The 63494-nt window shown below is 41.2% G+C and overlaps 1 long non-coding RNA gene across 5 annotated transcripts; it reads right to left on the bottom strand.

Annotated features, from left to right (window-relative positions):
- Positions 1–6991: 6991 nt before the first annotated feature.
- LOC135097507 (uncharacterized) lies at positions 6992–40859 on the bottom strand. 5 transcript variants are annotated; one of them, XR_010265757.1, is made up of 6 exons: positions 40703–40859; positions 37106–37277; positions 34989–35124; positions 33616–33796; positions 31393–31482; positions 7029–7824 (listed from the first exon to the last, which is right to left on the bottom strand). It is a non-coding gene; the product is annotated as an uncharacterized LOC135097507 (long non-coding RNA). The 5 variants fall into 5 exon arrangements; XR_010265758.1 differs by lacking the exon at positions 37106–37277 and having other exon boundaries at positions 6992–7096; XR_010265755.1 differs by lacking the exon at positions 37106–37277.
- Positions 40860–63494: the final 22635 nt, after the last annotated feature.

Here is a 63494-nt window from a genome sequence, read left to right as displayed (position 1 = left end):
AAGTATAGTATATGATGATGTGAATACGAATATCATGATTATTAAAAATGGCTATACTTTATCATTATTGTTCATGTGTTATACGGTGTTCCTCATGATGCAGTGAATGTTTATGTGGGAGTGAAAGGATGAATGACTGTAATAAAGTGCAATGCATCAATGTGTGTATTATGAAGTCTTACATATCATTATGAGGTACTGCATGTTATATTTTGGTGTTTATTAGCGAGGAGGGTGTTGTGTGAGGAATGGAATGAAGATGTGTGTTATGCGTGTCATGAATCGAGTGATGCATTTCATGAAGACATGAAGAGAGCACCGAAATGTGGTTTTGTTATCTTTTATACAGAATAATACACGAGACTGCGCATATGAGTGTTATTCATATCTGAGAATGAGAATACTGTTGTTGTTGTTGTTGTTGTTATTGTTGTTGTTGTTGTTGTTGTTGTTGTTGTTGTTGTTGTTGTTGTTGCTGCTGTTGTTTTTGTTCTTGCAGTTGTTCAATTTATGTGATAATTAAAAGCAAAATGCGTGAATGAAAATATTGAGAGCGACTGCGACTAACATTATAAATATTTTCTTTCGTTTTTTTTTTCGTGTGTCTCCGAAATAGAGATGAAAGAAGGCTGCTCAAACATACGCACATACTTGTATCGGAAAAAAAATCCTGTGGTGAAATGAGGCTGAGACATACATACATACATACATACATACATACATACAAGCAGATCGAAACAAATAGGTGTAGAGATTGGGAGACAGAGGGACAGTCAGACATAGGCAGATAAATAAAGTTGAAGATAAGGGAGAAAGAACACACACACACACACACAGAGAGAGAGAGAGAGAGAGAGAGAGAGAGAGAGAGAGAGAGAGAGAGAGAGAGAGAGAGAGAGAGAGAGAGAGAGGAAACGCTGAGACAAATAGACAAGAATCTAAAAGCCTAACACACACACAAACACACACACACACACACACACACACACACACACACACACACACACACACACACACAGGTAGATACGCTCCAGGGAAAGAGGGAAACAAGAGACGAAGGAGGCAGGTACGAGACAAGAGCACCTCAAGTATTGCAGGGGAAGGTGTGGGCGAGGAGCACGGAGGCAAAGTTACCTCACCTGTCATCGATAGAAGAGAGAGAGAGAGAGAGAGAGAGAGAGAGAGAGAGAGAGAGAGAGAGAGAGAGAGAGAGAGAGAGAGAGAGAGAGAGAGAGAGAGAGAGAAATTCAAGCAAAGAAGTACATATCTTAATAAAAATAACTATGAATAAATAATAAAGTACAAATAATGAAAAAAAAATGAAAGAAAACGTTAATGGGATTGAAAACAGACAGGAATCGTGACTAAAAAAAAAATAAATAAATAGAAATAAAGACAAAAATACACACAGAGAGGAATAGACACACATAATCAATAAAGAAAATAAGAAAACAAAACCAATAAGAATAATAGTGAAAGACAATTAGACAGACAGACAGACAGACAGATACACACAGACAGAGGAGAGCAGATACATAATCGGTACTGAAAAGAAAAAGGAACAAAAAGGAAAGATTAATCAATGAGAATATAATGAAGAAAGACAAACAGACACACAAACAAACTCATTTCATTCCCCCGCGTCAGATCTTTTAAGACACTCCTCCATCTCCCTGATGACCGTAAGCATGAGTGATGGGGAAGTGAAGTCAAGTGAAATGAGGTATATTTAGATCAAAATGTCTGAAAATAGTTCTTGATTTTATTATATTCAGTACGTGGTGGTGGTGGTGGTGGTGGTGGTGGTGGTGGTGGTGGTAGTAAGAGATACGAAATGTTGGACTAGATGGAAATAATGTGAGATACCAAAGCTAGATTCTTCTATTTCACTTCCATAGAAATAAAAAAAAAACCGAACATATTTAAATAATACGAAATGTTATAGTAGAACAGAATAATGTCAAAGAACAATACCCGAGTCTTTATCTGTTTGTCTGTCTCCTACACAAATAATAATAGCGAGGAATTAGGGGCAGCAGGAAGCATTATACTGCATCATAATTACTGCACTCAACAATTCTGGATCCTATTGTTTATCTTCAATACAAAGAGAAGAGAACTATAGGAGGTCGGCAGGGATACCAGAGTTACAGGGAAGACAAGGAAGAGGCGAGGGGTGACGAGAAGAGTCATAAGGCATACAGGGAAAACAGGAAAGACGAAGGGTGAGGACAAAACTCTTACAATACAAAGGAAAATGTGAGACGAGAACTGAAAAAAAAAAAGATGAAGGAAGACAAGGACAACAGAGACAATAGAGGTAATAGGAACAAGGCCACATGATTTACAAGACAAGAGAAGACAAGAGGCGACGAGAGAAGAGGAGGCCACCAGGGTTACATGAAAAAGGGAAAAGAAGACGAGACAAAATAAACATGAGGAATCAGGATAGGAAATGATAAAAGGCTAATAACCAAAGAAACGTCAAAAGGACAGCAATGTTACAAAAGAAATAAGTGGAATATGGAAGGGGAAACAGAGACAGCAATGTTAAAAGGGGAGAGATAGAACGGTTCAAGAGGAAGACAAAGGAAACACGAGGGGAAAAGGACACCAGGTAACAAGGAAAACAAGGCAAATGGCAAGAGGAAACAGGGGAAGCAATGTTAAAAGGGGGTAAGAAAAAGGCACAAAAATAACAAGGTTGCAAAGGGTAGGGAAGGAAGACGAGACAACAGTGTAAGGGGAAACAAGGGATAAACAAGGGAAACAGGCCATTAAAATTACAAGCAAGGAAAAGAAATTAATACAATAAGGCAAGATAAATGGAAATAACGGGAAAACAAGGGTAGATAAGGAGATAGGGACGGTGTTAAGAGGGGAGAGGGGAGGGTAAGGCGCAGACTGCAAGGTGAACAAGCGAGTTACAAGGGGAGGGGGAGATAAGGGTTGGCAAAGAGGACAGTGCATGAGGGTTGAAAGATAAACAAAGGGAAACAAGAGGAAATAAGGGAGATACGTTATGAAGTTTACAAAGGAGAAAAGAGGAAACCAGGGAAAGGAAAACAAGAGCAGGAAATTTACAAGGTACATAGACAAGAGGAATCAAGGAAGATTACATAGGAAGTCTGCAAAGGAAACAGGGAGAAACAAAGGAAAACAAAGTGAGACAAGGACAAATAATGCAGGCTGTGGAAAAATAGTAAGGAAAGACACAAATAGGAAAAAGCGAGGTAGGGTTTAGTGGCAAGTTAGGGCAGTGGAAAAGAAAAGGAAGAGAAGGGTGACGAGAGAAGATAGAGGGAGATTTAAGGAGAAGGTGACGGTCTCAAAAGGCAGGGAGGTCACCAGATGAAGGCAAGAAATATTCAGTACAAAACAAAGAAAAATAAAGGAAAAAAAGTAGGAAGAGATCATCAGGGAGAAGGTGAGAGTAACAAAGGAAACAGATGAAAGCACCACATGAAAACAAGATAAAAGAAAACACTTCAAAATAATTACAAGGGGAGACTATTCTATCTATTTCTATATAACAGGCTGGCAATCAAACACGAGGCGGCCCAGACAAAAAGCAGCACACACACACACACACACACACACACACACACACACACACACACACACACACACACACACACACACACACACACTCTTAGTCCTTAGCCCTTGGTGGAGAAGAAAATTTAAGGGAAAACAAGGGTGAGGAGAAATTCAGATTCAAGTTTTAGGAACAGGGCAGGGTTACTAAGGACACAAGGCAGGTAGGCAGGTGTGATCAGTGCGAATATTATTTACCTGGTGGATCCACGTAATGCGCAGGTTAATTAGACGAGAGACGATAATGACCCAATCCCAGATTCGATTAAACGCAGGACTTGTACAAATTCACCTTCATTAACGAAGCATTTGCCATGAATTACACTGATCACACCCGCGGCTTCCAGTGAAGGCACGGTAAAGACATAAAAGATAGGTAAATAAATAAATAAATAAGTAAATGTAAATAATTATGTCCACGTGTGTGAAACGTTATCATTGAACCTTGTCCCTAAAAAAGCTACTACTACTACTACTACTTCGACTTCTACAACTAATAATAATAAAAATAATAATAATACGACTATTACTATTGCTACGACGACGACGACGATTACTACTCCTATTACTTATAACAACAACAACAACAACAACAACAACAACAACAGTAATAGTAATAATAATAACAAAAGGAAGGAAAGGGACGCAAAACTTAACCAACATTCTAGATTTCTGCAGACAAAAACAATTCAATTCCACATCTCTTAAAGGAAGAAAAGAAGAGGAAGAAAAAAACTTAAGCACCGTCAGTATTCCTCCCAACAAAAACACTTCAAACAAATTCATATCGTTGTTGCTGTTGTTTCATGTGAAAGTGATTACCTTCTGGCTAAAAGGAAAAAAATATGAAGGGCAAGTGAGAGAAAAAAGCACAACAAAAAATCCTACCAATAAAATAAGTTACAACAATTTCACGTTTCTAATAACACGTTTGTCTAGTTTTTCCATTTGTTGTTTTTGTTGATGTTGTTGTTGTTGTTGCTACTGTTGTTGTTGTTGTCATATGAAAGAAGCTAAATGAAAGAAACAATAGCGATCAGATTTGTGTAAAACCTTTTTTTTTATGATGAATGTGGAATGCAAGAATGAACATTGAAAACTAAATATAATAATAATAATAATAATAATAATAATAATAATAATAATAATAATAATAATAATAATAATAATAACAGCAACAGCACCAGATCAATAAAAACATTGTGATGCAGAAAGTTACACACTAGACCGACTTCTGGAAACAGCGAGACAAACCGACAGACGGACAAACAAATACTGATAACTGCAAGAAATAGATGATAAAAAAACAAATTCTGCGATAACACGAGACAGACAGACAGACAGACAGACAGACAGACAGACAGACAGACATAGAAAAACAGACAGACGTAAACACACACACACACACACACACACACACACACACACACACACACAGAGAGAGAGAGAGAGAGAGAGAGAGAGAGAGAGAGAGAGAGAGAGAGAGAGAGAGAGAGAGAGAGAGAGAGAGAGAGAGAGAGAGAGAGAGAGACTCGTAAACAAACCCACATAAATATACAAGTTTTCTTTTCTATAAATAAATAAGAAGGCGATAGAGCAAAGCATACAAAAAGTGAGACAGACAAACACAAACAAACAAACAGACAACAACAAAAAATACAAGTGTTTCTCTTTTATTATTTATCTTATCGACGACAACATATATGACAAGCTTTCCTCGACTTTTTATTCATTTATTTTTTTTATTTATTTTCATTTGTATCGTTATTTCCGTTACTTATAAGATATACAATTTTTTTTTCTTCGTATTTCTTGTTCATTTACTCTATTTTTTTTCTATTTTTTTCTATTTATTTTATCTACAACACATACACACAAGCTTTCTATTTTTTCTTCCTTTGTTCATATTTTCTTCATCACAATTTCTCTTATCGGCAACATGCGTTATCTAAACTTCATTTATTTACTTTATATTTTCTTCTTTTTTTTTTTTTTAACTTTCATTGATACCAACGACAAATCCCACGTCCTTCCATGTTCCCTTCACTAACAGAACGAACAACAAAGGTAAACAAGAAGGTGTAGATACAGTTTTCCAATAACGTCTCTACAACACTTCCCAGAGAGAGAGAGAGAGAGAGAGAGAGAGAGAGAGAGAGAGAGAGAGAGAGAGAGAGAGAGAGATATGAGGACATATGCTACTGCCCCTACACTCTCTCTCTCTCTCTCTCTCTCTCTCTCTCTCTCTCTCTCTCTCACCATTCAGCGCCCTTCCCGCAATGCTCTGGTAATCCTTCTTCAGTTGCAAGCTCACTCACACACACACACACACACAGACACACACACACACACACACACAATCTCTTACAATACTCTTCATTATTCATATCCAATCACCATCACCATCACCACTAACTACATAACTACACTCACCCCTCCCCCTACACACACACACACACACACACACACACACACACACACGTACCTTCCCCATTTTCATTCACTATTCACGTACTGCATGGCACGTGTCACCGATCAATACACGATGGGGATGAAGGAGTGAAAGAAAAGAAGGGAAAAAACAGAGAAAGTGAGGGAGGTAGGAAAAAAAAGACCGATGATGGTAAATGACTAGGGTAGAGAGAGAGAGAGAGAGAGAGAGAGAGAGAGAGAGAGAGAGAGAGAGAGAGAGAGAGAGAGAGAGAGAGAGAGAGAGAGAGAGAGAGAGAGACGTAGTAAGGAGTAAATGGGAAAAAAAGATAGGATGAAAAGAGGAACAGAGGAAGGGGAAGATAAAAGGGAAGATAGGAGAGCGATAAGGAGGGAAGGGGGAAAGGTGAGAGGGGAGTGAGAGAACGTGAGGGGAAGGGAGAGGAGAAGGGAGAAAAACAATAACAGGAAAGCGAAACAGGAGACAGAAGAAATTTGGATAGCTGGGTGAGGAGAAAGAGGGGAACTGGATGGGAAGAGGAAAGATGTGAGGAAAAAGGGAGAAGAAAAGAAGAGGGGAGGAAGAGGAAGAAGAAACTTGGAGGGTTGGATAAAGTAGAAGCAAAGAGAGAGAGAGAAGAGGAGAGAAGAGGAGGGGAGGGAGAGGAAAAGAGGGAGATAATAGGAGAGGAAGGAAAAAACAAAGAGAGAGAGAGAGAGAGAGAGAGAGAGAGAGAGAGAGAGAGAGAGAGAGAGAGAGAGAGAGAGAGAGAGAGAGAGAGAGAGAGAGAGAGAGAGGAGTCAGGTAAGAAAACTTGAATAAAAAAAAGCAGCATTAATTTACAACCTTACATTATTAATAACTTACACCTCTATCCAATAAACACTAATTATATAACCTGCGAAAACACTTAACACCACATCATAATTTCGAGTCTTTAATTACAACATAAGACAGACAAGACCGGGATTGGAGGGAGGATCGGCCACGCGATCTCGTAAACTCCCGGATTAAATCTCACCGTAGGAGGCGATTAGAGGATCGTTCAAACTCCCAAGGCTTTCACGGCTGGAGGGAGAAAGAGACGCGATGTACCTACCAGGGCCATCACCCGTGTTCAGAAATACTGCTCTCTCAACGTGACTGTTTTCAAAGGTAAGAGAGGTAATTAGCAGGGTTCTCAAAAGTGTTTCCGATGTCAATAATGTAAAAATCTTGTTCATCTATCACTAAAACCTTGAAAAAACATCTTCAAATATCCGCGTCACTTCAATTACTAACTTTTGAAAATAATAACCGGGTTTTCAAGTGTGTTTCCCGAGTTAATAACATGAATATTTTGTTCACCTATCAGCAAAACCTTTAAAAAACATCTTTTAAAAACCCGCGTCACTTTAACTACACCCTTTTGAAAACAATTTGTCGGGTTCTCAAGTGTGTTTCTCCATTCAATAATCCAAAATTCTTGTTAATCTGTCACTAGAACCATAAAGATACCCTTAGAGACACGCTTCACTTCAACTAAAGCCTTCTGAAAGTAGTCGACGTGCAGGCAGAAGTGTTTCAGAATATGGACCTAAGACTTAAGGGATCGTTCGGGATTCCGGGGCTATGAGAGCTGGAGGGAGGTTGAGGGCCGCGATGGAGCACTACGAGGCATCAGGAAGGATGATCCTCACTCAGAAAGTCGTCACACTCTTACAGTCTTGCTGGTTTAAGTGTTGTACTGCAATGTTATAGGAAGGTACAAGTGCTGTTTTTAATTTTTCGAAGCCAAGGATCAGTTTCTTCTACGACTGAAAAAGTAAATACACAAAATAAACAAAAGAAAAGAAATAAAGTAAAAATGAGAAAGAAAAGAGACACTTAAAGAAAGAAAAAAACAAAACATACTGGTATAAATGTCAATACAACATACGTAGACACAAACTAAATAAACAAACAAACAAATAAACAAGCAGGAAATGGAGCGTTACTTAAGTACTAAGCACACAACTTTCCTTAACCCCCTAATTAGTTTTCCCTTGCCCATTCACTCAACTACTTAATCTCCATTCACAGTCCTCCCTCAGAGACGTAAATTACTCCTACTATGCCATTCCTAACTCAGCCTTCGTGCATTACTTTCATTATTCACCTCCACATATTCCTAGCGTCTTTCCTTTACTTGTATTTCCCTTCATAAATGTTGTGTTTACCTGCTCCATGTTCGTCCACTTACTTCTCTACTTTCTTTTAAAAACTCGCTATTTGCTCATTCAATTATGCATCATTCTGTTGCTAATTTGCTCTGCACTGGCTGCCTCATGCATGACAAAGACCTGTATTTTTGTAGCCGTTCTCTCAAAAGGACTGGATTTGAAACTATACGAATTAATAGCCATGATTATCTTTACAATTAATGGTGTTAATTTTTTTAGCTTTCTTTGTATCACTTGAACAATAAAACTAACTTAAAAACTACCAAAAGCTTTTTTTCTGGCTGACTCACTATTTTGTAATTTTGTTCACTCATAATGACTGTTTTAAAGAAACCGATCAAGCGAATTATCGGTTTAGTTTCTTATTCATGGTCTAGAATTACTCAGACACTTTTCTCCTGTTAATAGAACCATAAAACATCAGTAAAAAAAAACATAGCTTTTATTTTAACCCGCTGAAAGGAATTTAAACAAGGCAGCGAAACACTTCACCCTGCAGGAGCCAAAAAAAGACAAACAAAATAATATATAAGCTTCGTTGAGAGAGAGAGAGAGAGAGAGAGAGAGAGAGAGAGAGAGAGAGAGAGAGAGAGAGAGAGAGAGAGAGAGAGAGAGAGAGAGAGAGAGAGAGAGAGAGAGAGAGAGAGAGAGAGAGAGAGAGAGAGAGAGAGAGAGAGAGAGAGAGAGAGAGAGAGAGAGAGAGAGAGAGAGAGAGAAAGCAAAGTACCACATCCAAAAAGACAATTTCGAATCCAATTATCAACTGTCGAGATTCAGCAACAAATAGGAGGAGGAAAAGACAAACAGAAACACGAAAACTTGATTATGACACTCGTGCATCTCAGAAGGAAGAGATTACGGACACAATACCAAACTTAAGACACGAGTTTAAGAGATTATTGTCGCAACTCAAGGGGAAAAAAAAAAAAAAACAGAAAGCTGCACAACAAACATTAAATCTCTCACAATGAAGCCAAGCAGATCCCGTAAGCACCATCAATTCCTGTACCTCACCATCTTACACCCTTGACACTCACTAAGCCAGTATTCGCGTAAAGGAAGCAAGCACAAGCTTTCTCTATGCAGTGTTACGCCCCTCACCTCACTAACGCACAGTATTCACGTAAAGAAGAGCTCCTGTTGATATTGATCAGTACCACACAGCACCCAACACTGAGCGGCGTCACACAATCACATCATATCATACGGGGTTTCTCTCTCTCTCTCTCTCTCTCTCTCTCTCTCTCTCTCTCTCTCTCTCTCTCTCTCTCTCTGTTTTTTTTTCTTTCCTTCCTTTTTATCGTTTGATCTTTTCAGTCTTCTCGTGTTCTCCCTTTTTTTCTTCTTTTGTTTCTCCCTCTCTTTTTATCTCTCACTCTTTCCTTTTTCTTTCATCTTTCCTTATTTTTTTTAAGAATTTCCACTTTTTTCTTCACCTCTTTAGAATTTTAACCTTTTTCTTCACCTGATCTTTTTTCTTACTCTCTTTAGTGTCATACCCCTCCCTCTCTCTCACTCCCCTCCTCTCACAAAGGTGGTATTCGTGTCAGCTTATTATCTCGCACTTAATATACTTGCCGCCAAGTTCTTTACTCTATGAAATTTTCAGTCACCAATAATCTCGCTGCCAATCACTATCTTCCAATATCGAGGCACATTATCCCTCCTTACTCCGCCAAGCCTCGCTAAGTCTAGCCGAGTCTCCCCATTTACTTGTTACGTTTTCTTCAGCTCGTGTGGTTATCTGCTGCCGCTTCTTTCTCCGTTTTCTTTTTCGATGTCTCGTTTTCTTGACACTTTTGTTGCTATTGTTGTTGTTGTTGTTGTTTTCTTATGTCCCTTTCTTCTTGTCACGTTTTTCTTGTTGCTCCTCTCTCTCTCTCTATCTCTCTCTCTCTCTCTCTCTCTCTCTCTCTCTCTCTCTCTCTCTCTCTCGTCTAGTTCTCAATTCTTTCTTTTTGTTCTTTCTTCCTCTCTTTTTCTTTTCTTTTCTATTTTCTTTCTTTTCTCCTTTTTCCTCCTCTTTTCTTTTTTTTTACTCCTCTTTCTTCTAGTCTTATTCTTGACTTTTTCCTGTTTCTTTTTTTTATTCCGTTTCCTTTTTCCCACTTTTTTCTTTGTGTTCTTGTTATCTCCGTTTTTTTTTCGACATGTGATTCCCGTCTCTCACCTCTAGTTTTTTCCCTTTTATTTATTTTTTTTATTACTAGCTTACCTTTTGTTTTTTTCCCGAGATCTCGTTTTCCAATGTCACTTTTTTCCTCTTTTTTCCCTTTACCAAGTCGGTTTCTTCTAGTCTTTTTTGCCTCTCTCTCTCTCTCTCTCTCTCTCTCTCTCTCTCTCTCTCTCTCTCTCTCTCTCGTTATCAGGTACGATTTCTTTCTCCATATGTGGTTTTCTTTTCCTATCACACGACTTCACCTGATCGTTAAATTTTCCAGTCTTTTCTTCTTATCACTCTTCATTATTTGCTGTTGCTTTTCCTAAGATCTTACCCTAACGCTTTTTTTTCTTTTCATCTCTGAACTTTTTTTCATCATTATGTAATTTTGCCTGTCGTATATTTTCTTGTTTTTCTGTCATTAGAAACTTGTATGTACTTTTTTCTTTTTTTCTTTTTTTTTTCCTTTAACGAGTAATTTTTCTTTCAATTTTGTTTCGTGTTTTTCTGTTGTTATTTTTTTTCTTTCTCTCCTCTTGTAGGTAATTTATTTTTTCGATCTTTTCCCTTTTCGCGTCTTTTTTTTTTCCTGTAATTTCGTTTCCTTATTTTTTTCCCTCGTCGCTTATATATCTCGTGTTTTGATGTAGTCCTAATTTACTTTCTTTATTTTCCCCTTCAGAGCCTTTTTTCACCCTTTTGACTTTCCTTTTGCTGGAATTTCGCTTCTTTTCTTTCTTTCCTTCTTTTTTTCCTTCTTTCATGTTTTCCTTAACAGGATTTGGCTTCTTCTTTGTTGCTTTTTTTTTCTTATCATCTTTTCCCAGTAATAAAATAATCTCGTTCTTTTTTTCTCATTCTGCCTTTTTTTTTTTATCAGTATTTCGTTTTTTTTCCTTCTTTTCTTTCCTTATCATGGTTAATATTTTTTTTTCGAAACCTCACCTTTTTTTTTTCTTCGGAGATTTCTTTTCTGGAATTGCGTTTTTTTTTTTTATCTGTGTCTAGTAAGTTTTCTTCCTTGATGTCTGGTCTTCTACCTCTCCTTTTTTTTTCCTTAGAAGCATTTTTTTTTTTTTTTTCGTTGGATTCCATTTTCTCTTTCCATCTCCTGGTTATCAACTTTTTTCTTCTCTCTCTTTTGGAATAGAAATGTCTTGCTTATTTATTTATCTATTTTTTTTTAGTCGCTTTTTACTCCGGCATGTTTCCATTTTTTAGTCTTTTTCACTGGAATTCTATTTTCTTCTTTTTTTACTTTCAAGTCTAGTTTTTTTTTTTTAGCCGACTTTCTTTTCGTGGAGTTAAATTGTATCATTCTTTCCTTCTCCCTTTACATCCGTTTACCTACGTTTTCCTCTTCTCGAGATCTAATTTTACTTTTCTACTGCACTTTCCTTCTCCAATCTAATTTTCCCTTTGTAGTCTTTTTATTCTGCTATTCACTTGTGTTTAGTTTTCAGTTTTATACATTACTTTTTCTTCACCGAATCACCACAATTTCCTCCACAGTATCTAGTCATTTTCTGCTGAGATTCTCTTCACATTTACACTTTCCACTGAGTATTATTTGAAATTTTAGCCATTACAATATTCAACGTTCTGTTTTTCAGCATTAAGAGCAGCATCCTTCACTTTATACACCAAGAACAACAGTATTTCAGTTTATGATTCAAGGCACGTTAACATTTTCTATATTTCAAAGAACATCCATCTGTAACATCCACTGAACATTCAATAACACACTTATCCTTCAAAAATATCACTTAAGTTTGCACACTGGTACTTTCCATACATTGTTGAGTCTATGGAGGCATTCACCAACACTTTACCATCAGGAACACCGAAAATATACATAGCACGTATCCATTTTATATATAATGTCTGAGTTTTAAAGGCACATTTTCATTTTCCATACTTTAAGTTAAAATCCACGGCAGCAGCCTTTAACATTTCACTATTACAAATATAGTTTACATCCCGGAAATACACAAATACTACATAAAAATAAATCAAAACACAAAAACCACCAACAAAGAACACAAAGAACAACACATCCACTCTCCAACAACAACCAGCAGCAAAATCACACGAGTAACAAAGTATAACAGTCTACCCATAGCGTGTTTATCAAAGTACGGTACGGTACATATAACCACAGCGTGTTTCACCCCCCCTCCCCCATTCCCCCAAGCAAGGCAAGCCCAGCACTCCCCGCCCCGTGACAGCACTAACATCATAAGCAGCACTCGCCCAGCCCCGTCCGCCCCGAGGCTCACGTCAAAATTAACTCCCTGCCAACACTATTTTTTATCTCCCACACCCTAGACTCTTCAATTTGTCATCGATCATATTACACACGCCGCGCCGCTGCTCCCTTTCACGCAAATACCTCACGGGGGAAAAATTATCATCAAAACATAGCGCACTTTTCACGAGGCGGAGTCTATTAAGTGCGTGTGTATGTGGTGGTGGTGGTGGTGGTGGTGGTGGTGGTGGTGGTGGTGGTGGTGGTGGTGGTGGTGGTGGTGGTGGTTTAGTAACATGTCCACTCTAGACGTAGATAATGGCAAATTTTAAGTGTGATACAATTTTTACACATTATTTCATAGTAGTAGTAGTAGTAGTAGTAGTAGTAGTTGAAAAGAAGAGAAAAAGAAGAACAAGAATAAGATCAAGAACAGGATCAAAAAAGGATGAGGACGAAGAAAAGACAGGAGCCGAACAACAACAATAGCTGGAGAAAAATAACGAGGACAACAAGAAAGTAAATAAAAGTATGCATTACTACACACACACGCACCTCCCAGCTGTGTAATGAAGTGTGGTGTTGTGCTGTGCAGTGTACGCCTTGCATGTCCCTGCGTAGTTTGTTGGCCAAATTTATATCGTGCGTGTATGACTAATACGTTTGAGTTTGATGTGTATGTGTGTATTTATGAGGTAATGTATAGGTGTGTGTGTGTGTGTGTGTGTGTGTGTGTGTGTGTGTGTGTGTGTGTGTGTGTGTGTGTGTGTGGTGTCAATCTATCAATGTATTTATCTATCTACCTGTGCGCGCATGTGTGTGTGTGTGTGTGTGTGTGTGTGTGTGTGTGTGTGTGTGTGTGTTATTACTAGCCTTTGCGTAACTTAATTAATTTCAGATTCACTCAGCACAAATCCGGACTTCTCTTCTCTCCTTCTCTTTTCCTCTTTCTTTCTTTCTTTCTCACTCTCACTCTCACTTTCTTCCCCACTTCGTTAACTTCATTTCCACTTCTTTCCCTTCAACTCGAACACATAACTTTCCTTCCTTCAACATTGCACTTTTTACCCACCACACCACACCTCCTCTTTCCTTCCCTCCACCCGCAAACCCAGCACCGTTTTTTTTCAGATTTCCTTTCACACCCGCAAAGTTTATCCCAGGTAGGAAGAGAGGAAAAAGTAGCGGCAGCATTCTTCACAAAGTTTGCACCTCGTAACGTCGCGGTCATTTCCCTGGCACGGTCGCTAATGGTAAGGAACAACCTCCTGTTAAGCCCCAACACAAGGGAACTGGCGATCATACGTTGTGTTTTCCCAGCATGAGGTGCCTTTTGTATCCCTAGCGAGAGAGTGAGTGAGGGAGGCAATGCACGTTACACTGGAAGTACTATAGTCTGCTAACACACACACACAAGAAGGTAAGAATTGAGAGATAGTGAGATAGGTTAATGATTATGACGGATATTAATTCTAGAAGTTATGCCTTTACTTGTATGTAGGAAAGCGGTTGCCATATTTTTCTCTCGAGGGAAATTGCTTAGAGAAATGCTTATAACCGTTTAGGAACATTTTTTTTTTCTAAGAGTTAAATATACATAACGGCACTGGTATTATAATATCATAACCTACGAAACACACACACACACACACAAGCAGGTAAGAACAAACGTGACAGCACAGTAACGATTAAGAAAGTAATCACCTTAAGAAATAAACGCCTGTATATTGGAAAGCTGTTTGATATCTTTTTTTTTATCGATTTCTTGCTACCTTTCCTTCCTTTTCCTTCTGCAAGTCTCTACCACAATTCAGAGCAGTCTGCCAGCACCCTCACGGAACTAACTTGAGACCGTGTATTGACTGAACTAAATTACCTCTTCAAATTATATCATCTTTCTATTGGTTAGTTATAGACACTACAACTAACTTTGAATAGAAAGAATCATATCTTTTCTCTAAAAATATTTTGCTACATTATTGTCCCGTGTAATGATTGAGCTAAGTTACCTCTAAAAGTTATACCACGTTTCTATAGCTTAATTTTTGGGACTCCGTTACTTAAATGTAAGCAACCCTTAACATCTTCGTCTGTAAAAACAACATGCTACATTTGAAATATTTAATTTATTACACCGCGTGTTTATTAAACTAAATAACCATGAAATCATAGCATCTTCCTTTGAATTAACTGTAGGTAAACTCTGGAGCTCCCTTCCTGCTTCAGTATTTTCTCCTTCCTATGACTTGAGATCTTTCAAGAGGGAGGCTTCAAGACACTTATCCTGTAATTTTTGACTACCGCTTTTGATTCTGTTCGGAGATCGGCACTTCAGTAGGCCTTTTTCTTTATTACAGTTTTGTTGCCCTTGGCCGGTGCCCCTCCTACATAAAAAAAAAAAAAGTAACTCAAAATAAAACAAAGTTCGCATCTCAGTTTGTAAAAATAAAGTTTAGCTATATTTGTTACATTTCATTCATTACACAGCGTAGTGGTTAAACTAAATAACTCCATGAGATTATAGCATCTTCCTCAGGGTTAACCATAGGCACTGCAAGCAACTCAAAATAAAACAAACCTCACATTTTCGCTTGTAAAATCTACCTTGCTACATTCGCTGTACTTCATTCATTGCAGTGTGCCAGCACACAAAGAGCTTATAACAAGGGAGAGTGCTTAATGGCTCGCGTTCTTAAACGCTTTGTTCTCTCATCAGAACTATTATCAAAGGCCACACAGATAATTGGTCGGGTTTTCATGCGTGTTTTCCCATTGAAGATGCATGGTCATTAATACTCTATCCCTAAAATCATTAATAACCTTTGAAAACTACAGTAACTTCGACTTGAGCCTGTTAATTGCAAGAATAAGACGAAAGGTTTAAGAATAAAGTTCATTGGTTGAGAAAAAAAATCACCCTTGTAACCTTTGTAATATGTTTAGATGTGTTAAAAGTTATTTTGCTTTGCTTGTTTTCTCACCAGAACCTTTATCAAAGACCAGACTCAGGTCGGGTTTTCATGCGTGTCTTCTCATTGATGATGCGCTGTCCTTGATAAATACCTCTGAAAACCTCACTCATTTCCACTACTGTCTATTAAAAATAGAGATACGATGTAGGATTACACACACACACACACACACACACACACACATGAAGCAAGACTTAGTAACCACTCACTTAAATATTGTGTCAAAAAATGTTGGCCCTTTTTCAGTCTTGCCAAAAAGAGTTGGGATTTTTTTCTCAAAAAAAAACGTAACATTTTTCAGTCTGCTTAAAAATACAGAGCATTTTCAGAGCATCTAAAAAACTGTTAGCCTTTTTAGCTTCCAGGTTTCAAGGTTACTTCAATATCTTCTGCTTCAACAATTTCCTGGAGGTAAGAACAAGCGAGACTAAGGATTGCAACAAGAAACAGTTCCAGAAATCATAGGTACTCGCGTGTTCCAGAAACTCAACATTTTCTTATGTGCTAGTTCTATAATTCCAATACAGTCTAACACACGCACAATGGTGGAGGCATGAACAGGCGAGACCGTGGTGATTGTGTAACCAGCTCAGGACACTGTATCTCTGTAAAAACGCTTAACACTTGCTTTCCTTTGAGTTATTTCAAAAGTCTAACACACACACACACACACACACACACACACACACACACACAAACGTGCAACTAAGGCAAACTGAAATAACGCATGTAAACGTAAAATAATTAATGTCTACATGAAGCCCGCATCGTGGTAACTCAGTAACTCCTGGTAGACTGAGAGAGACAACCCAGTGAGTAATAACGAAAGTGACTATTGTGATAGATGTGTCGGTAAATCACTGCTGGTAGACTGACAGACGCGACCCACCAACTAATAACTAAGGTGAGTATTGTGATAACTGAGTAACTAACTGCGGACAGACAGACGCAGCCCAATAATAACTAATATGACGTGACGTGGCCGAAGTGCTGCATCACACTAAAAGATTAACAAAGTATACCACGTCTTCCCTACAGTGGCGGCACCATTACGAAACTACACCTGTCTGTCTCACTTGGGAGGTCAACTACGATAAATCAATATGTAACTATGCATAGATATTGACCTTTACATTACCGTGCCTACCATTTCCATCACAAATCCCTCTTAATGATACCTTACAATCATCATTTTAGTTCATTTTTCCTTTTGTTTTTAATCTGCTTTCATTTTTCAGTTGCAAATCGCTAGCTCTGGAGGGAAGGTAGAGGAGGAGGAGGAGGAGGAGGCAGAGATAAACTGGTGATTTACAACAGAAACGTCAAACAGATTAATTGAAAGCGCATCGGCTGGCTGTTAGCTTTTGAAAATATAAAAGAAAAATAGTTTTGTTTGCCGAGGTGCTTCCAACAAACATCAAAATTTGAAGAAAAAAATGAAAAATGAGTCAAAAAATAAACGCCAATATCTTTGCAATTGTTATCTACTCAGTAAATTAGGTGTGACAATTACAGTTACAAATATAATCCCACAGGAGAGGCAGTGCGTGTCAGCCTCGCCCGCCAGTAGCAGCCCGGGCCGAGAGCCGCCCTGCGTTCACCTGTGCTGTACTCACCTGCCTTGGTGGCGGCGGCGAGGGCTGCGTGAGCGATGAGCAGCAGTATGTGCAGCGCGGCCCCCATCACCACAGGGGCCTGCCAGCACCTGGAGGCAGCACTACGCGATCACAAGACACTCACAGGTGGTTGTCGCCAAACTAATGTTCGCTTGTACTAAAACTCCCATTCATGTATCAACTCTGCAACATTCCCCGCCACACTAATCTCGGTAAAAACATGGAGTACTATTTCAGTAGTAATCAACTGCACTGCATTAACTTTTTTCAAAAACTATAAGGGCGAAGCTACATAGTTACAAGTCTACAAGTCGGTCCTCTGAACTTCCTCGGGCGGGGGAAGTGGCGAGCCGCGCACACAATCACCCGTCACTCGCTCAGTGCCACTGAGCGTCAACTCTCTCCGTGACCTGTTAGCGCCGCGCAGCGTGCCAACGTGTCGCGCTGGATCACAGCCATCAAGAGGCAACTAACTGATATATAGTACCACAAATATAATCTTTTAAGACGCGGTAAGAAACGATTTGAGTATTATAGAACGAGGAGCGCCAAGGGAAGCCCGTATAGGGAAGAATAAGCCCGGCAGAACTCGCACTGCGTCATACGCCTGGCTGTGCCGCCGAGCCCAGAAGAATCATGCGTGGTGCCGATTTTCGGTTCAGGATTGCCATGCCTTATAAACCTTCGGGATTCAGTATTGTTTTGTTACACCGGAAAAATGTTACTGATCAACAAGAGCAAGGAGACGACCCAGAACCCTGACAAGAAAAAGTATCGTGAACCATTATCAACTGCAGACGCGATTCTTGGCTCAAACACTGACCGAAAGGAACTTCACCTCGCTATCCTCCTCCTGTTAGTCAATTTTCACCCTCTTCTTGACGAGAGCTTAATGTAAGCCCTTTGCCTCAAGCTACATTACCACCTGTTTACTGGCGATGTCTGGCGAGGCAGGGAGAGAAGGTTAAGACAGCAGAGAATGACTGAAAGAACAGAAGGACGAGGAGAGGAGTTACAGTGAGGTGAAGCTTCAAACTGCCCTTTCGATACCGCGTTCTAAATAATGCCTCACCCTGCCAGTCTCCGCATCGACCTTGAACGCCCTGACAGGAGACGCTCATGCCACCCACACTTGGATGTCATCGCTATCACTAAACTCTACCTTAATTAAACACGTGTCCATCTTATACTATTAGCATTATGAATTAGTAAAGGAGTAGCAAACATCACTACCAATCTTTCATAACCCTACCCTGCGTATCACTGTATCACTACCCATCCCTTCCTGAACTCCACCATACGTACATTTCCCCTCTCCTTTACTATCAACATTATGAAGGGACCGCTGAGGAAAAGATGCCGCCGCTAGGCAGTCCCGGGGCAGCGCAGGGCAGGAATGGTTCACCCTGCCCCTCCCGCAGCGAGGCGAGGCGAGGCTGAGAGGTGCAGTGAGTCAACAATGAACTTCATCAGCTTTAATGACTTCCCGGGACGACACGAAGAGGCACTAGATTTTATGATTCATGGCGTAATTCTTCTGGTGTGTGTGTGTGTGTGTGTGTGTGTGTGTGTGTGTGTGTGTGTGTGGTGTGAAACTACTTTTTTCTTCTTTTTTTTTCCCCTGCTCGTGTTGTACTTTTCTTTTGAATTTGTTTGCATGTGTCACTTCGTTTATACATTTACGAAATGTAATAATGCACGCTTTATGAAACATTTAAACGTAATCTACACTTTCTCTCGGGAAAAAAAAAAAAGCTTTCACATTCATGGCAACGAAATGGTAAAATTCTGACATTTTCAAAATTTCATTAATTTTACGTTTTTGTGCAGCATGTATATATTTTTTTAATGCCAACAGATCTGACGTAAATATTTACTTAACTCATCAAAATACATGAAGTAGATGCCTTTGTTTCGTGTTGTGCTGCTGGGAGCTGGATGAGCTAGGCGGTGGTGGTAGTGGTGGCGGTGGCGATGGTGGAAGGCTGGTATTAGTGGTGGCAGTTGTGGTAGTGATGGAGGAGGCGAAAGGCTGGCCGTGGTGGTGAAGTAGGAGGGATTGATGAGCTGGGTGGTGATGGCGGAGGGTTGGTGGTGGTGGTGGAAGCGGAGGTGGAGGTGGAGCGGTTGTTGAGCGACGGCAGCTCTCCATTGGTGGTGCTTTATCCTTCTTTAAATTTGGCTGTGAGTGGCGGAGGCTCAGCGCCGCTCACTCGTGTCTGACTTTTGATCTTCCAGCGGGTGACGGGGCTCGGGACTGCGAGAGGCCGTCCTTCAGCAGCGAGCGGGGGATTGCGGGGCTCTGGCGACTGACGACGAGCGAAGACTTCATTAGATTGCGTGCGTGTCGCCAAACGGAGGGATTGTGTGTGGGGAGGGAGGTGATGGCAGGAAGGCACGCCGGTTTTCACCACGACAGCTCAAGAACCACCAGGAAGATAATTCTATTGGATATATTTACTCTGTTTTACATCATATGGTTTGGCTTAAATGTTTGTTCTGCACCGTCACTCAGATCAGGGTCCATATTTTGAAACACGCGGGCGCTGGACCTCCAGTACATTCACACTGCTTTACTTGAAGCTATACGGGCTTCTGAGGATGTTTTTTTTTTTCTTTTTATGGTTCTAATGACAGATTAACATAATTTCTACATTCTTGGGAGCCCGACTAATCTCTGTGGCATTTGAAAGTAGTCGTTTCTGAACACGGGACCTACGAAATAACATTTCGGGGTGTAGCCTTTGCAACAGTTTTCTTTTATTCCTTTAAGTCTATTTTCTTGTTTGTGTGTGTGTGTGTGTGTGTGTGTGTGTGTGTGTGTGTGTGTGTTGGGTGTAGCCTTTGCAACAGTTTTCTTTTATTCCTTTAAGTCTATTTTCTTGCTTGTGTGTGTGTGTGTGTGTGTGTGAGGGAGGGGAATCTCGTTCAATGTCTCTGAATGTAGTACTGAAGCAGTGCTCGGAAACTGGTTACGTAGACAAACACTGAACCACCGAACCACTTCCGCTCTTCCAGGGTAGAGTGAATACTTGTGTAGCTATTTGTCTTGGGCACATATTTTTAATCGCTTTTCTTCTCCCATAAGGAATATTCTCAAAGACTATATATACAACTTGTCAGATTCATGGCTCTCCTTTATCCAATACTGACGCAGAATCCTTGTTCAACTACCACTAGACTCATGAAAACACCCTTGAGCACACATAACAATGGTGTCTGCTACAGCTTGTCAACACAAGACGCCGCAATGTTTGGATATGCTGTTTTCTTTTTCTCTGTGTTTTTCTGACCTATGACGATTCTACAGACACACTGCACTGCGCTGAAATTTTGACTGTAACCCCCATAAGCTTTGTTCCGTAACCTCATTTTCACCTATACAGTATGTAAATGTTTTCTTTTCCTTCAGTATCACGTATGCAGCCAGCACACACACACACACACACACACACACAGCAGTGCAGTCGTTCGTCGCCGTTGTGTCTGTACGGGAGCCAAACACCTCTTGCTCTCTAGTCACCTCGCACTGACTGATATAACTTGTAGTGCGATAGTTCCCTGTAGACACCCTGCCCCATATTTTGAAACACTTTACTCCCTCATCAGGACTGTTTTCAGTGTCTGTATAGAAACGAAACATTTCTCTAGTACTATGGTCACCTCCGACTGACTGACATAACTTGTAGTGCAATTGTTTCGAGTAGACGCCCCCGCCTCAGCTGGGTCACTGGTAAGTTCGCAGCACCCCCTGATCTTGTGCCCAACGCCTCACTGGGAGTAATTACCGTTTTGGCAGGTGTCTACTGCCTCATCCTATTTAGTGAGCTCACTGACAGGCTGCTCACCCTCTTACGGTCAGCAAATCGGAATATACATAAAATTCCTAAGATTAGTAACCAATATAGAAAAACTAATGGTTCAAGCTTGACAAAGTTAGATTCAACAAGGAGATATGAAGAAACTGGTTCTCAGATATTGACAGATGACTGGAATGGAATCAGTACTCAGACTGTTAGCGCCGAGTCAAAATGAAGCTTTAAAAGATTATATACAACACGATCACTGACAGCCAGAAGTTTAGGAAAGTTTTTGGAAAAGGATCATAGATGGATATAGATAAATAAGTTATTATAAAGAGACTGCTACGTGTAAGCTCTGTGTGGTTACAAACACCTGCTTACTCTTATATTCTGATGTTCTTATCAAGTAAAGCAGCCTTCAGAGTACACTGTGGACGGATAGGGGCCGAGTACCCGACCAGGGATGATCACAGAGGGAGATGACGCTCAATACACAGACGTCACAAGACTGTCACTCCGGCACGGAAAAGGAAAGACAAAGTAGAGGTGCTGTCAGGATGAAGGACAGTAAAAGGGCATTATGGCAGGCAGTCTGTACTACACACTCTAATAACGCAATGGTATGTGATGATTGAGTCCAGGGTTTTGCTTCAGTTTGGAACAACACACGTCACGTCGTCAGAATATTGTCCACAGCACTGCCAAATAATGCTGGCTGACTGATGGGACCAAAACAGTATGGCAAACTTACTATAACCTTGCCTCCTCCCTCGCCCGGGCAGATTCAGAGGAAATTAAGATGTACAGTGAGCAAAATTAAAACAGACGCATGTATATACGCCGCTCTGAAGCTTAACTGATGAAGGTACGAAAGTTTAGCAAGTACGGACTAGAAAGTTTAAAGTTTAACTGATAGATGATGATAAGCTAAATGATGGAGATTGAGAAGCTTACAGTACTAAGTGACGATTGGAGCATTTAACTAGTGGAGGCTGAGACTAAAATTAATACTTAACTAGTACTAATAATACAAGATAGCCAGAGATATTTACCGTTCAAGCTATGTTCACCTGCCTAACTATCTTTGCTGACATTAGGGAGCTTTAAATGAAGCTTAGACAAATTTATGGATGTAGATTAGATTTAAATTAGGTAGGCATGTTTAGTACAGAGACTGCCACGTGTTAGGCTAGTTAGGTTATGTTAGGTTAGGTTAGGCTTTTTTTATAGTTTCCCTTATTTTCTTTTGTTCTTATGTACCTCGACTACACCCGCTTGTTTTATCGTAATGGTGAACGCAGCTTTAACACACAAAACGAGTGAAACGTGTTAGTTATTCATGCCTTCAGCAACAGAGTATTCGTGTTTCTCAAAGAGTAGCGAGTCACGTGATGAGTACAAGGGTAATTTCGCATGCAAGACTCCCTCCCTCCACCCTCTCCGTGTGCTCTCAATGGTCGCTAATTGCTGGGTATCCCTAACAGTGCGTAGCAAAGAGAATTTCACGGCGTGTTTTACTGCGTTTTAAATCAACTATCTCGTAATTGTAATGCTCCGGACCTTGAGCAGCGAATGTGCGTGTTGTTATTATTCTGTTCCTGCTTCCTGAGATCCCGCCCCGACCCGCCCCGCATTGCTCCGTGGAACATATTCTGAAACATTTCTGCGCCGCATCTCCACTGCTTTGAAAAGACTCCAGGTGAAGTGGTACGGGTTTTTAATGATGTTTTTACGAACCTATTGAAAAATTGACAATATTTCTACATTATTAACAGGGGAAACGCTCTTGAAAATCCGGCTAATCATCTCTGTGGCTTTTACAAACAGTCGTGGTGAAGTTACACGTGTTTGTGAGGGTGTTTTCACGATTCTGGTGAGAGATTAACATGATTTCTACATTTTTCAACATCATGAAAAAATAGATAAAATAAAAATATAAAATTAGCAATTTCTGTTTATTCTTTTTCCCTATTTACTTAATCTTTATATTTTCGTCTTCACTGTACGTCCTCCTCTGATTCAATAAGATGAAACAGAAGCTGGAATCCAAGTGTCAGGGGTCGGTGCCGTGCAAGAGTCCAGGTTATATATATGCATTGTATCCACTGCATATGCTGTTATTCCTTACAACTCCGCTTCAAGTTCATCTCTCCATTTCACTCACTGTCTTCACCTCCACCTCTCCATTTCACTACCCGTCTACCTCCACCTCCCTATTTCACTACCTGTCTTCTTTATATCTCAATTTCACAACCTGCTTTCTCCTCCACCTCTCCATATCATTCACTTCTGCACCTCCATCTCTAAATTTCACTCTGTCTTCACCTCAACCTCCTTCCTTCAATAGCAAATCTTGTTAGTTATATCAGACAACTACACACTCGTCAGAATTCAGTAAATCCCTCAAGGGCACAATGGTGGGTTTATATCATTCAGAATTTCGGTCCACCTCGCGTCATGACATATACGAGACAGTGCGTGTTAATGGAAGCTGCTCAGAATTAAGTGGGTGTTTTTGTACTTAAGTGGCCATTGTCTTTATGGTTCTAGTGGCATATTAACAGGATTTCTACTTTATTAACGAGGAAGTACAAGCAAATTAAGCGGTAGAATACGTGAGCGTTTGTTTTACCTAAGTGGTCATTTTTATAACCTTAAATAGGAATGTTTTGCCCAAGTATGTATTTTCTACCCAAGTGGATATTTTTTCATGTAAGTGGGCAGCTAATTTCATGTAAGTGGGCATTTCTTAACTTAGATTAGGTATTTTTAAACCTTTATAGCCCCTCCTACATAATAAATTAATAGATTGTTCTTTCATGGCCCCCTACCAAAAGGAAAAATAAATAAATAAATAAATAAAAACTGAAAATTCAATGGCAGATACATCACAACCCAGGGCAGTGTCAGTGATCGGAGCATCGCATCCCGGAGCCGCCACCAACCAGCTTTTGATGTCAGTACGAGTCGTTTTTGTATATTAAAATAGCGAGGCTTTGCAGAGCGGCTCCATTAATGTTATATACAGGGTAATCGTACTGCACACACCGCTAATGCCGCTATTACTGAGAGCCAAGGTGAGCCTGGAGCGGGGTGTAATTCTACTGTAGTACGTGCACGCCCCGCCCTCCCGCCCTGCCGTCGAGTCATTCAGGAGTTTTCTTGTATTTACCAAAGGGCAGCAGTTTGGCTCCTTCCGTGAGTCGTCAGCGTGTGTGAGTCAGGACAGTATATCGGGCGTACAATTTAGGTTTTAAAAGCATCCCATCATTGTGAATTACCTTACCTTGAAAGCTTGAGGATATTGAAACTACCTCTCTCTCTCTCTCTCTCTCTCTCTATCTCTCTCTCTCTCTCTACACGTGTATACTGTATTATGATAATACACTGTTAACAGGCTGAAGGCAACATGATTAGCCTCGCCTATCTTAATGCTTAACTCAGTAACACCCTGCCCCCCCCCCCCTCTCTCTCTCTCTCTCTCTCTCTCTCTCTCTCTCTCTCTCTCTCTCTCTCTCTCTCTCTCTCTCTTTCAAACAGCTGGGACCAAGAGAATTTCCACGGTATGTTCATTTGTGTTCTTTTGTGTTCGTCGCTAACCTGCCAAGGAGAGAGAGAGAGAGAGAGAGAGAGAGAGAGAGAGAGAGAGAGAGAGAGAGAGAGAGAGAGAGCCCAGTCTCCCCCTCGTCTGGCTAAACACGGCCTCGCCAGCGACCTCTTCATTTCATGCCAGGTGATTAAAAATTTACACTTGGCCTCCTTTGTCTCTCAGCGCGAGGGACAAAAGCGTAGTATTAATAAGATATTTTAATCGATACACGCCTGCTGTGATCTTTTGTCCGTCACTCAGGCTCATATTCTTCACCACGGCGGCCGCTCATTACCTCTGTGTCAAATTCAAAGGCAGCAGAGATTATTCAGTCGGTTTTCAAGCGAATTTTTGCTTAACTATCACTGCAATCATGAAATCAGCATTGAAAACCTGTATCGCTTCCAATAGCGCCAGTTGAGAGTAGTCCAGGTAAGACACCAACATTTTGAGAATAAGGACCTTCATTTGTCACTAATAGTAGTATTTTTAAAACGCTTTGTTCTCCCACAAGGATTATTTTCAAAGGACACAGATATTATTCGTCCTGTTCTCGTGGAAGTGGCCAATTTTTTTAGAATAAGCACCTCTTCAAAGTAGTGGAGGTGCAGCGCGGAAGTGTTTCAGAATACGGTGGACAGTCTGGCTGCAGGAGTGGCGTAATTCAGCACGCGGTTATTGCATCAGGAGTGTGGCAGCTGACGGGACACACTGACCCTAACGAGACCTGCACTGGCTGGCTGACACTGCGCTATGATCCTTAACTGTAATTAATGGCGCGGCGTGTGTGAAGTGTGGCGTGGCACTGGGCAGGTACTGGTGTGAGATGAGGTGCGGCAAGATGCAGGTGTAAGATGACGTGTGGTACTGGGATAAGCTGTGGTACTGGTTACTGGGGTGGTATACTGGTTTAACACTATTTTGGTTTGACACTATTTTGAGGTGCAGCGTGGCACTAATACCGTTTTCCAGTCTAAGTATTAAGGTAGAACCAAACTCAGCCCTGTTTATTCCCCTTAAAAATCCAGGATCGGTGCAGTACATTCCTTTCATGTCACAGCCTCGGCATCCCTTTTTTCAAGCTGTCACCTGCGACCCTCGAAGGACGCGTCAACATTCACTTATTCTTCCTCATTCCCAACTCCATTCCCTTCCTCATACCCTTTTCATCCCCCTTTCCTAGTCTTCCTTTTGCTCATACCCTCTCACTCTCTCCCTCATTATCTTTCTCTCTCGCTACCTGGCAGCTGAAAATTCTCCATAAAAAGCCACAAACTTCAGTAAAACGTGAAAAACAGAGCTCGTGTTTATTTGCTCGGTTTCCTTTGGCTGGCTGGCTTTGGTGGCCGCCTCGGTGAGGACAAAAGACTTGTATTCAGAGAGGCTTTGCTCTCTCACCACTATTTTCAAATGCCACTAAGATGATCAACTAGGTTCTCATGAGTGTTTCTCCTATTAACAATGTAGAAATCTTGTTAATATGTCAGTAGAACCACAAAAACACCCTTAAAACCCGTGTCACAGCATCATCCCATCACCCATATATTTCACTATTTATTCCTTCCTATCACTCCTTACTCTTTAAACTTCGCCCCCTCCCCCCCGCCTTCCGTTCTACCTTCCTGCCCCAACACATCCTGTCACACATAGCCTTCCCTCCTCCTCCTCACCCTCTTCTTATCCTCCTTAATCCTGCGTCTCTTCTTCCCTCCTATCCCTATTACTTTTTCACCCTCTCCTCCATTCCTTATCCCATCTTCTCCCTTCTCGCGTCCTCTCCCTTAACCTAATTCCCCCTCTTCCTCTTTCTCCGTCCCAAACTGATCGCGTCACGAATACAAAAGCGCAAAGGATGAAAAAGATACAGTTTCCTTCTGGCTTTATCAATCAGGCTTTTTCTCCGTGTCTCCTCTCTCGCTCTCACTCTCCAGTTCGTTCGCTGTCTCGCTTGCTCGCCATCTCTCTCGCTCGTTCCCTTTTTCTCTCTCGTTCGCTCTTGTTCGCTCGTTCTCTCTCTCTCTCTCTCTCTCTCTCTCTCTCTCTCTCTCTCTCTCTCTCTCTCTCTCTCTCTCTACCATCACCACCACCACCACCATCCTCCCCGTGTGCCTGCCTGGAGCCTCTATCGCTATATTGCATCACGAAGGAGGCGTGTGGAGTAAGAAGAGGCTGTGTCACCGGCGATTGATGTACCGAACATTAATAAAGGCGAGGCAGGACCAGACTGATTTGGCTGCGAGATGGATCGTGGCTGCTTGAACAAGAAGACGAGTAGAAGCCACGAGGCAGGAAAGGATGGGAGGTGGGGGGAGGAGGGGAAGGAGAGAAACGGGAGGGATAGGAATGGACTGAATGAAGGGAATGGAGCAGGGAAGAGAGAGGCAGAATAATGAAGGAAGAAGGGATGCAGGAGAAGGAAGGAGTGAAGGAAAGGGAGAAAAGAGGAGGGAGATGGGATGAGAATGGAAGAAGAGAAAGGAGATAGGATGGACAGGGAAAGAGAAGAGAGGGAAAGACAGGGAGGAGGAAGAGGAGAAGGAAGAAGAGGGAAATTTAAGGAAAGACAGAGGACCAGGCAGAGAGGAAATAAATTGAAACAGGCAAGGAATAGCAGGATGAGGAGTAGGAGGAGGAAGAAGAGAAGGAAGAAGAGGAAGAATTAAGGAAAGAGAGAGGAAGAAGCAGAGAGTGATGGATAAGGGAAGAGATGAGAGCAATAGACAGGGATACGTGAGGAGGAGGAGGAGGAGGAGGAGGAGGAGGAGGCAGATGAAAGATGAACAGGTGAGTAATGAAGGGCATGAATAGTTGAGTGAAATATGAGCTGCCTTGAGCTATACATCTGTGTCTTGTGAGCGATCGCACCAAACACTTACTAAGGCTGCGCGGGTGGTGGTGCTTGTGTCCGTCCGTCTGTCTCTCTGTTTAGCTGTCTGTCTTTCTGTTCGTCTATTAATCTACATTATCTTTCTATCTATTTACCAATCTATCTATGTCTGTTTGTTTTTATATGTTAATTAATCTATCTATCTACCTACTTAGCTGTCTGTCCGTCTATTTGTATGTCTCTATCAATCTATCTATCTTATTTATTTGTGTGTACGTCTATCTATCTGTCTGTCTATCTATTTGTGTCTCTCTGTTTATCTGTCTATCTATCTATCTATCTATCTATCTATTGAGAGAGAGCCTGCAATATTTAACCTTCATTCACTATACGCAGTAGAGAGCAAAGAAAAAAATTGCCTTTCAGAAATTCAGAAATAAGTTTTGCTTCATGAATATTACCTATTTTTAGGACGTGCTGACACACACACACACACACACACACACACACACACACACACACACACACACACACACACACACACACACACACACACACAAAACTCAGGGTCCATTTCTGTGTAAAGCGTTCCTACCTACCTTCACACACACACACACACACACACACACACACACACAAGCTTTTTCCCCCGTCACTAAATAGCAGACTGCCTTCATTCAGCTGACAAAACTGTCTTCGCCCGGTAAAAGTCGCTCTTAACACCGTAATAGCGAGATTCTTTGCTCTGCTTACATTAAAGCGGCACAGCCACCACCCAATAGCGCCCACCTGCCGCCTTTCACTTGGACTGGCGTTTCTTTCCACTCATATATCAAACACTCGGAGGGGAGGGACAGTGGCTGGGAGTGGCAGGGGAGTGGCTGAGAGAACGGGCGAAAATCCCTTGATTATGGCTGGAAATTTTTGCCCTTTAATATTCCCGGCGGTGGATGTCAGTGCGTATAGTGGCGATTAATTAGTCACCGCCACAGCTACCACCACCACCACCACCACCACCACCACTAGGGAGGGTCTCTTTCTTTTTGTTTGCTTTATCTTCTTTACGTAGCGAGATGCAGATACGGGAGCAATGGTGGATGGGTGGATGCATGGGTGGGTGGGTGGGTGGGTAAGTAGACTGGTAGGTGGTTACATAAATAGATAGAGTGATTGATCGACTGAATGAGATAAAAAGATAAATAGGTAGATAGATAGATAGATAAATAGAAAGATAGATAGATAGATAGATAGACAGACAGATAAACAGATTAATCAAGAAATAGAAAGCGACAGACACACAAATATTATCTCCATATACAGAACGAAACAGACTGTTACTACCACCACTACTACCACTACTACTACTACTACTACCACTGCTGTCTCTATGGCTATCTACGACCGTCACCTTTTGCACCCCCTCAAAAAAGGTAATTTCCCCTGCCTGTTAACCCTCTGACCTGCTAGTTTCCTTCCACATTCCCAAGTTTCCCTTCTATTCCCCTCGATTTCCCAGCGTCACTTGAACCACTGAGGAACTTTGCTATCCTGCTCGTCCTCTTTCCTTTCCTTCACTTCTTCACCGTCAAGGCGCCTTCACGTATCTTTTTTTTTCCTTCCTTTTTCTGTTTCCCTTTCAGTTCGTCTTCATTCTCGTCTTTTTCCCTCTTATTCCTTTTCGTCTTTCCCTTATTTCTTCTCCGCTTTTTCGCTTATCTTCCTCTGTCTTTCCTTTTCCTAATCTTTATGTGCTTGGTGATCAATCTTGCCCTTCCCTTTTCCTTGTTTTCTTCAATAATATCCTTCCGTCATTTTCCTTTTTCTTAATTTCTCTAAGTATTTTGTATTTTACATTGCTGTCCATTCTTTTCTTTCTCTTTTTCTTTTTTTCTTCTATTATTTTCTCTTTATTCCTTCTTTTTTCTACACTTCTACTACAGTCACAGCATGGCTTCACGAAGGGGAAGTCTTGCCTGACAAACTTGTTAAGTATTTACAGTAAGGTGTACGAGGCAGTAGATAATGGTGATAGTTATGATATCTTATATCTGGACTTTAGTAAAGCATTCGACAAGGTGCCCCATCAAAGGCTCCTGAGAAAGGTTAGGGCGCACGGGATAGATGGGAAGGTGTTAGGTTGGATAGGGTCATGGCTTGGTAACAGGCGACAGAGAGTGCTAATAAACGGCTCGAAATCCGAGTGGGGTCATGTCATTAGTGGGGTGCCACAGGGATCAGTATTAGGGCCATTATTATTTCTAATATATATCAATGACTTGGATAGTGGAATTAGTAGCGATGTTAGTAAATTTGCGGATGACACAAAGATAGGTAGATTAATTAGGTCAGAAGCGGATGCCATCGCCTTGCAGACAGACTTAGATAGAATGAATGAATGGACGGATAGATGGCAAATGCAATTTAATATCAATAAATGCAAAGTGCTTAGCGTAGGTAGAGGAAACCCACACAATAGGTACACATTAAACACCCAAACTCTGGTAGGTACAGGGTACGAGAAAGATTTAGGAGTTATAGTTAGCTCTGAACTCCGTCTAGGGAAACAATGCATAGAAGCCAGAAACAAGGCAAATAGGGTACTAGGATTCATTTTTAGGAGTGTTAAAAGTAGAAGGCCGGAAGTAATATTAAAGTTATACTTGGCGCTGGTCAGACCTCATCTAGACTACGCTGTGCAGTTCTGGTCCCCACATTACAGGAAAGATATAGGTCTATTAGAATCAGTACAGAGGAGAATGACTAAAAGGATACAGGGGATGAGGAGTATTCCTTACGAAGCGAGGTTGAAGCGGTTAAATTTACATTCTCTAGAGAGACGTAGGTTAAGAGGGGACCTGATAGAAGTCTTTAAGTGGTATAAGGGTTATAACAAGGGAGATGTAAGCAAAATTCTTAGGATCAGCAACCAGGGTAGAACAAGAAATAACGGGTTCAAGCTTGAAAAATTTAGGTTTAGGAAGGAGATAGGAAAAAATTGGTTCTCAAATAGAGTGGTAGATGAGTGGAACGGACTCAGTAATCATGTAGTTAGTGCTAGGACACTAGAGAGCTTTAAGAGAAGATTAGACAAGTTTATGGATGGGGATAACAGATGGAAATAGGTAGGTGTGTTTCATACAGGGACTGCCACGTGTAAGCCTGGTCGCTTCTTGCAGCTTCCCTTATTTCTTATGTTCTTATGTTCTTATATAAATTCGTCTATGCAGAGTCACTTGAAAGCAGTGGAGATGTGGCGTAGAAGAGTTTGCAAATATGGTCCTTAGAAGGAACATCACTGCCATTTAACAATACTCGGCTCATTAATAGTAAATAAGAATACCTATTACTACACCTGGCAATGACACCTTCACTTCATTTTCAGACTCACGAATAATTGCAAACAATGAATAAAGAATAAACTCAAATGAAGTTTCGATCTCCTCAATAATTACTACATTAGCTTGAGAAAAGTCTGTGTTTATAATTAGCACCGTCAAATATGATCATAAAGAAAAAATAAAAATTTGGTTCAACACATCGACAGTTCAGTGATCGATATAGTTCTTACTTTAGCTAAAATAAAAGAAAAAATAATACCCGTAATCCTTTGTGACCAGCTAGCAATGGTCCTAGTATGTGACACGCAGATTTGATCATGCATGTACACACAAAGTTAAATAAGTTAAAGCACCGGATGGAAGTTAAATGAACCCTTTTATTGCTTAATGTCTTTTATGTCTATTTTTTCACATTCACGAATACTTTCTAAACACTAATTGTCGTGCTTCAGACTCTTAAATAGCTTTGTAACCTCGAAAAAAACAAAATTAACCTTCCATTCTCTCTTCTCTGTGCGTCCTTGAGAATTACTTCCACCGGAAATGTTAACAAAAGCAACACAGCAACGAAAGGGTTAATGCACAAAATAATTCGATGAACAAACAAACCTTAACAATGACATCTGTACTCAGGAAGGAGCGTAAGGAGCGTGGCTGGCGGGGAGTGTCACACCTCTGTTCCGTTCCTTCCTCTTGCCTCTAAAAGAAAAAAAGGAAAAAAAAATATTGTGAAAAAAATAATTTGTAAAAAAAAAAAAAATACTTGCAGGTAAGATAAGTGCTAAAATAGAAATGAAATTGAAATTGAAAAAAAAAAAAAACTCCCAGACTACCGGAATATAAAATTAATTGATTCTAGGTGATTTGTAATACAGATTTTATCATTAAAAGAAATTAGCTTCAACGATCAGGTCAATGTTCTTATACTCTACTTTTTGTGAAGAGAGAAACATTTTCTTATTATACTATTCATGATGATGATGATAATAATAATAATAATAATAATAATAATAATAATAATAATAATAATAATAATAATAATAATAATAATAATGTTAACAACAACAACAACAACAACAACAACAACAACAACAATGAACAATAATAATACGTAATAATAATAATAGTAGCAGTAGCAGTGGCAGCAGTAATATTAGTAGTAATAGAAACAACAACACCAACAAGAACAGCAACAGCAACAGCAATATAAATCAATAAATAAACAAATAAATTAATAAATAAATAGACAGTGCAAGCAATGAACAACACGTGCATCCCCAGTGACCCCAGACACTCTGTGAAATGCGGCATCTCATTTCAAGCCAATCTTCCGCAGCTCCCGCCACGTGCCCTGCTCGGCTCTTGCGTGTTGTCCAGTGTCATGTGAAAATAGGAAACTAGGTAATAAGAGCCGAAATTGTTCGCTCTCTCCAGTAAAGGAATGGGAAAGTTGCGAAAACTTGAGAATAAAGACTGTCTCAGGAGTATGGTTAAATGTTGTACAGTGTTATATGAAAAACGATAAGTGATAAGTGAAAACTGTACCCTCTCTCGAGTAAAGAAATTGAGAAGTTCTGGAAAACTGAGAAAAGTGTTTAACGAATATTAAAAAGTTTTCAAATACTATTGTTATGTGAAAAGGTAAAATTGATAAGAAAGTTTGAATTGCACGTTCTCTCCAATAAAGAAACTGAAAAGTTGTGAAAAGTTGTGAAAAATTGAGAAAAGTGTTTCGAGAACATTGTTTGAAATGTTCAAGAAAATACTATACCAGTGCATTAGTCACACAATATAATACAATGCTCCATAAGAAATATTTGGTAAGAAAGTTGAAATCAAATGCTCACTCGAGTAAATAAATTCACGAAGTTAAGAAAAGTTAACGACAAAAATTGTCAAAGAATATTAAAGGAGTTTTTTGAAAAGAGTATAGCAATTAAAACAAACTGTGGGATGAAAAAATCTTAACAATAAAGTTGAAATTGAAAGCTCAGTCGAGTAAATAGATTCATAAAGTTTATGAAGATTGAGAAGTATGATCTTAAAAATAATGTTAAAAGTTTTCCTGAAAATAAATAAATTATTTCGAACGTTTCCATATAGACTGCTGTTAAAAGATGGTAACAAACAACAACAACAACAACAACAACAACAACAACAACAACAACAACAACAACAACAACAACAACAACACTCAAAGGAAGAAGAAGAAGAACAAGAAGAAGAACAAGAAGAAGAACAAGAAGAAGAAGAACAAGAACAAGAACAAGAACAAGAAGAACAAGAAGAAGAACAAGAAGAAGAAGAACAAGAAGAAATTATGATAATGATCATGATGGAGAATAAAGGAAATGATAAGTAGGAGGGGGAGGACAAGGAGGAGGAGGAGGAGGAGGAGGAGGAGGAGGAGGAGGAGGAGGAGGAGGAAGAGGAGGAGGAGGAGGAGGAGGAGGAGGAGGAGGAGGAGGAGGAGGAGGAGGAGGAGGAGGAGGAGGAGGAGCAGGAGCAGGAGATTCCATGACAAAATTCATCTTTTTTCTCCCATTATAATTTTCTACCTGTGTTTGGAGTTTTTAGATTGACAAATCATGACATTAATTAAAAGTTAATATTTGTAATTTACGTCCCAGATTTTTTTTCGTAACTTTTAAGTCTTTGCTATTATGACAACAATGAATTAGCTATTAGACTGCAACGTCTCTCATCTACGATCACACTTGATTAGAAACAATTGATGGATCAGGGAACGCTAATTGATTGAGTTACGGCGCCACAACAACAGGTTCATATGTCGCTGGATGGGATTACGAAACGCCATCTCTCTCAACTAACCGCCATGAGTCAGACTCGAGCAACCTTCACCTCATACCACGAGCCGTCCAGTGCACCAGAGCCAGCCAGGCAGCGGTGGTGCGTCTGTCGAGGACTTAGCACAGTCGGGGTGTAGGTGGTGGGCGCCTCTGTGGGACGCTGTGTTAAGTCGAGGACAAAATGAACGGCGTCACTTTCTTGTCTGCAACGAGGACACGAGTTATGGAGGACACGAGATATGGAGGAAGCAAGGCAGGGAGGAAAGCAAGGAAAACAAGGTGTGCGGGAAACGAAACATGAAAATATATTTCAAAACCCTAATAAGTTCCAGTAAACCTGTTAAACTGTTTCTATAATTGTGGAGACACCTCTCAAACGCACACTAACCCCTGCAAGAATCGTGTAAGCCCCAACAATTTCCGCTAAAACCAGTCATACTTTCCCCCAGAATCATGAAAACATTTTTGAAACCCTAACAACTCCCGCTAAAACCTGTAAAAACAGACTAAAGATTAGACATATATCACTTCCATTATAGCGTGTTAAACTACCACTAGAATCATGAAAGCAACCTGCAAAAACTACAAAAAAAACCAGCAGGAATCATGAAAATCCCAACAACTTCCACTAAATGCTGGCAAACTCTCACAGGCACCATGAAAACATCTTTAAAAACACTACCTTCCACAACAGCCTGTTAAACATAGTGGAGCAACACGCCAATTCAGAGACAATGTAGTCTGCGAGTGTTGCATGGATGTTACGGCGTCCCGTGTTTCCCAGAGGACCTCAGCGCTCACCAATTAGCTAAGTGAGGAACACATGACGTCACTCAAGCTTAACAAGACGTAAAGCGCGCCAGGAATGAAAGCCAAGTATCGTTCACGCTGGAGGAAGGAAGCGAAATAGCGTAATCATGATGTTATAAATTCCGCTAAACCCATTTGATGAACACTCTCATTTTCGCCCAATAGCACAGCAAGTCCCATAAACTTCAAAGCGAGGACCCAAAATATGCCTCTAATTATCCCTTTAAATGTGTCAAAGGCCCTGGTGTATTTTTAGCACGCGCATTGCTGGGGTATTTCAAACACGCAACGGGTTACGAGTACACCAGTGAACCATATTCTGAAGCGCTTCTACGCCACACCATGACTACTTCCAGAAGGCTTTAGTTGAAGTTACATGGATTTTTAAAGTTCCAGTTCTAGTGACATTAACAAGATTTCTACATTATTAATAGGAGAAACACTCTTGAAAACAGGACTAATCTTCTCTGTGACCTTTGAAAAATAGTCATAGTAAGAAAGCAAAACGTTTCAGAATAGAGACCAATGACTGGCGTGGAGTGAAAACTGATTAGTGTTGGTGGAGCGATTCCCGCGTTGCCTGACCTGAAGAATGTTGTGTGCTGGGAGGCTCAGGACGGAGGTCAGGCGTCAGTCAATTGCGGCACCGTTGAAGGAGCGAAGCGATGTACAACTGCTACCGTTAATGTTGCTGTTTCTGTTACTACTATTAGTACTGCTTCTGCGGGGAGTAAAGGTGTCATGTTGAAGTTATTCTTGGTTTCTATTCTATGTAATATAATCTTTCACACTTTAGGACGTATCTACTTAGTCTATTTCTGCCTTTCATTTCCAATTTGTTCATAAAATGCCTCCTTCTGAATTCTTATCCAAAATACGGAAACTCTATTGAGTGTACAGAAAGAAGAAAAGTAGTAATTAGTGTGTGTGTGTGTGTGTGTGTGTGTGTGTGTGTGTGTGTGTGTGTGTGTGTGTGTGTGTGTGTGTGTGTGTGTGTGTGTGTGTGTGTGTGTGTGTGTCAATGGGCTTTCCTTACTGGGTCTTGGTCATCTTTTTGCAGGGATCTTGGGGAAACCTTTGCGCTGCAGGAGGCGCAGCCATGATATCGGGAAGAAGAGAACAGCGGGAAGAAAACTGCTGTGATGACGAAGGATAGAGAAAGGAGAGAAGAGGGAGAAGAGAGGGACGGTAATAGAAAAGGAAAGATTAACGTGATAAAAATTGAAAGAATAAATAAACAAATAAATAGAAAGCAAAGAAAGTATGACGACAGTCTCTTAACAAACTGACGAATACTAATCATACTTTGACGGAACTTAGTTTATTCAGGCACTAGTAATTTTTGTCACTATGATCAAGTAACGAAAGTGGATAATAAAGGCACTTGCAGAGAGAGAGAGAGAGAGAGAGAGAGAGAGAGAGAGAGAGAGAGAGAGAGAGAGAGAGAGAGAGAGAGAGAGAAAGTGTGTGTGTGTGTGTGTGTGTGTGTGTGTGTGTGTGTGTGTGTGTGTGGAAGAAAACGAGAGCCTGGCAACAAACCATATGCATAATATTCTATACTTATCTATTATGCATTTTCTTAAGTTCTTCCACTTTGGGTAGTTTTTCAAAATGCATTCTGTCATCACCTTTGACGTGACCTGATTTGCACCCACGCACGATACAAACTGTTGGCATTTTTGCATAACTCACAAAATTACCGCAGCCTCCCCGACCACAACAGAAAACGAGGCTCCGTTCCACTGGGCGGCAGGGTGACTACGTGTTTGACTGGAGAGTTTCGAGCGGCAGAAGCTTTGGTCTAGATTACCTATGACGTCAGGCAAAGACCGAGACCCAGTTAGGCTCCCCTCCGTGCGCTTTGAAAATACCTTCCTCGCTTTACCTAGCATACAACACTACCACATAACTTCGCGTATGAGCTGAGTTTGTCATCCTTAACAACAACAACAACAACAACTACAGCTACCACCACCACACCATCAAAATTACCTCCAGAAACCACCACCACAAGCAATGACATCAAATACCACCACTACCACCACCATCTCGGCTATCACACGTGTTATCCTTCCAGTCGACCACAAGCTAAATGGTGCGAGTCGCGTGCCTTTCCTTGCGTGATTAATAAACGTGACGATGATGACTCGCAGTGAAGGAGACTTGCCCGTCGCTTCCCCAGCTGATCGAACCTTCCCACACACACACACACACACACACACACTGACAGATGATGGATGCTCCTCCGTGTCAAGTATTTATTAATAGTGTACAGAAGGACATTGATACGTGTTTGAGTGTTGGATGGGTTTTGGGCTGCAGAAGTAATGTAAAGGATTTTGTATATAGGTTTGTTTGTTTTTTTCATTCCTTTTTTCACTATGTGTGTAAAAAATAATACTAACTGACGGTTTGTTTGCAGGCGGAGTTGTAACATAAATGACATCGTATCTACGTTTGTCCGGTATTTCTTTCTTTATTTTTCACGTGTGTGTGTGTGTGTGTGTGTGTGTGTGTGTGTGTGTGTGTGTGTGTGTGTGTGTGTGTGTGTGTGTGTGTGTGTGTGTGTGTGTGTGTGTGTGTGTGTGTGTGCGAGTATACATACATACACAGCACCATCCTGCACGCGTGTAGATGCATGCACGTACAAGTATGCATATGAATCCCAGCAAGTGTGCATTCCCGACTAATTCATCACTCACTGAAACATTCATGCTCCTTTGTTCGCCTGGACGCTGCTGGGGGGATAGTGGGGGCGGTGGGCTCCCTGGACCGGATGCGGCAGGTGATGCATCGCGGCGGCGCCTTAATGGGTTGTTTAGCGCGACAAGCAGATCCCCCCAACCCCCGCCAAGCAATGCAGGGCCTCCCAATCTGCCCGGGACAAAGGCACCATTGCAGTCTTGTCTCGCTTTATGATGGTGGGAGTAATGGATGGCCGGCGTGTTTGACTGAAGAGCTGCTGGGATGTGCCTTGCTGTGAGTCTTGGGTATGGAAGGAGATAAGTTGTGTTGCTTCTTTTCTGTAATCTGTTCATGGTGTAATGGTTGAGGCTAAGGTTATCTATTGGTTGGGAAGTTGAGAAGTGATAGGGTGTAGTGTCCTGTTTGGAGTGTTGGTAAGGAAGGAAAGATTCAGGCTATGTTGCTTCGCCTCTATAATGTTATAATGTCAGTCATCATCATCATCATCGTCAGCCATATAGACACAATACAGTGCCATGCCTATACTGCATGGCACTGTAAATTTATTAAAGTTTATCAGAAATACATCACCTTTCATTTCACATTCAAAAAGGTGACGTCACATTGAGTGCGTCACATCGCTCGGCTCACTCAGATAGCCGTCACGCGCGCCCCTCCAGCCCCGCCATCTGCTTATGCAAAATGAGCCTCTTGCCTGCCTGCCTTGTGAGGAGAGCGGCGGCGTCTGTATCAGGACAATATTCTGAAACACTTCTGCACTGCACCACTACTTTCAAAAGGCTCTACGTAGTTGAAGGGACATGGGTTTTACGGGTGTTTTTAAGGTTAAAGAGACCCATTAACAAGATTTCTACGATATCAACAAGATAAACACTCTAAGAATCAGGCTAACCATTTATGTGGCCTTCGAAAATAATACTAGTAAAATTACACGGTTTTTAAAGTTGCTTTCTTCTTGAATCCACTTGAATTATACTTCAGTCTACTTGAAACCACTTGAAATTCACTCAAAACTCACTCATAAGCAACCACTGAAGAGTAACAGGGTAGAATCCACTGAAATTCCCCATAACTCACTATCGTAACTCCCCAATTCAACGTACAATGCAAGCTAACAGGCTACATTCATCCTCAGCTAATACAACACTTAATCAGGAGCGCAAGAGTCCAGCTTCCCTCGGCGCCTCTCGTCCAGCCCTTCACTGCTGTCCGGCACCTTCACTCCCTTCACTCTCCTGATTCCCTAACTCACGCCGGGCTCCTCGTTACCTTAGACTGCAGGACGTGTTTGCTCGATTAACTGGCAGTGTTGGTGCAGACGTAATTAGCGTCGCGACACACGGAATCATGTGCTCCCAGCCTCCTTACTTCACTAAGGAGGGATGTGTGTGTTGTATTGGGGGGAAATACGATGGTTTGTCTTCTTTTGTATTGGTGTGTTTTAGTGGTGACGTGTGTGTGTGTGTGTGTGTGTGTGTGTGTGTGTGTGTGTGTGTGTGTGTGTGTGTGTGTGTGTGTGTGTGTGTGTGTGTGTGTGTGTGTGTGTGTGTGTGTGTGCGTGCGTGCGTGCGTGCGTGCGTGCGCGCGCGCGCGCGCGCGCGTGTGTGTGTGTGTGTGTGTGTGTGTGTGTGTGTGTGTGTGTGTGTGTGTGTGTGTGTGTGTGTGTGTGTAGTGAGGAAGTGAAAGGAGGTCTTGTCTGGTGTTAATCTAGCGAGTTATAGAGCAGCAAAATAAATAAATAGATAAATAAATAAATAAATAAATAGATTAATAAATAAATAAATGAATAATGTAATAAATAAACATCAATAAAGTAAAAAATGAAATCAAAGCAAAAATAAAGAAAAACAAAAGAAATAAATGAGTAAATAAAAAGACCTATTATTATTATTATTATTATTATTATTATTATTATTATTATTATTACTATTATTATTATTATCATTATTAAGGCAATGGTGAGTTTCCTTCCAGTTTTCTTTATTTTTTGAGCATTCACTTACACTATTTTACGTGTAATATTACTTTTTGTCTTCTTTCATTCCTCTCCTTATATGTCTGTCTGTCTGTCTGTCTGTCTGTCTGTTTGCATGCATGTATGTATGTATGTATGTATTATTATTATGTATTCCCCTACAGTGATTAAATTATAGTTTTCCACTTAAAATATTACCTTTCTTTGCTTTTTTTTCATAGTTTTTCACATTTTTTTTTTTCTTATTTTATTGGTGGCGGCCATTGCAGGTTGAACATTCCTGTGCTGCACATTTCACGAGCGGCATTCACCTGCAGCTTGACATTTTCCCCAGAGCTTTGCATCATTTTTTGACAACTGAATCATTTTACTTTTGTCATTCATCTGGTGTTATGTTTTTGTTCATCCATGCTCTCTTTTTTTTTTTTTTTTGTTTTACCTGAACTGAATGATTTAACCTCTGTCATTCATCTGAAGCTATGCATTCTTTTTTTTATTCAGCTGTAATATTTATCATGTCATTCATCGAAATTAGGTTATCTGTTTTTTCTCAGGAGGATTATTCGACCGTTATCATTCGTATTTGTGATTTTTTCTATTATTATTTTTCCACGAAGCAATTGATTTGGCATATTCGTGTATGTGTGTGTGTGTGTGTGTGTGTGTGTGTGTGTGTGTGTGTGTGTGTGTGTGTGTGTGTGTGTGTGTGTGTGTGTGTGTGTGTGTGTGTGTGTTTCGAGTACAAATTATTTGCCTTGGTCATTCCTGTCTTATTCCGTTATATAATATATATATATATATATATATATATATATATATATATATATATATATATATATATATATATATATATATATATATATATATATTAAAGGACACCAGTGCAATATTATTGAGTGCGCGCCCTGTCAATCTAAGTTCCTCCATTGGTTCCCCGTGACATCCCTGGGAGCGGTAATTTCCTCCCCGTCAGCGAGGCGCCGCGTGCATTTCGCCCCGCCGCCAAGATAACCTACATCACACAACACTACGCAGATATTACACACTTTCTCTCTCTCTCTCTCTCTCTCTCTCTCTCTCTCTCTCTCTCTCTCTCTCTCTCTCTCTCTCTCTGTACCGAAAACAGACAACAAAAGATCAAAACTTTAGGTTCATAAAAGAAATTATGGTGAGCGGACCACGGCTTGTAAGTTTATATCATGTATTATTAGTTATTGATTCAGAAACACGGCACCAAAAAACAGCGGAAGTGTTATTCATGAGCCAGAATGCTGTTAAATTACTGCTAGAATTATGAAAACCACCGGATGGTGCCACCGTCAGGCGACTCCAGCAGCAGTTCCCCGCCGTGACTGTGACTGTGCACGTGATTGTGCACTGTCACTGTGATACGTACTGTATCCACTAATTCCCAGTGAAATAGTATATAAAAGCAGTATAATATAATTATAATAATAATAATAATAATAATAATAATAATAATAATAATAATAATAATAATAATATAAGTAATAATAATAATAATAAATAATCATAATGAGAGAGAGAGAGAGAGAGAGAGAGAGAGAGAGAGAGAGAGAGAGAGAGAGAGAGAGAGAGTTTAGCATGTTCGTCTCACCTTTGGTAAGCCGCCACGCATCCACGACATCCTGCCACGCATCACGCTAAGCCGGGACGCGCCGCACCTCTCAGCCCCTATTAACACAACTCCCCCCCCGCAATGTAAACCAGTCCTGCTAACGCCACGACGCTAAGGCAAGACTCAAGCTGCTCCCCGCCTGTCTCTGAACCATATTCCGAGACGCTTCAAAGGCTGTAGTTGAAGTGACACGGGATTGTATGTTAGGTTATGGTTCTGGTGCTACATTAACAATATTTCAACACTATTAACAGGAGAAACACTCTTGAAAGCCAGGTTTCTGAATACAGGCTTTCATTATTATCATCATTATCACTTTTATCATCCTCGTCATTACCTTTGTGCTCCATTGCAACTCCACGACCTAAGTCTTCTGCAGTAATTCTCCACTTATGCCCACCAATCACCTCCTCCCTTAATGAATCAGTCAGGTTAGGTTACGCTGGGAAGAACGAAAGGAAGGAAAAATGAAACAAAGAAAAGAATCACCACCATCGCCACCATCACCACCACCACCACCACCGCTAAGTGTCCCGCAGTAATTCACCACTTATATCCACCAATCATTCATCTCCTCCCTCAGTGGATCGATTAAGTAATAATTCTCTTCCAGTTCACACAGACTGAGGATAATTAATGCCAAGCCCTTGTTCTTTTACTTCTTTTTCTCCTGTACCTTCGCTCTCCATGTGGCGAGGTCTAACTTTACACCAGTTCGTCCTGTCCTCCGCGGCTCATATGCATAATACAGCCTTGTTTTCATTTATATCTAAGTATTTCCATATATATTCATTCTCTCTCTCTCTCTCTCTCTCTCTCTCTCTCTCTCTCTCTCTCTCTCTCTCTCTCTCTCTCTCTCTCTCTCTCTCTATATATATATATATATATATATATATATATATATATTTCTGTTTGACTTACTTATGGAAGTCTCACTGGCCTGGGAGCAGATCTGAAAAGATTAAAAATATACTTAGTAGTGGAAACAAACTTGGGAAACAGTTTTGTTCTTTGGTGGATGGTTGGTAGTAATACTATGGAGGAGGAGGAGGAGAAGAGAAGGCGGAAGAACAGGAGACCCTAAAAGAAAAAAAAAACACCACCACAACCACCGCCAACACCACTACCATCATCACCACCAACACCACAGCCACTACCACCATCACCACCACCACTAATACTTCAAAGAGCCTCATTAACACCTACTAGTTCGCGAGGGTTGATACTAGAGGGAGAGACTGGTGGGTGTCTAGGAGCAGTGTGTGAGCGTCTCTGTTCCTTCACAGATTGAGCCCCGGGCGTGTCTCAGCGGATCCCCAGTAAGCAATACTAACCGCGTTACTGCCACGGCATCCATTTATATATTGATGAGGGTGTTCCCGGCATGTTCTACACTCTGTGGATGCTGCAGCAGAGACGCCCAAGGCCTAGCCCAGACCAAGATGCCTTGTATCGAAACAGTTGCTCAACGATGTGTCTGGAGTGTTGCAAAACAATGTATCTGGAGTGTTGCGAAACAGTTGCTCAACAACTGAGCAACAATAAGCTACGTGAGACAATACATCTGCGTGATACGGTACTATTTTTTGCATTTTATCAGACTTTTTCCCTTCTCTCCTGCTAGTGCAACTTCTCCTGTAAAAAAAACGTAGAAATTTCACTTATGAGTGTAATGTAGATTCCATAAATTTTTCTGTATTCAATCTCACTATTTCCCTCAAGACCCTTAACAGCACGAGCCAGCAAACCACTGAGTCGAACTGACCAGTGACAACCAGATGATGAGTCGTGTTGCCAGCAACACTGTATCGTCTTTTCCATATCCAGGGGGAAACACAGAAACACATTACGGCAACAAATTTGGATTGTTGCTCAACTATTGAGCGACCTTTCAGATACATTGTTGTTGGACGTTTATCAACAGTTCCGAAATATTTTTTGATTTGTTGATCGTCTGTTGTGAGCAACAATGTATCTTGGTCAAGGACAAGGTTTTAATAATAAGACAATAAGTAGTTCACTCTCATTTGCTATAACTGTCGTTTAAATACACCACACACACACACACACACACTCACACACAGGTAGGTGGTCAGCTGAATGGGCAGTTGGATTGGTGGGTGGATGATCTGGTGTGTAGATGCGTGGGTGGATGGGTATGTGTGTGTGTAGGTGGATGGCTGAGTGGATGGGTGAGTGGAGGGTGTGGGTGAGGTGCGGATGGTGGGTTTAGTGTAGACGAGTGGATGGGTGGGTGGATGGATGGAGAAGTGTTTGGGAGGATGAGTGTGAATGAGTAAGTTGTTGGAGGGTCAGTGGACAGTGGATGGATGGCTGGATGGATTAGTGGGTGCTGGTGTCTTATATCGAATATTTTGAAGAGGCTACAGTGAAAGTTATCGGCGCATTCAAGGATTTTCTTTTTCTTTATAATTCTATAAATTGTTTCACAAATAGTTGTTTACCCAGGCAGGAAGCAACCATTCCGTAGCATCTCCAGCTCCTTAACCAATCCCGTAACATTGCTACTCCTTAGCGTGCCTCGTAACATTTCCACCCTTTTTTAAGATACCAGTAACATTCCAAACCCTTTAAATACAGCCCAGTACCTTTAATAACCTTTTAGCGGGCCCCGTAACATTTCCACCCCTTAGCCTGACCCATGATGTTCCTCGCCCCGTAAGGTTCACCACTAAAAGGGCTCAAGGGGTCGCAAGATTAGATTTCCAGTGCCCGGATTGACGGTGATCTGCCTGGATGTAACGTCATTAACGCACACTAATGGACTGGAAGCTGCGTATTACAACGTCTGCACTCAGAGGCCGACGCTCCATCTCCCCCCCCCGGTCTGCCTGTCTGTCTGTATGGGTCTGTGTTTGTCTTTGTTTGTCTTTGTTTGGTTCTATTCCTATCTAAGTTTGTTTCTGTGAGTGTCACGTGACTGCTTCTCTCTGTCTCTGTCTTCATGCCCCTGTTTCTGTTTTTGTTTTTGTCACTGTATATCTCTGTTTGTTTCTGTCACTGTCTCTTTTTGCCTGCTCGTTAGTTATTTTGTCTCTATTTATATTTGTGTATCTCTGTCTAAATGTTGTGTCAGTCTGTTCGTCTGTACTTGAATACATCACTAGAACAAATTTGTTACAAAAAGAGCGGTAGATTTTTGCTCTTTCTCTCCTACATTCCGAGTTCTGTTTCTCTCTTTCTGTGTGTGTGTGTGTGTGTGTGTGTGTGTGTGTGTGTGTGTGTGTGTGTGTGTGTGTGTGTGTGTGTGTGTGTGTGTGTGTTTACGTATTTACATGTTAACAGGATTGAGTCAAACTCGTAATGTCCCGCTTTTTAATATCAAATGATCATACTTTTTCCTTTAAATTTATGTATATTGTTTGCATACACACACACACACACACACACACACACACACACTTTGAATGAAGCTAAAACATTTCCTTGCTCGCCCCAATTAGATCTAAAAAGTTCATTGAGTCATCAGCATTTCAACACTTCCTCCTTGTCCAGCAACACGCAGGAGCTTTGGTGTGTCATTACCTTCCTCTGTCCCCTCACTCGTGTCTCAAGTGTTGGCTGACTGACACACTGACGGCAGGTAGAGGCCAGTTGTCAGCGTCAGTCACCCCATAGCACTGTCCGTCTGTCTTACCTCCTAAAGTTGTGTGTTTTTCCTTTAGTTTCTGCATAGGAAAATTAGGTTAGAATAGGAGAAATTCATGCTGATGCTCGAGTCAATGATAGACGGGTGTTGTTTTCTTTAATTATTCAACTTTACTTCTGTTCTTTGTCAGTGTCACATCCTAAAGTTGGACTGTGTTTTCTTGGGTGTTTGTATAGGTAAAGTTAGATTATAGGGTAGAGGTAGTGGTAACTGATGGCTGAGTTAATGATAGATGGCTGTTGTTTTCCGTCATTTATCTTTCCTGTGTCCCACCTACTAAAGGTTATGTTTTTATTTAATATATATATAGGGAACAAATTTACTTGAAGAATAAAGGCAATACACAGTGAAGGCTGAATTAATGACAAACTGCGGATCTTTTAGTGAATTATTCAACTTCACTTGCGTGCCAATTTGTCTGTCTTCCCTTCTAAAAGTTGTATTACTTTGTGTTTGTTATCTGTATGGCAAATATAGCTCAAAGAATAAGAGAAACACACACAGACTGAATCAATACACGACAGATGTTCTCGTTAATTATTCAATGTCACTTCTGTTCTGCATTGTTTGTCTTCACCGCTAAACTTGTACTTTCTTTAGTATCTATATAGGAAGGAATGAGCTCAAAGAATAACAGAAATAGAGGTGGTTGAATTAATGATAGCAGCTATTTCGTTAATTATTCAACCGTGCTTCTGTTTAAAAATTCCATTATTAATTTTTCTTTAGTATCTGTATAGGAATAATTTGCTCAAAGGATGAAAGAAGTTTACACTGATACCTGAATTAATGATGTACGACACCTGTTTTCGTTAATTTCAGCTGCATTTCTGTTCTACTGGTCCGTCTGCTTTCTCTCCTAAAAGTTATATTATTTTTTATTTAGTATTTGTATAAGGAAAATTATTCAAAGCAAAAATAAAAAAGACATTAATGACTGAATTAATGATAGACAGCAGATTTTTTCGTCAATTATTCAATCATATCACTATCGTTCTACTGTAACTGTCTCCTCTTCTAAAGTTGTACGATTTGAGTGTTTTGTTTTTTCTATAATGAACCGACTCACTGGTCCATTAGCGTCGCAATATCGAGATCATATGGTAACGCTTTCTGAACCCGCTAAAGATAAATACATAAATAAAATAAAATAAAACAATAGAAAATAAATAAAAATAACACTTTCCTGCAATTCTACGTATACAAAACATGGATAAATACGTTCTGATTTGCTCTCTTGGAATTGCTGACAATATAAAATACTAAAAAAACAAAACACACTTACTGTAAATCAAATGCACTTTATGAAATTGGTTAAAACAGGATGAGATAAACAAACTCTGTTGCAATAACATATAACAAATGGATGAATGAGTCGTAGAATGTTTTCCTACAATTACTCAAAACGCAAAACACCACAAATCAAAACAGAACACCCTTTAAACCCAATCTTCCGGTACTCTCATTCTTCTGCCTACAAGTCCATCTCTTCATTTCTCTCAGTCCTCCCTCACTCTCCTTCCGCTGTTCAAGTACTCAACCTTCCCACTGCCTCTGTCTGCAATCCCTCGCATCTCTCTGGCAATATTTTTTCCGTCTTATCACAGCTGTCACGGACGATACTCCTGCAAACTTCCTTCCTGCCTTCCTGCCTCCCCTCTCACCGCAACCCTTCCACCTTGGCCTTCATTTTCCCTCCCAGCTTATTCAGGTCATGTGTTTTTTTTTTTTCTTAAGCAAGAGTTCACTTTACCTCTCTCTCTCTCTCTCTCTCTCTCTCTCTCTCTCTCTCTCTCTCTCTCTCTCTCTCTCTCTCTCTCTCTCTCAATGGGGATCTTAGACATTGTTTCACCTACTATTTTTGTTTGTCTATCTATTTATTTTCTAACATTTTTGCACTACGGAAGTGTATATTATTATTATTATTATTATTATTATTATTATTATTATTATTATTATTATTATTATTATTATTATTATCATTATTATTTTCTATTGAAAATGTTTAATTCCTTTCAAATTTTTGCTACAATGTTTTCCTCTTATGATTTTTTTTTTATTTAATCATCACAATTAATAATTACACTTTTCTTATTTTATTAATTTATGTGCACTATATTTTTTCTTACTCTTCGTTTTCATTTTTTTTTCCCTCTAATTTTCAAAAGAGGATTAGAAGGTGGAAATAGATGTGTTTGATGCAGTGACTACCAGTGTAGGTCTGATGGCCTCCTGCAGCTTCCCTTATGTTCTTATGTTCTTATCTATCTATTTGTTATTATTATTATTATTATTATTATTATTATTATTATTAGTAGTAGTAGTAGTAGTAGTAGTAGTAGTAGTAGTAGTAGTAGTAGTAGTAGTAGCAGTAATAGTAGTAGCAGTAGCAGTAGTATCATTGTCATTATTTATTTCATTTAAGGGAAGGAACGTACAAGAATTAACACTGTTCATTGGTGGGATAAAATTTTTCTAATCCTCTTTTCAATTCGATGCGCCAAGAAAAAAAAAATATATATGGTTATTTTTAAAACGAAACCAGACAAGGACAGTTTTTATTCATTTATATTTCTTCCCGTTTCCGAAAAAGAAAGATACTACAGAATTATTTTATTTTTTTTGCTTAGAGTGGGTTTTTATTTATTTATTTTTTATTTATTTTTTTTCGAGTCCCTAAAATCAACTATCACCCTCACCATCACAACCACCACCACCACCACCTCCTATTTCTCATCCTCCACCATCACCACCACCACCACCACCACCACCTCCATCACCACCACCAACAACAAAAGCAAAACCGAAAACAATTTAGGGTAAAACCACTTATTTCCGCTCCATTAAAAAGAAAATAAAGAAAAAGAAATAGGAAGAGAGGAAGCGGGCAGAAATCAATTGAATTTTGGAGGTGGCCTAAATTTTTCTCTCTCCAAGGCAGGAAAGTTAAAAGAAAAGGAAAAAATACAGAAATGTTGCAGAATTTAGCGAGAAATTGATAAGACCGAGTAACCTTGATACGAGAGAGAGAGAGAGAGAGAGAGAGAGAGAGAGAGAGAGAGAGAGAGAGAGAGAGAGAGAGAGAGAGATTACACACATCAATGAAACATCACTCTATTACCCTTGGCGTCAGCAACAGCACCACCACCACCACCACCACCACCACCGGCATAATGTTCGTGGCGGCAGTAATCCTCTCAGTGCGCGGCGCCGCCCCACAGAACACTCCGCCGCCCGTGTTGGGATTAGCAAGCCACGCAGGCAACACAACGCTACGCTTTGAAACGCAAAACATACCAAGGCACCGCCACGCAAAACGCAACACAACGCAATGGAACATAAGGTGACACAAGACAACAAAACGCAAGGGAACGCAACACTGGATAACACAAAACAACGCCACGAAACGCAAAGTCGCGCAACACAAAACAAAACTATAACACAAATAATACAACACAAAGTCACGTAAAGCAACGCAACACAGCACAAGGCGACACAGGCAACGCAAGGCAACACGAAGAACACAAGATAATACAAGACATCGCAAACCAAAGCATCACAAGGCAACACAAGGAAACGCAATTCATCGCAACGCAACTCAGGGCAAAAAAAGAAAACGTAACTCAACTCAACTCACGAAAAGCAACACAACACGAGACAACAAAAGGCAATGAAACGCCACGCAAAGCAATTCGACGCCGCGCAAGGCACAGAAACGCCGCGCCAAGCCACCCAGCGCCCGAAGCCCCAATAATTAAGGCCACCGGGACATTTCAGCGGTGCCAAGTGTCGGAAGAAAATATTTTGGAAACTTCCATAATTGCTTTCCTCACTGAATTCCATTAATTTCCCGAAGACCTTGGCGGCCGAAATGCAATTTTTTTTCCATTCACTCGGCAGCAAATACGTAAATATAAGAGAAAACGGAGTGAGCGAAATTTCTGACCTGGACTGAGGCGGGGGTTTCGAAATGATTCCTAATACATCTGGTGTTGCTCTTTGTTTCTGCTGCACCACCACGCATTATTGTTTCCCAGCACTAATGCATCGTTCACGCATTACACTGAAAGCTGATGTGTCGGGCGAGGGCGGGCAAGAACTGACAACGCACAGAATACAACTCCATAAATATAACCCTTCATATTAGCAGCGAGATGTTATGTTCTCATTCCACTCTTACCGTGGAATTAATATTATCTCTTGCTAACACATGCAAGTCGGGAAGCGGAGGTGAAAGGAAAAAAAATACATGTTATGAAGTGAATTTATTCCCGACTAGTCTTGCTTCTGTGTAAATACTACCCCCATTATTGCCCAACACCCTTCATAAATCACTCAGCCATTGCACTGAAGGCTGACTTGGGGCGAGGAAGTGGAGAGCAAAACAGCACCACGTCTGTCACTAGTGATGGACAAACATGCTCAATTGTCACGGTTTGCCTAAATATTTGCCTCACTATTTCCAAACTTTTGATAAATCACTCATCCCCTCAAACAGAGAGAGAGAGAGAGAGAGAGAGAGAGAGAGAGAGAGAGAGAGAGAGAGAGAGAGAGAGAGAGAGAGAGAGAGAGAGAGAGAGAGAGAGAGAGAGAGAGAGAGAGAGAGAGAGAGGCAAACAGCTATCCACCCATCCATTCATTCACTCATTCAACCATCCATCCATCCATCCATCCATCCATCCAGACAGACAGACAGACAGACAAAGACAGCAGAAGGCAAACGGAAGAAGAAGAAAAGTAATTATGATTATTTACAAAGCGTGGCGTCGTTCCTTAAACTTGCCGTACCTTTAATTAGGACTGCTCAGACCAAATTATGGATTCCTGGAGGCTGGCCTTGGCTGCAGGAGGAGGAGGAGGAGGAGGAGGAGGAGGAGGAGATAGAAAGGTGCCAGCAGAAAAGAAAAAAACAAGAAACAAAGGGAATTCAGAGGAAGAAAAGGAGGAAGGAAAAGAAAGAAGAGGAGGAGGAAGAGAGGTGCGCGCAGATGGGAAGAGAGAAGAAACAAAGGGAATTTTGAGGAGCGGGAGGAGGAGGAGGAGGAGGAGGAGGAGGAGGTAATGTGGAATGAAAAATCAGAAAAAAATAAAGAAAAGAAACACAAGTTCTTTTCCTCCTCCTCCTCCTCCTCCTCCTCCTCCTCCTCCTCCTGCTCCAATCCGCATCTAAGATATTAAGCGTCATGGCAACAAAATTTAAGTAAGTTTTCCGAAATGCTTTTATGATTTTTTTTCTTTTTAATGCTGCAGATGAGCTGATGGTGGTGGTGGTGATTAGTAGTAGTAGTAGTAGTAGTAGTAGTAGTAGTAGTAGTAGTAGTAGTAGTAGTAGTAGTAGTAGTAGTAGTAGTAGTGGAGTGGTGGTGGTGGTGGTGGTGGTGGTGGTGGTGGTGGTGGTGGTGGTGGTGGTGGTGGTGGAATATTCATTAGTATATTCCTTCTCTTCCTCATCTTTCTGCACCTATCCTTCCCTCTCCTACTCCTCCTCCTTCTTCCTCTTCCTCCTTTTCATTTGGTTTCGTTTTTCATTGGATATTCACCTGTATATCCTTTCATCTCTCTTTCCTCCACCTATCTTTCTCTCTCCTCCACTATCTCTCCCTCTCCTCCTTTCCTTCTACCTATCCCTCTCCTCCTCCTCTTCCTCCTTCTCTTCTCGTTCTTCTACTATCACTCACCTCTTCCTCTTCTTTCTCAACCTATCCCTCCCTCCCATCTCCTCCTCCTCCTCCTCCTCCTCCCACATGTAAATCCAATAAGCCGCGCAGATAAATCTTGCTCTCTTTCGTATTTCAATTAATTATTTGTTTCAGGCAGCCTTCCATTGCCACCCTGCGCGAGTCATCACGGGGGAGTAGTGACGGGTTCAAACACGCCAGTAAGTGTATGTACGTCAGGACATTTAACACTTGATTGACTTGGTTCACAGCACTCCATCGCACCGCCAATATATCGCCACTAAAATATTCATCTGTAAGTCGCTCAATTATTCAATACAACTCGTAATATTTAAGTTTTTTTTTCTTTCATATTATTATTATTATTATTATTATTATTATTATTATTATTATTATCTTTCTTTTATAAGCTGAGTACCTGACTGACTGACTGACTGACTGACTGACTGACTGATGGGTGTGTCTGCGTTGCTGTCGACCAGGTATTATGTCAAACTGGTCCTGACTGACTGACTGACTGACTAGCTGAATTACTGACTGGCAGACTGATTTATCTTTTTTTTTATATCTTACCAGTCCTTTCCTGTTTCCTCTCTTAATTATTGTTCATTATCTACACTCTCTCTCTCTCTCTCTCTCTCTCTCTCTCTCTAAACCATTAACCTACAATGTTTAAAGACTCGAAAAAACGACAAATAACAATAATAACGCTATGAATATCAAGGTAAAGCTGACTGAATACAGATGGGGTTTCATATAGAGACAACACAATTTTCTTCTTCAGTCTAACGGTATGTAGATTTCCTTTTTCTTTATTATTTGATTTTTTTTTTCGTTTTAATCTAAAGGTAATATGATCAATCTTTTTTTTTTATCTGAAGGTCACAATTTTTACTAATTTTCCTTTCTTTTCATCTTAAGATAGCACGCTGACCTTTTCATATCCAGAGGCAACACGTGGACTTCATATACCAAATAAAAAAAATAACTAGCAGTACTAATTAAAAGAGTAACACGTAAACTTTTTTTGTCAGTATCCCATGGAGGTCATGGGGAGGATTTTTGCGTCTTAAAGGTAACGTGTGGAATATTTCATTGTTATACGTTAATTTTTCTACTCCTTTTTCTTTTTTAGATCTACAGGTAACACGTGGATTATTTTTGTCTGTCTGTCTTTATTTATCTTATCCAGAGTTTTCAAGGACAGGAAGGTTTCATCTCTTACATCTAAAGTTTCCGGGTTCTTTTTTTTATGAATTTATATGCGCATTATTATCATTATATTATACAGGTGAAGGTGGTGTGTGTGACGTGTGTGACGCGTAAGAGTGAAGGTAGCAGGAGCCTTTCATTAAATCTCGTGGCACTTCTTGTAATTTCGAATGTTCTTTTTGGGTATTCTCTTTTAGGACTGGCATCTAGAGTGGGGCTTTTATTTATTTATTTATTTTTTTTTTTTCGTCGTATTTTTTATGCCCTCGACCAGTACCAGTCCAGCATTAAAAATAGTAATAATCAAAGGAAGAAGAACGCAACAGATAGAATTTTCTCTTATATTAACAGGCGAAATCTTTAAACCTAATGTAAAGAGATAAAATATTTAATCTCAGCGTAACTATTCTAGCCATCAAATAAAATAAAATAAATAAAAACTAAAATATCAACGTTTCTAAAATACTTGTTGTTTATGCTCTTATCGCTTTCTTTGTTTTAACCCTTTAACTGCTTTAACTGTGTGTGTGTGTGTGTGTGTGTGTGTGTGTGTGTGTGTGTGTGTGTGTGTGTGTGTGTGTGTGTGTGTGTGTGTGTGTGTGTGTTTGCGAGACAGACACACGACAGACAACATTACCCCAAGCTCTCCATTCCTGCACGAGCACCGCTGATCATCGCATACAGTTTTTCACCACCTAAACACAAGCCTTATAATGACTGGAGCAAAAATGCCGCAAGAACGGGCAGCGCCACCACCCGCCGCGGCACTGACGGCACACTTTTCTGATAAATATTTCCACACACACGCGTAAATATTTGTCACAACATATTTTGCGCTCTATTCTCGATATATCCTGTGCGCCCGCCTCGCTCCAGCCGCCTCGCCTTGCACATCCGCCTGCCCTGAACACCTCGCCTGCTTCCCCAGCCCGCTCTCCTTTCCTACCTTCCTTACCTAGCTTACATCGCCTCGCCCCGCCTGCCGCACCCCGCCACACCTGCCGCCCCGCACAAACCCGAGTTCCCGCGCGTGGCTCCAGTAATTATCTGGCCCTCTGCTCAGGGTTACGGAGCCTTCTCACGAGCCCCGGACTGGTGTGGCGGGATACAAACACCACATGATGCTTTGTTTGTTTATCAGATTTACTAAGTGCACAGGACTGAGACTACAGACTTGACCCTTCCACTGGTTATTGGCACAGCGTTCATGCATGTAACACACACACACACACACACACGAGAAAAAACCCCACTGAGTGTACCTCTTACAAAGTTATTGATAGGCAGCACACAATACATCGATACCTAAGGGTGAGCAGCGGCGGCCCGGATGTCACAGTGCGGCTCGCCAGGGTCTTGTCCTCATTACAATTTCAAAGAGAGACGGAGATGAGCTCTGTGTGGAAGCGCCGCCGAGCGTAAAATTTATGCCTCGCGACTTTACGATTTCTGCGGTGGACGGAAAGCGAAATGGAGACGCAAGAAGGAAGGAAGGAAGGAAGTGGAGGAATTAGGAGAGGGAGGAAGGGAGGGGAGGAGGGTGGAAGGAAGGAATTAAATGAGGGAAGGGAAGGAGGGGAGGGTAGAAGAGGAGGAAGGGAAGGGTGGGAGGGATGGAGGGAAGGAAGGGGAGTGAGAGGAGGGAAGGAGGAAGGGAGGGAGGGAGGGAGGGAGGAAAAAGCAAAAATCTCCCACATGATCGGGGACACACACACACACACACACACACACACACACACACACACACACACACAAAAAAAAAAAAAAAAAAAAAAAAAAAAATCTTCCCCGCAAAAAAAACGAGAAAAAAAGAACCACTGAAGAAAGTTTGAGGAGTCTTTTGATCCTGAGCGAACTAGTAATGGCTGCCAATGATGATTATGATGAGGAGGAGACGAGTCGTGGTGGTGGTGGTGGTGGTGGTGGTGGTCGTGGTGGTGGTGGTGGTGGTGGTGGAATAAGAGGAAGAGATGATAAAGCGAAGATGAGAAAGAGGAAGATAAAAGGAAAAGGACGTGGATGAATAATAATAATAATAATAATAATAATAATAATAATAATAATAATAATAATAATAAAACAAGAGGAATAGAAGGAAAATATTACGAAAGTATGCAGGGGATAAGGATGAGATGAGAAGGGAGAGGGTGATGACGATAATGATGATGATGATGACGAAGACAGTGACGATATTGATGATAATGATGATGATGATAATGAAGAAGAGAACCAAGAGGAAAATAAACGAGACTATAAGATGAAGAAATAAGAACACATTAGATTATTTCCCACGTAATAAGCCTAACTTTACTTTGGCTAATGTAACTGTGAAACACCATCGTTGTCCTTACGTGGCTGTTTGCAGGGAGGAGGAGGGAGGAGGAGGAGGAGGAGAGGTAATGCATGTTTAGTTCTAGGAGATGGTATAATCAAGAAATTAAATATAGTTCTGAAATGAGAGAAAAAAAAGAGCAAAAGGAGGAGGAGGAGGAGGAGGAGGAGGAGGAGGAGGAGGAGGAGGAGGAGAGGTACAAGTATAAGATGAATATTAGACGGCCAGACAAACAAACAGACAGACAGACAGACAGACAGACAGACAGACAGACAGACAGACAGACAGACAGACAGACAGACAGACAGACACACACAGAAATAGATAGACAAGCAGACAAACAAACAGACAGACAGAAACATGCACCACTCACTCACCGCCCCCCCCACACACACACACACACACACACACACCTAACTAAAAATGAGAGAGAAAGTAGGAGAAAGAAATAAAATAAAATAGAAGAAAAGAATTGGTGGAAAAAGCAAAGATGAAGGAGGGTGGAAAAATATATATGTATTTCAGTAACGTGTATGTGTGTGTGTACGTTTGTAGGTACGCGTATATTTTGTTTTCAATAATCGAGGTAAAAATTCAGTGTTGTTTTTATTGGGTCGAAGTTTTTATTCCATTTAGCTGCGAAGAATAAATGGTATAAATAAATTGTCCCTCCATTTCCTGTATTTTTCTTTGTGAATTCTGATGTACGGTATAGATTTTACTCTTACCGCCCCCCCCCCCTCTCTCTCTCTCTTCTCTCTCCTCTCTCTCTCGTCTCTCTCTCTCTCTCTCGCCACTCTATCTCTCTTTTTCCCATTGCCTCTTTTTATTTCAACGATCCATTCCATTTTTCAGGTTACTTTTCATTCTGACTCAATGTTATCTACGTCTACCTCGAGAGAGAGAGAGAGAGAGAGAGAGAGAGAGAGAGAGAGAGAGAGAGAGAGAGAGAGAGAGAGAGAGAGAGAGAGAGAGAGAGAGAGAAGGGGGGCAGTGTGGCGGCAGGTAATGCACCGCGGCACTCTGGCACCAATATTTCTGCGGTACTCAAAGGCAGGAGGCAGGAGGAGGCGCGGCGTGGTTCTCTGGCTCGCTACGCTGTCCAGGCCGCGGCGAGGCTCAACACGAGGAGCGTCTAATGGAGTCTCCTAAAGGTGCAGGAGTGTGGTTCACAGACATGCCTGCACACACGCTGACACTCACGCTGACACTCATGCTGACTAACACGTGTTTCAGTCTTGTATTTCCAGACATGCTGACACGTTTGCTAGCACCGTGCCTCAGTTTGGTATTTTTAGGCATGTTAACACTCATGCTGATCAACACCTGTTTCAGAGCAGCAGCAGCAGTACCACCACCACCACCACCAACAACAGCGACAATAACACGTAGATGATACAGGTCTCTCTCTCTCTCTCTCTCTCTCTCTCTCTCTGCCTCCCAGCACGGGCGCGGCGGTGCTGAGGGAAAGGAGCACCTAATGGAGTCTCGTAAAGGTGTGTTCCCTGTGTGAATGGTGCAAGGAAGGCCTCAGACACTCCGCTCTTACTTGTACGGCAGGTTATTCCGCTCCCGATATTTGTGTTGCTGTTATAGGACGTGATGCTGTTTTCTGTTGATACTGAGAAGTACAGGGGGTAATGTTTATTTCTGTTGGTATAAGAGGTGTGTGGTAATACTGCTCCTTCTACTCGTAAAAGAAGGTATTGCTGTTTCTGCTGCTACAGGAAGTTGTGGTCTTTCTCTTGCTAGAAGAGATATGAAGTAAAAGAAAAGGGGTCTTGTTATATCTAAGGGTTAGGCTCCCCAAGCCCTCGCACAGTGAGAATCCGCATACTGTGAACCCTTCTTTAACATAATAAGGGGTTTACGTTCCACGACTCTGTTTTGAGCCCTCTCCCAATGTTAATCTCGGCACTTTTCTGCATAGCAATGTTTCTTCCTACTGATATTAGGAGGTATGTTGTTTATACTGCTACAGAAGGCAATGTTCTCCCTGCTGCCGCAAGAGATACGAGGTACTCACTAGACTAAAGCCACAAAAATTCGATAATCCTGTCCCTGTAGCAGCGTCTTTCAAACCTACACTTTCAGTTTACACCACACAAAAGTATCAGACTTGAAGCGAAATCACAACAGACGGAAGATCAAAGGAAAACAATAAAAAAAAAAATAAATAAATAAATAAATAGATCTATACGCACTAGAAGCTTTGAAATACCTGATTGCTGCTCTTGGTCATCAGTCAAAATTACACTCTAAACTTACAGCAGTCGGAGGTATCAAGCTTGAGGAGGCGCCCGCAGCAGTGAGGAGGTAAAGAATGCGAGGCGCGCGACACGGTGACGGCCGCTGTCCTCGCCGCCACCGTAATCTAATTTGGCTTGAGAGGAACCTCCAGTAATGTCTCATCCCGCCTCTTCCCGTGCACCAACTTAACGCCTCGGCCTCGCCCTCTCCCTCTCTCTCTCTCTCTCTCTCCAGACTCAAGGTTACGTGTAGTCTTGCCTCACCTTTCCCTCTCCTTCTCCCTCTCTCTTGCCAGAATTGTAACGTCTCTCTCTCTCTCTCTCTCCTCTCTCTCTCTCTCTCTCTCTCTCTCTCTCTCTCCTCTCTCTCTCTCTCTCGCCAGACTCAAGGTTACGTGTTGAGTCTTACCCCGCCTCTCAAAAATGAATAATTAAATAAATAAAATAAAATAAAATAAAATAAAATAAAATAAAATGAATATATAAATAAACAAATAATAACCCTTTCGTGATATATTAGATTGATTGTATCTTAGGTTAAGTTTGGTTATTTCCACCAAAAATCTTTCCTCTTGTTGATTGGTTGGTTACGTAAGATTAGTTTTACTTTTGTGACGCTAGATTAGGTTTTGGAAGGGAAAGGTTTGATTCTGGTTAAGTTAGGTTAAGTTTATGTACGTTAAGTCTTGGTTCGGGTTAAGTTTGGTTAGAATGTTAGGGCTGGCTCAAGATAAGGAACGTCAGGATACGCTAGGTTAAGTTACATTAGGTTAAATCTTGTCTTCCGCTACTCTCATTCATTTCTCCTCTTCATCCTCTCCTCATTCCCATCCTCCCTCCCTCAATGCTTCCCTCTTCCCTAAACTTGGCGGCATTTCACTCAATCACAGTCCGCACAAGATCGAGTCGCCGCCTCTCAAAGGGTACACAGAGAGAGAGAGAGAGAGAGAGAGAGAGAGAGAGAGAGAGAGAGAGAGAGAGAGAGAGAGAGAGAGAGAAGAGAGAGAGAGAGAGAGGAGAGAGAGAGAGAGAGAGAGAGAGAGAGAGAGAGAGAGACAAAGTTACACTATGACCGCCCACGCCTCCCGACTCCCGATCGCTAACACTCCAAGTCTCTTGTATCCTGAGCTGCCAAACTCCCAGTAGTAGTAGTAGTGGTAGTAGTAGTAGTTGTTGTTGTTGTTGTTGTTGTGTTGTTGTTGTGTTGTTGTTGTGTTGTTGTGTTGTCATCAAGAGTGCTTCTTCTATTAATAATGTAGAAATCTTGTTAATCTGTCATCAGAACTATAAAAACCCGTGTCACTTCAGCACAGATAGTAAGCCGGGTTCTCAAGAATATTTTTTCTCTTATTAAGGTAGAAATCTTTTCAAACCCTTGCCACTCCACCACGAGTATTTTCAAAGGATTCAGAGGTTATTAGCCGGGTTTTCAAGAGTGTTCCTTCTGTTAACAATAAAGAAATCTTGTTTATTTGTCGCTATAAAAATAAAAACACTCATTCATTCAATAACTAGCTAAATAATCTAGTAAAAACAAGGAACACAGCGCACCTCTCTTTTCCTGTACGAATATTAGACATAACATTTCTTCTTACTGCTTACAATTAGAGAGAGAGAAAAAAAAAAAAGAAATCAAGTAAAGTAAGAAGCACAGTGCCTTACTCCTCATTCCACCCACACGCGTATTAGACAAAATCCAGGTAGTAATCTTTCCACGCCAGAGCGGTGAGGTGAGGGAAGCAGGGATAGAGAGAAGCATGAGTGGCGGCAGTCAACGTAAATTAGCACCTCCACTCCCTCTATGCAGCAAGAAATTGGCGCCGCACAGCAGTAGAGTAGTCAATGTAGCGGCGGTTGGCAGAGGTTGGTGCGAGGGAATCAAATTAACAAGACTACTAAGAGAAAGAGAGAGGGAGAGGAGGAGGGAGCAGGCGGCAGCGAGCGCACCAGTGTGAGATTAATTAACGTGATTACTCTGATCTTTACTCCTTCCAACATCTTGCCGTGTAATTAGTTTTATTTACATTTTGAGGTGTGGAATGAAGGTGTGGAAATGAGAGACAGAGGAGGAAGTGTGTGTGTGTGTGTGTGTGTGTGTGTGTGTGTGTGTGTGTGTGTGTGTGTGTGTGTGTGTGTGTGTGTGTGTGTGTGTGTGTGTGTGTGTGTTGCATGTTTCTAATGTTTTAGTTGTGTCTAATGTATTTACTGTAAGAACAATTTGTTGGAGTATGCTAGTTATTGGAATTATGCTGTGCTGTGCTGTGCTGTGCTGTGCTGTGCTGCGCTGTGCTGTGCTGTGGTCAACAAAATACAGGAAGGAAAGAAGAAAGAAGCGCCGCAAGAACACAATGGTTAAGAGAAAACAATTCCTTCAAAATAACCTAACCTAACCTAACCTAACCTAATGAAGGACTCCTATACTTAATAACTACAAGTACGAGCAGTTTTGTCCAGTAAACCCCGGAAGGAAGCTAGGAAAGACGCGCTGCAGGAACACACAAACACCACGAAACAACAGAGAACATTCGTTGCAAGAGATCAAAGCGCTTCAAAAGATCACAATACAAGACAATTAAACATTCTTATGCCTGATAACAAGAGGGACGAGCAGTTTTCTCCAGTGAATCTCCACAGAAAGAAAAGCAACAATGCAATGGCACACAACAACGATACAAGAAAGCACTTCAAAAATACAGATCATCCTACAAGGCAATTAAAGATTCTTGCGCCCGATAACACGATAAACGGGTAGTTTTGTCTAGTAAATCTCTCCAGGAAGGAAAGATATGCTGCAAGAACACAGAGGCCCCAGAAAACAGCATCGAATCGGAATGCGGGGAGCAGCGGGAGCCGTGAGCGTTAGTCTGGCGGGGCGGGATGGACGGGTGGACTTCGCATTTTTGCTGTCACTCTGAGCCCCGGGCAGAATTCCTACATGGAAATGGGAATTCTTGTGAGTGCGGTCTATTTATCACCAGCAGAGAGAGCGAGTGTTGTGCCCAGCGTCGGGGATCAACACAAAGGGCGCGGAGCAATACATGTAGATTGAGGCAGTAACTGGTGCAAGCTTGGGGTCGCGGGCGGCTGGGGGTCCTAGCGGCTATTGTGTGAACTCCTTGAAAGAACCGAGAAAGTGGATCGTTTGCCGAGTCCTGGTGTCTAGTTAGATATAAAAGGCGTCGTTATGTGCTGTACACTCGCCACACTGCAATAACAAGGAGGATGAAAGGAGGAAGTGGTGGTGGTGGTGGTGGTGGTGGTGGAGGGAGGCGAGGTGGGGGAAGCAGCAGCAGCCACCAATCAGTGAACTCAATGCGATTCCCATTCACGTATTGATATTCATGTTGTTGCGTCTTGAGTCGTAAGTTGTCGGCGCGTCTATTACACTCTCCTCGTGTCCCATGTGTGCAAGTTACGCCAAGAATTTGAATATTTCCTGTCTACCTGCGTCTTGTAAAGGCTGGTGAGTTCATGGTGGTGATGGTGGTGGTGGTGGTGGTGGTGGTGGTGAGGCAGTTTGGTGGGGGGGGGGGGGGAGAGAGAGAGAGAGAGAGAGAGAGAGAGAGAGAGAGAGAGAGAGAGAGAGAGAGAGAGAGAGAGAGAGAGAGAGAATGGATGCGTGGGTGTGTAGTTCCAATAACTGGCTATCAAGGTTTTCTATTTACTTTTCTAACTTTTTAACAAGTACTTCCCGCCACCAAGATTTACTGGAACTGTACACCTTCAGGAACTGTAGTGTGTGTGTGTGTGTGTGTGTGTGTGTGTGTGTGTGTGTGTGTGTGTGTGTGTGTTGTGCTGCTGTTGTTGGTGCTCTCCTAGTAAGAATGACAAAAGTTCCTTAAAAGAATTAGTACAAAATAATACAATAAATCTGGCTTACACTGTTACAAACGGAACACATCCAAACCTCGAAAATAGAATATCTTAGAAGCGCTACAGGCAAATACAATAAGTAAATAAATACATAAATAGAATGAAATTATAAACAAATACATACATTGCCTGAAAAAAAGTTTTAGTTTACCCTTCATGTGTAACTATCTTAAACATATTTCATTTTTTTTCTATTAATATTTTTTTTCTATTAATAAAGTTTGAAATGTTTTAAATGCATCATACACACAGTCACGTCAGGCCGATCTTTTGGATGAGAAGCCTCCGTGTTTCACTTTGCTCCCGCTGCCACTGCAAAACAAGTCCACTATTTCCTGCTATCGAGCAATATGTTCGCAGTATGAAGTTGACACTAGAATATTTAGAAAAGTAAGTTTATCCTGAAGTGTTGATGGTATAATGTTTATCTTAGGCTTCTAACTTTGTACTGCTGTGCTTATGGTGAACTGTTTATTGCATGATGTGGCGCGGTGTATTGCCAGCGAGGTGTTCGCAGGCTGTGATGGATTACACACACACACACACACACACACACACACACACAGGTGATGCCTCCAGAAGTAGTATTCCCTAACATTAAGATTCTATCACCTTACTCCCCATATATTCCCCAATGCAATAACATTCTCGCTCTCTCTCTCTCGCCTATATTTATATATATATATATATGCATTTATATCTACATCTATCTACATATAAAGAAAAAAAAATTAATTATATATATATATATATATATATATATATATATATATATATATATATATATATATATATATATATACGAGGTGTGTCATTAAAGTTCCAGGACTGGTGCCACACAAGTTTTATTTCACATCCAGGCTACAAACTATAGGTTATCTCCTTCGAAGTAATCCCCCTGGCACCGCATGCACTTGTCCATCCTTCTCTGCCAGGCTTGCATGCACTGCTGGAAGGATTCTTGCGGGATGCTCCTCAGCTCCGTCGTCACGGCCTTTTTGATGTCGTCCGCATCATCAAAACGGGTCCCCTTCATGACCTCCTTGAGCTTGGGGAAGAGGAAGAAGTCGCACGGAGCGAGGTCAGGTGAGTAGGGCGGTTGCTCCAGCACGGCGATGTTCTTCTTGGCCAAGAACTCTCTGATGCTCAGGGCATTGTGAGCAGGCGCATTGTCGTGGTGAAGCAGCCACGAGTTGCCCTGCCACAACTCCCGCCTCTTCTCGCGCACTGCACGAAGCAGACGCCGCAGTACTTCTTTGTACACATGTTGGTTGACTGTCTGGCCCTGTGGCAAGAACTCGCAGTGGACGATGCCCCTCACATCGAAGAAAGCGATCAACATGACCTTGAAGCTGGACCTGGACTGCCTTGCTTTCTTCGGCCGTGGCGACGCCGGACTCTTCCATTGAAGGCTCTGGCGTTTGGTCTCCGGGTCGTACTCAAATACCCAGGACTCATCGCCGGTGATGACTCTCCTGAGCAAGTCTGGTTCAGTTTCCAGACGCTCGAGGATGTCCTGACACACCTGCATGCGTCGTCCCTTCTGGTCATCGTTCAGGAGTCTCGGCACCATCTTCGCACAGACTTTCCGCATGCCCAGATCTTCAGTGATAATCTTCCACACGCTGTTGTGGTTCATGCCAAGCTCATCTGCGATCTTTCGAACAGTCAACCGACGATCGTCACGCACCATCTGCTTGACACGCTCAACATTGGCCTCATTCCTGCTCGTTGAGGGTCTTCCACTCCTGGGGTCATCTTCCACGTCCTCCCGGCCCTCTTTGAACCTCTTGCACCACTCAAAAAACACGTGAGCGTGACATTGTCTCATCCCCGTACACTTTTTGCAGCATACCCAGTGCTTCTGACGGCGTTTTCCCCAACTGCACCAAAAACTTCAAGTTTGTTCGCTGTTCAGCGCTCATTGTTAAACGACCTGCAACAGAGGACATGATTTTAAAAGCACGTAAGAAAAAGATTAGTGACTGTAGAGGGTTGGGAGCGCAGTTGTATACTCCAGAAGGATTACTTTGAAGGGGAAATATGGTGGTTTGTGGCTTGGGTTTGAAATTCATCTTTTAGGACACCAGTCCTGGAACTTTAATGACACACCTCGTATATATATATATATATATATATATATATATATATATATATATATATATATATATATATATATATATATATATATATATATATATATATATATATATATATATATCCCACTCTCTCTCCATCTGCCTTCCAATCTCTTTGTCTGACTGGTAACAAAGGAAAGGGATTGAAAACACGCCAGGTTTAGTTTTATTCATTTATTTTATACCTTTACGTGGACTGACTTGAGAGAGAGAGAGAGAGAGAGAGAGAGAGAGAGAGAGAGAGAGAGAGAGAGAGAGAGAGAGAGAGAGAGAGAGAGAGAGAGAGAGAGAGAAATTAGATTAAAGAAAAATAAATACAAATATTGTTTTATTGGCACAATCGTACGGTCACTGACCTTATTACACACTATCTTGATTTTTACACTATACCTGCACGTATGATTGTCTTTCTCTATAGTGTGTGTGTGTGTGTGTGTGTGTGTTCAAGGAATAATCACCCAGAACAAAATCACACCTAAAGTCTCTGCTCTGTCACTGTCTCTTATATTTTGTAGAGGGAGGTTTCAAGACACTTACCCACCAATTTTTGACTACTGCTTTGACCCTTTTATGGGACTGACATTTCAGTGGGCATTTTTTTTTATTAGATTTTTGTTGCCCTTGGCCAGTATCCTTCCTACATAAAAAATAAAATAAAAAAAGTTTAAGAAGTTGCCATTTTCTACCACTATTTTCACGCTAACTCTTCCTCTGATCTTGCTAACTGCATGCCTGCCCTCCTCCCGTAGCCACGCTGCACACGACTTTCTTCCTCTCACTCCTATCTCGTCCACCTCCCTAATGTAAGAGTTAACCAGTAGTCCTCAAATCTTCATCCCTTTTACTGATGAACTCTGTAACTCCCTGCCTACTTACGTATAGTATTTCTTCCTTCCTACGACTGGAACTCAAGAAGGGAGGTCTCAAGACATTTATTCTCAAATTCTGGATAATCCCTTTGGCTCTTTCCTTCAAGATCTGGCCTTTTTTTCCTTTCTTTTTTTTTTTTGGTGGGTCGTAGGCTGGAGCCCCTCTTACATAAAACAAAATTAGTGATGGATAAAACACTCAAGATAACCCGACTGTTGCTGTGTGGCCTCTGAAACCAGTCATGATGGCAAGGAAAAGTTGCAAAATACGTGTCTAGGCTGATGGTGAGAGATACACGATCCCTCTCTGCATTTATCTGAGCAGGGAAGGACAGGCAGGGTCGCCGCGTGTCCGCCCGTTTGTCTGTCTGTCTGTTCGTGTGTATCTGTCGGTCTCTCAGTGGCATGGACTTACGCATACTAGAGTTGGTATGTTAATGAAAAAAGTTTTCTCGTTTATTCACGTGAACCGGCAGATCACGAGGCAGACAGACATACAGACAGACAGATGGGCAGGGCTGTCCGGTGTGCCTCCCCCATTCCTTCCACACACACACACACACACACACACACACACGAGATAGATATTTGACTGAAAACGAGAGAGAGAGAGAGAGAGAGAGAGAGAGAGAGAGAGAGAGAGAGAGAGAGAATGTTTCCTAAATGTATGAATTTCTCTCTCTCTCTCTCTCTCTCTCTCTCTGGCCATGTATTTTTTTTCTTTAATTTTCCCAAGTATTCCGAATGGTA

The sequence above is a fragment of the Scylla paramamosain genome, unplaced genomic scaffold (genome assembly GCF_035594125.1).
Source record: "Scylla paramamosain isolate STU-SP2022 unplaced genomic scaffold, ASM3559412v1 Contig23, whole genome shotgun sequence".
Lineage (NCBI taxonomy): Eukaryota > Metazoa > Arthropoda > Malacostraca > Decapoda > Portunidae > Scylla > Scylla paramamosain.
The sequence above is the reverse complement of the archived record's forward strand: the minus strand, read 5'-3'. Positions and strand labels throughout refer to the sequence as shown.